Genomic DNA, 68,739 nt, shown 5'->3' on the forward strand with positions numbered 1-68,739 from the left:
AGAAACATCGATTGCTATATGCGTGTTGTGATAATGATTCTTATTTTATAGTAGGTAGGGTCCTACGCTCCGAGACTTATTCCTCCAAGGGCCTGAGGATAATATGCATGTACAGGGATCTTATCATCCCCACTAACCCCAAGACTTTCAATCAACTTGACAATTCTCACTCGCGTCAAGGACCGATGTGAACGTTATAGCTTCGCTCTAATATCCCAAGTGGTATCGAGAGGATAACTAAATTAGATATTATCTATTTCGTAGAGCGGGCGAGCCAGGTAACCGCTTCTTTTTTTTTTTTTTTTTTTTTTTTTTATTGCCCTTGTAGGCAGACGAGCATACGGCCCACCTGATGGTGAGTGGTTACCGTCGCCCATGGACTTCAGCAATGCCAGGGGCAGAGCCAAGCCGCTGCCTACCGCTTAATACTCTCCACAAGCCTCGTTTGAAGAAGGACATGTCATAGCGCTCGGGAAACACCGTGGAGGGGAGCTCATTCCATAGCCGGATGGTACGTGGCAAAAAAGACCTCTGGAAACGCACTGTGGATGACCGCAGTGGCTCCAGGTAGTATGGATGAACTCTACTCCGGTGGCGGGCGGTGCGATGGTAAAAACGAGATGCCGGTATCATCTCGAACAATTCCTCAGAGCACTCCCCATGGAACATACGGTACAAAATACAGAGGGAACCGAAGTCCCTCCGCAGACCCAGAGGTTCCAAACGATCCGTGAGACCGGGATTATCGACAATCCGAACGGCCCTCCTCTGTATGGAGTCAAATGGAAGAAGCTGGTATTTGGGAGCCCCGGCCCAGAGATGGGAGCAGTACTCCACGCGAGGCCGGACTTGTGCTTTATAAAGCAAAAGCCTTTGTCCAGGCGTGAAGTACCGCTTCGCTCTGTTGAGGACTCCCAGCATTTTGGACGCCAACTTGGCTTTGCCTTCCAAATGACTCCGAAACTGGACATCGCTCGAAATGTCGACCCCAAGTATCCCAATACTCTCGGAAGGTTGCAGGGATACTCCTTGGAATTGCGGCGCCATGACAAAGGGGTCCTTCTTCGCAGTGAACGCGCAAATTTGTGTCTTTAACGGGTTGAATTGAACCAAGTTCAATTCACCCCATTTGGAGACTCGCCTCAGAGAGTTCTCCACTTCAGACACAAGTTTTGATCGTCTCTCTTGCACCACGCTCCGAGAGAGACTCTGATGGCCGATATATCGCGCATCCCCCGTGCTGTCATCCGCATAGCAATGCATGCCATCAATAGACAGCATGTCATTGATATACAGGATGAAAAGCGTGGGGGAGAGCACCGAACCTTGTGGAACGCCAGCGTTAATGGTCATGGTATCAGAACAGTCACGACAACGACCGTGATGCTCCGCCCATCCAAAAAGCTAGCGATCCACTTGCAGAGACCCTCGGGGATTCCGTAAGATGGTAGCTTCGACAGAAGTGCCCTATGCCAGACCCTGTCGAAGGCCTTCGCAATATCAAGGCTCACAGCAAGAGCCTCGCCCTTGCTCTCCAAGGCTTCAGCCCACCTGTGAGTAAGGTATACAAGAAGATCGCCAGCTGAGCGACCGTGACGGAAACCGTACTGTCGGTCACTGATCAGCTGGCGATCCTCCAGATACTTCAGGAGTTGTATATTAATTATTCGCTCCATCACCTTGGAAAGCAAGGAAGTTATCGCGATAGGCCTGTAGCTCGATGGGTCCGACCGGTCACCCTTCTTGGGGATAGGGTGGACGTGGGCAGTCTTCCATGAAGACGGAACCCTGTTAGCGCAATAAGAGAGGCGATACAAACGCGTTAGCGCAAGCGTCAGCTCATTGGCGCACGTTTTCAGAACCACTGCAGGGATGCCGTCTGGCCCGCTCGACTTATGGACGTCCAGGAGTCGGAGTTCCCGCCTGACTGCACACTGTGTAAAGCAGATCTCCGGCAGGGAACTATCACACCGGAGGATGTTCGGTGGTGTGGCACCCCCGTCGTCCACAGTCGAGTTCGAGGCGAAGAGTTTGACCAGAAGGTCAGCCTTCTCTTTCGCACTATGGGCCAGACTGTCATCGGACTTGCGTAGTGGTGGGAGACTAGACCTGCAAAAGTTACCTTCTGCAGCTTTGGCGAGCGACCAAAAAGCACGGCTCCCAGAGGGATAGCTCTTCAGTCGCTCGCCAATTCTAGCAACGTGCTCCGATTTCGCCCTGGCAATAACCCTCTTGTAGGACCTGGAAGCTTCACGTCAGATGGGTCGTAAATTTGTGTATTATAGTAATAAAAGCAAGGCTGACTGCAGACTAGTGCAGTATTTAGCCCGAAATGTTGCGCCCAGGGTCGTGGGTTCGACTCCCGCGTCGGGCAAACAGTCCATAAAACAGGTGTGGCACTCGAGGACTGCCGCAGTAAAGCTATTGCATGGCATTTTTGTCAACTTATGCATTATAATTAGACAATAATCATTTAATATTAAAACAATAATAAAATAAGACTACGCTATATTTATAAACATTAACAAAAGTAAAACATTAACTGTCCCCTTCACACTCAGAAGCTAGACCGCGCGAGAGAGCGATGGGCAGCCTTTTCATAATGCGCATGTAGTGCGACGTCACGCCGTGCGCTTTGTTGATCGAAGGTTGAACGCGAGCTACATGGTAGGTGGAGTGGGGGTGTTAGGTTTTATTTTCGTTACAGAATTTCTTGATTCAGTCGCCGCGCTGAAAGCCCGAGATAAAAGCTATGCAATAGCTTAAAAATATATTCAATTTAAAGTTGGGAAACCTTTGTTGCTGATTAGCTTATCGGAGTCGTAAGGCAGGTCTTTTCAAACCAAAACGCATGTTTAATTTGCGCCAGAACTAAGAAGGTACATGATCTGTGAGAGAGCGTTTATCTCACCGCCGTCCAGCTGGAGACCGAGATATGGATGTCCTAGAATCCTGGTCCTCCCGCGTCCTCCGGGAGACACGCGTGCTCTCCCCACTAGATGCGAAGCGACAGGCGTAAATTTAAAAATATTACAATTAACTCCATATTTGTCCGTGTTGTCGTATTACCAAATAACTTTTTCTACTTGTTGAAATATCCATGATTTGTTAGAGACCAAGCCTTAGATGTGTATCTAAAGAAATAGTCGGAATTATAGAACAAAGTTATCCCTTAGCGCTCGGGGTGGGGGGTGCTCGTTAAGAATTTCACTAACACAATTGGTTTTGTCAGCAAACATCCCTCCTCTGACACAAACGGCGAACTAATGTTAATTGATAATAAATAGTTAGATTACTTATATATTTATTGGGTACCAACATGTTACACGTCAGCACAGAGCATTACAGGTATTGTATACATTGATTTCACACTAAAAGCTAACACAATTACAGGTACTGACTGGATGCATTGAAAAAATTGTTCATTGTATAAAAAAAAAAAAAACTGTATATAACATTGCATGAAGACCTACATTATTACACATTTACTACCAAATACGCTATCACTTAATTGAAAAAGCTCATTGAGCAAGTTTGTAGACTTCTAGTCTAAAACTGTCAACAGCTTTTATACATCTATTGTATAAAACCATTACTATCTCAACATTCGACGCTTGCCTCAAATAAAGATTTTTCTAAAACTCCTCTCGTATCGACTGCTTTGTTCTCCCAGCCTGACTCGGAGGCCTTTCTTCTGTAACTTGGAGAAGCTGCTCTGGTTTTCCGAATGGGTATGCGAGCTTACGGTGCTCAGCCTGAGAGATTTTGCTAACATCTGTCCTAGCAAAAGCAATGCTCTGCTGGATCTACCACAGAATGGAAATAGCGAGAAACTCCGAGATACCCACTGAGAAGATCCGGCGAGAAACTCCGAGGGTTGTGGTAGTAGCTTCCGTGGCGACTTAGAGAGTCCACCGGGGCAGCACTCGAGTCCCGGGCGCGTAATTAAAACCGCGAGCTTTTCATAAAGTTCAGTATTCAGCGAGCTTCCATTAAGTCGTGTTTCACATTCATCCCCGTGAAGAGTTTGTAGGGGCGGGGAATTTGTTTTTTATTTCAATCGACTTTAAAGAGTCCGCAGATATTTTTGAGGTCGATGTTTCATTGGGATTTGATGTGTTAACTATAATATGCCCCAGTCCGTGAGTAGCTGGAAGAGCCCACGGGTCTACCAACGATTAGGTAGGGTATATATAAATAACGGTACGCCGGTAACAATAACGTCATCTGTCATCAAATAGAAGAAACGAAATCCAAACTAGTAATATAGAGAACGCTGAAGAAGTGTAACGCGATCTATTGTCAAATAGCGGCAAGACAACGACTAGTACTACCGGAAAGATTCTCGATAATTGTAGACTTGTCGTGTTGATTATAAAGCGTTTGTAGGGATGACACGAGGGCCCCCACGAAATGCACAGCGGTGCTGTTCAAAAGGGGTCGCCCTCCGAATACCACTTCGAGCAGCCCACTCCCTAATAGGCGCGTTAACACCTCCGCCATTAGCATGGGGCTAATGCACTCGCTTTGGCCAGCCCATACCGTGGACCTCGAAGGTCAAATATCTAGGCGTCACCCTCGACAGAGGGGTGACATTTCGTCTCCATATCAAAACGTTACGCGACCGTGCCGCCTTCATATTAGGACGTCTCTACTCCATAATTTGCAAGCGAAGTAAATTGTCTCTTCGAAATAAGATGACACTCTAAAAAACTTGCATACGCCCCGTCATGACCTATGCAAGTGTAGTGTTCGCTCACGCGGCCCGCACTAACTTGAAACCCCTTCAAGTTATTCAATCCCGTTTTTGCAGGATAGCCGTTGGAGCACCATGGTTCCTAAGGAACGTGGATCTCCAAGGCGGCACGACATGAAAACCGTCTTGTCGTGGCCGCCGGTAATTACTTACATACTCGATCCTGTGGACTGAATGGTAAACAGTCGACGTCGCCCTAAACACGTCATTACGGATCCTCCCGATCCACTAACGGTGCTTTTAGGGACCTCAAGCACTGGTACTCGTTGAACCCGTCGTTTATGACGAAGGGCTGGACGAGTGAATTAACCCACAGACACAGCCCACTGAATTTCTCGCCGGATCTTCTCAGTGGGTCGCGTTTCCGATTCGATGGTAGAAACACTGCTCTGCCTAGGGCCAGTGTTAGCAACACTTCCAGTTTGAGCCTCGTGAGCTCACCTACATTTTAGGCTGAAGTGAAGTGAAGCTGAAATAGCCTCTCAAGGAGGAGGAGTAGGAAAAAAAAAGCTTGAAGGCAGCTAGTAATCGAATCTACTCGAAGGGGAACAGCGAACGAATCACCTGAAGCGAAGCGGAAAAAGTGAATTGCGAATTGTAGTGTTCCATAAGTGTTCTTAGTGTTAAATAAAGTTTTGATTTGTACTTCGATCGACGAACGATAGATGGCGCCTGTGATATTACAACAAGTTTGTTTACAAGAATTGCAAGTTTGAAGATTTTATACAAGTATTTATGTACTTATATATGAGTCGACTATTATCAAAGGCGGCAATCTGACTTTTGGACAATGATTGGTAAATCAGAAAAACGAATTATTGACTTTGTATTCCATTGGCAGTCACAAAACTCTTCGGAACGACATCTTAGATAAATAACAGGTTAACTATTAACCTTTATTTAATGCAGGTTTTGAACCGTATTCTTTGAAGGAGACGATTATATTCAAATAAATCTGTATTGACATATCAATAAAAAAATTTTGTCCAAATGTACAGATTGCCGCCTTTGATAATAGACGACTCATATATTAATACTTGAAGCAAAAACTTTGTATCCCTTTTTACGAAAATTGCGCGGACGGAGGAGTATGACATTTTCCATACTTATAGAGAATATAGAGAAGAGGTGCATAATGCTAATATTTTTTTAAAATAATGCATAAAAGATACATTAAATCATTAAAGAAAATATTACACACACTACATACCATGTATTTGACGCACACACGCATGCATACTATTTATTGTCAAACTTTTGTTCTTGACGTCTGTGGTCAAATTGAGACTAGATTAAATATTGTTTGTCTTTATTAATATATATAATTAATATAACCTTGGCGAAATTTGTGATTATAAAAGTATAAAGTACAATCATAATAGTGTACAAACTAATTATACAATTCCAATTAATTATAGTCGAATTTCGGCTACTGCGGGACCTCTAGTCTTATTAAATAGTCCACTTTGAGGCCAGATACAATGTTCGGGTATAAAGGAATTATTGAAATGACCCGATCATTCCCACTACAATGAGATTTCATTAATATAAGTATAAATAAACTTCCTTTTCAAAGTTAACGATATTAATGTTAGTACTGGACGACAGATGGCGCTAGCGACCGTCATAATGTGCAATGATAACAATAACTTATTATCGCGGTTTTTCCCCCCACCCCGAGCGCTAAGGGCTAACTTTGTTCTTCAATTTCAATTATTTCAATAGACAAATCTAAGGCTTGGTCGTTAATGAGTGAAAGATATTTCAATAACTTTAAAAAGTTATTTGTAATATACCTACGATAGCATTAACAAATATGGAGTTGAAGTCAGTTAATTGTAATATTTAACATATACGACTGTCGCTTAGCATCTAGTGGACTATTATTTTGCCCGGATATAATTATTTTATACTTTACTAGCTGTACCCGTCCGCTTCGCTGGGCATTTAAAATTAACATTATTATTTCTCACCCCCACAAAGATTCTCATCATTAACGCCCCCGCAACTGGTGTAGGGTGTCCAACACTCATATAAATATTAGCCTATCCATTAAGTACATTTATTTTCTACACGGATACCAATTACCAAGTTTCAAGTCAATCGGATGCATGGTTCAGTAGTTATAACGGAACATCTGTAAAAACCACTGTAGATTTATATATTAGTATCGATGGCGTTCTTCCACGATTATTTGCAGTTTTGCAATTTGCCTGTACAAGCCACGCCATTCTCCATTTTGTTCACGGCATTTAAAACAAATAATTCAAATGATCAATGTCGATGAAAGCGGCGTGCAAATTAATTCTGTTGGCGCGTCGAAATGCACGGGTCTGTGCCATCACTATCGACTGCAGTGCAGTGATGTCGTTTCAAATCTACAGATTGCGATTTTAATGCGAGAAAATAAATGAGATCACGTATATTTATGTCATCATCATCATTCTTTCCTATTACCCTCTGTTGGGGTGTAGGGCTGTTCGGATTGTCGATAATCCTATTCTCGCGGATCCATGGTTCCATGGGGAGTGCTCTGAGGAACTGTTAGAGATGATACCGTCATCTTGTTTTTACCATCGCACCGCCCGCCACCGGAGTATGGTTCATTCATACTACCTGGAGCCACTGCGGTCATCTACAGTGCGTTTCCAGAGGTCTTTTTTGCCACGTACCATCCGGCTATGGAATGAGTTTCACTCCACGGTGTTTCCCGAGCGCTATGACATGTCCTTCTTCAAACGAGGCTTGTGGAGAGTATTAAGCTGTAGGCAGCGGCTTGGCTCTGACCCTGGCATTGCTGAAGTCCATGAGCGACGGTAACCACTCACCATCAGCCGGGCCGTATGCTCGTCTGTCTACAAGGACAATAAAAAAAAAGCGCCCATTTTGAATCTCGTAGTGAGAAATTCTTTCTTTCTCTTTTTTTTTAGTGTGGTAATATCTTTCGCGTGTGCAAAATAGATAATTTATCACAATTGTTACACTTTTGATCGTGAAGGCTCACTAAATTAAAACAATTCACAGTTGTTGACTCCTTCCTGCCAAAAAGTCCGGTTATAGATTATACACGATGTCCGCGGCCTCCACAGATAAACTCACGACACATCCACCGGGCGTTTATTGCTTCAGTAACAGGACGACATTCTGTGAGCCCCGTGCTCACCAGTGCTCAGAACAAGGCTTCTCTTGATTAGCGTTTTATTAATGTTACTTACGACAATAAATTATGATTTGCATAATTATTGGGAAATTCGTTGTTGGTGCCTCCGGTGACCAATTAAACACAGGTAGGCCGTCAACTCGTCTATCCATCTAGGGAATAAAAAAATAAATGTACTTTACAAATGAAATAGTCATGGTTGAGTTCGGAAGTCTGCGTTACCTGTTTCATTCATTCGCAGCGGGTCAAGTGGAGAGCAAACAGCGCGCGACCTCAAACAGCCTCATGCGCTCTCCGCACTCGCGTCAGTTGTTTTAAACTTTTTTTAATTAAACGTGTAGTTTGCGGAAACTCAGCTCTGCCCGCTTCGAGTTTCAAATAAATCGTTTTTATGTCGATTTTTGCGAGAAACATGGAAATTAAATAGAAATTTTTGTTTCGTCTCAAGAGCCCGGCTTAAAGCGATGCAGAATACTTCATTACAGATGCAGCGCGTACTCTAAGAACTCACCTCGACACTACCTCGACACCACTCGACCCAATTCAAGGACTGGTTAATTTGATACATGTCTTGTTCAATTTCATTTTGTCTACATTTATTAAAATATCCGATTATTGAAGTATTTTTAGTTTGTTCAACATATTTGAAGTGAAACTTCCTTATCGGCGTTGGAAAAAAATTTACCGTCACATTTTTCGGTTACGCGTCACTTTTTTCCGTTACGCGCCATCTGTTTTGTATTCATGTCTATGATAATAAAATCCTTTTGTTTAAACTTTATCTAATTTAACTTTTTTGTATTCATGTCTATGATAATAAAATCCTTTTGTTTAAACTTTATCTAATTTAACTTTATTTAACCAATTTCTAGAAAGTTGCATGTAGATCATTTTTCGAAAAATAAGGCCATAAACAAGTTTCACTTCTTACGTGTGTACACTAGTACACGCACACATTTTTTTAACTGATTTTCAACATTATTTCAAGTCGAAAATCGCCAAGAAAATACTAATTATACTCATAATTACATTTGAGATTAGCAATCTCGAGGGTTCTTGGAGGTGATCGTCGAGGAACTCATACAAGAGTATCCTTGATCGAGTCGAGAAAGTTTCGAGGAAAGCATCATAAATGTGTAATAAATGTCTGCTTCGTATCTATGAGCCGTTTTCATATGAAATAAATCCACTAAAAGCTTTGGTATAATTACGTTGAGAGCTTAGTTTGAGACGCTTTTTTTTAATTCACTCCCGAGCTTACAGCACACAGTATACATACAACAGAAGGTTCGGTTATGAAACCAGAGCAGCCATTTGACTCGCGGTCTCATCTCTGGTGGATTACGGGCATAATAATCAACACCCAACATCAGTAATTACGTTACTCATTAATGGGTTTATGGTGATTCTCTGCGACAATTAATATCAGTGGGTATTCTCGACCTGGACTCGGCTGTGGTCTGATATTATTCCGACAGTAATAACGCAAGTGTAATCCATCAGAGTAAATAAAATAAGCAGTAAAATCACATCGGAGTCGTGTTGGCCGCCATCTTACCGCGCCATCGCTCTGACATTCAGCGACTAAGGTTTGGATGTGGCATTGAACTTTATGTTTAACTATTAAGACTAGTATGAAGATGTTGTTACCATTGAAGTGTAAACTTAGTTTTTATTATAATAAGTGTATGAATATCTCAGGGGAAGCGAGGGAGGCGCAGGCCTTGAGTCGGGGACGGTCGCCCGGCCCGTCGGCTGTCGGTCGGTGGAAGCGTGCTGCGCGTCATGTAGCATACGCTAAGTGGAGAGAGCGATTGCTGAAGGAACTTGGCCAAACTTCGGCCACCCGCCGGCGCACCCTCGAGGCCCTGGTGCCCGTGCTGGAGGTATGGTCGGATCGGCGTCACGGCGTACTCTCCTTTCACCTTGCGCAGGTCCTCTCGGGACATGGCTGTTTCGGGAGGTACCTGTGGAAGGTCTGCAGGAGAGAGCCACATCCGGGCTGCCACCAGTGCGGGCACCCGGACGATGACGCGCAGCACGCGCTCGAAACGTGCCCGCGTTGGGAGCACTCGCGGCGAGATCTCGTCGCGGTGCTGGGGAGAAACCTCTCCCTGCGGGCTGTCGTCGCCCGCATGTTAGAGGATCAGAGCTCGTGGGAGGCCATGGCCAGGTTTTGTGACCTGGTAATGGCGTCCCGTGAGGCTGAGGAGCGTGAAAGGGAGTGGGATCCCTCTTCAGCACCTCAGCGCAGAAGGCGGGATGGCCGGCGCGGGCGTGAAGCTCCCGCTCAGCCCCCGTAGGGACTATCAGGTGGCGGGTGCGGGGGCGCCCGGTACTCGACTGTCGGTCCGGTGGTGGGGCGGTGCAAGGTGGCTCCTGTGCGCCGCCCACGGTGTATCTCCCGAAATGACGTCCTTCGGGATTTTCCCGAAGATGAAATCCCGTCTTATCATCAGGACGGGTACCGGCGAAGGCGGACTTTCGGCGCGCACTGCGGTACCGTAGGTCTGGTGTAGCCGGTGTGGTGGAGCTCGATGGGGTTTAGTCGGTAGTCGTTCTGCGGGGCAAGTGCTTCGCGCGCCTTTTTCAAGGCGTAGTCTCTTGCGAGGAATTCGGGGAGGTGGAGGACCTTCTTGTCTCTCTCTTCCTCTCAGGAGGCGCCGGAGCCCGACATAACCCGGTTCGTTACCCCCGAACCGGGTATCCATAAAGGGATTCCCCAGCGTTAAAAAAAAAAAAGGGGAAGCGAGGGAGCCATTCAAGACAGTAACGAACGAATATCAAAACAACTATCGGAAATATTCTCGATAATTGTAGACTTGTCGTGTCGACTATAAATGAATTGCAAAGTTTTTTTTTTCCTACCTAAGATGATGGTCTTGACAGACCATTTCAGCGTAGCCTTAGCTAGTAGGTGAGCTCACGAGGCTCAAACCTGACGTCGTTGCTAACACTAATCCTAGCAAGAGCAGTGCTTCGCAGAATATACCATCGGATCGGAAATGCGACCCACTGAGATGATCCGGCGAGAAACTCAGTGGGCTGTGTCTAGGGGTTAATTTACACGTCGAGCCATCAAGGAGAACGATGGCCGGCGCTTGGGGTACCTAAAAGCATCGTTAGTGGATCAGAATTGCAGTGATGACATGAAGGCAGTTCTCAGTTCTACTCGATCATCTAAAGGATCATCTAAGGCGAGGTAGAAGAATCGAATTGCGAATTGTGCAGTGTTTTATTTATCGCGAGACCTAGCTCGTAATAATATAAAAGAAATTGATTATAGAATATAGACTATATCCATCGCACACCCAAAGATTGCAAAACTTGTCCAAGCTGAAATGCCACATCCACCACTACAGGACTCTCGTTCACGTTTCGGTCAAAATATTTTATTTGTAAACATTATGGGACGCCGGACGACATCGTCAACGGCCGGCCGAGCCCTTCCTCACCCCCGACATCAATCCCCTTGCCGTCGGGGTCCAGGGTTGACCACTCATGATATTTACGTGACCACGATTTGTAGTCTTTCTACCCAGAAGGCGACGGAGATACCATTTAATTCGATAAACCTTGCTTTCTTTATAGAACGAGCGGTGTGTAGTCATCAAAACGGGCGGACAAACTCAGAGCCCGTCTAACTATAAGTATATATCCAATTAAAGGCCAGTGAGACGTGTAAAAACTGAGTTAAAATCTAATTAATCAGTGCTCCGAGCGTATCGCGTTAATTACTGCGGCGCTGGCAACGTGGCAACACTTACGCAAGCATTTTAATCTGCAGTGTTGCCTGATTAGGAATATTCGAAATATTAATCTCAATAAACGGAATGTCATATGTCTGTGTGTGTGTTTCGCCATGAGTGCACCCCCTCCCCCTTCTCTCAGATTACTTGTGCTAGGACGTCTTGTGAGTCCGAACGGGTAGGTACCACCACCCCGCCTATTTCTGCCGTGAAGCAGTAAAGCGTTTTGGTTTGAAGGGCGAAGCAGCTGTTGTAATTATACTGAGACCTTAGAACTAATGTCTCAAGGTGTGTGGCGGAGATGTCTCTGGGCTTCATAAACCACTTAACCGGCCGTGAACTCATCCACCCATCTAAGCAATAAAAATAAAGTAAAATAAAAAGAGTGATACGGTGCTGGTTCGTGTGTTGTGTATCTTCTTCCATCTTGCTTCTCTTCCTTCTTCTGTCTACTCTCTCGTGAGTCTGTCTATTCGTCTAGTGCTGCGGTCGGGGAAGGTTTTTAATTATTACCCCAAATTATTTTTGTGTAAGTTGATATTACCCTATGGCGAAAAACAAAAAAAAACGAAATCGCTTTTTTTGTAGTATCTTTCATATTATAGCCCCCATGATAATTTAACGATTCTAAAGAAGTTTCACTTCAATATATACTTTTTACTCACAAAAGTTTCATTTTTACCCCCCGAAATTTCATTTCACCCCATTTGGGGTAATTTACCCCGGTTCCCCGACCGCTGGTCTAGTGTATTACGCTAATCTTAAAAAAGATAATTTTCCAGTATGTCTGCGCGGCGGGCGACCATAAAAATCTGAACCGAAATCGTCTTTGTAGCTTGAAACATGGAGCCATCGTCATCAATTACTGCAACTCCTAAAACAATCTCTGATCTCTGAACTACGGTCTACCCTGAGTCAGGAGACTCCTCTACACACGTCGTCCTAATGGACGGCGCGTCCGATATTCAGATTACATTAAACCGTCGCAACGCTACCATGAGTCAGCTTAACGGGGGATGATCGGCAACTTCCAAGTTCAAACCGCGAGCTTTGTGCTTCGGGCGGCCTTACACGCCCGCTAATAATGCGGTCATGTTACACAAACTCGGTATGTTGTGTTTTAGCGTAGTAATATGATTGCGAAGTAATATGATTGCGTTATTGATGTGGAACATGATGAGCAGCTTTAATGCCCTCCCCCTCCAAGCTGGAACACATTGCTGGTTTACGGCACGAGGTGGAGTGGTGGTGTAAGATGTCTTTTGGGTCGCACACATGCCGTTTGAACATACACTTTGAGTCTCTTTAATGTTTATGAAGTGAAGTTTTTTTAGGCGCACTGAGCTTAAAATTTAACTTGCGACAGATTCGTTACGGCTAGAGAGAAAATATACAATTTAGGACTACGAGAGTGAGAAAATAGACAGAGCGTCTCGCGAACCGCATGACCGTGGAGAGCTAGGTCGTTTCTCTTATACACATTCTGTTTACGGGCGTCGGCCACTAGATGGCTTGTTATTAGTTTCTCATTGCTCCTGTAGATGACAGTAACAGATTAACTATCTTATATTTTATTTTTAATTTAGGATTTAAAAAAAGAAATATTTATTTTTCTCTATATAATTTAAACTACATATATATAAATGTTGAAGAGTTCGTTTCTCTTATACAAAGCATTCCCTAATACAAGAGATATTGGATTTAAGACCAAAACACCGCAAAAGAAGTTTCATTTTTTTCACTTTTTTTGTTTACAATTAATTTCACTCCATTACTTTAATGGATTTTATGAATTATAAATTCAATCATCGATTCGGTAGTGGCGCGTCCGCCCCACGCCCCCCGCGACCCCCGTCCTGTTCCCTCGCGCCTCGCGTGTTGATGTCTGTTGGCTCCTCGATATTATTGTGCTCTCGCCGGGTCTTCTCAGCGGGTCGTGATTCCGATCCCGTAGTAGATTCATTCGCGAAGCAGTTGCTCTTGAGTTGTTAGGTTTCCTTCGGAGGCGCTCGGGCAGCTGTTAGCAAATCCCACCCCTCCTGACTGAGCCCTTGCTCGCCCACCTGTCCTGGTGAAACTGGAAAAGCCTCCGGGACAGTAATCCCATACTCACCAAAAAAAGTATATTGTGTTTAAAAGAGACTTATTTCGCATTGAAATTTGCATCACAAATAAAGCTATCTAAGACACAATATTGTGGAAGAAGTAGAGAAGTGGAAATTTAAAGCTAACGGCTTCGGTGGAGACGGGCGGTCTCATCTGCCATCTGAGCAAATATATTTTGAATGGATTGTGCGAGAGCGAACCAATACAATGCCGTTACAATTCTCACATCTTATATTGTTTTGAAAATAGTAAATGTTTATTGTTCATTTCTTTTCACTTTTTTAGAAGGCGTGAGTTCATACAAAAACTTTTTACATATAGAAAATAAGTAAAGCTGATGTGTCTGTGTGTGATTTTTTTTATTCGGAGCGCGGTGGGTACGGGCAGAACCCCGGTCGCGTCTTGTATTAACTGAAATCACTATTACCTATCGATACGACGCTAATTTTCAACGTATAATAAAAATATATATATATTGCGGCTTTCTCAAAGATCCTGGGATTTGTAGACAGTAAAGTGGAGATTTTATAATGCCTAATAATCTGACGTCTCTGAGATGCTTAATTTTACGATATGTTACCATTTCACGAGCTAACGTCCATGTGTATCGTAAATCCTCTTGATCCGTTAACGGTGTTTTTAGGCACCACAAGCACCGGTAACAGTCCTCGTCGAACCCGTCGCTTGCGACGAAAGGCTCGACGAGCGAATTAACCCATAGACACAGCCCACTGAGTTTCTCGCCGGATCTTCTCACTGGGTCGCATTTCCGATCCGGTGGTAGATTCTGCGAAGCACTGCACTTACTAGGGTCAGCGTTAGCAACTCTCCGGTTTGAGCCCCGTGAGCTCACCTACAAACGTTAGGGTAAAGCTGAAATAGCCTCTCAAGGCTATCAGCATAGGTAGAAAAAAAACGCATCGGGTTGGTTGTATGCTCGTCTATATTTTAGAATAAAAATACAGCCTAAAAAAAGTACAAAAACAAATTATGAAATTTCGGTAAAATGTCAATGCTCAGCAAAAAATGTGCACTTTGTTCACTTCTTTTAGAAAAAAAAAAACACAACGCACGATTCACTGAGTTTTAAACTTAGTCCATCGTTAATTCCTTAGAGTTTGTTAAGTTGTCAATATCTTGTCTTTTTGTCAAGTGTGCTTGAACATGCTGGCTTCAGTAACTACATAACGCTATTTATTTTAAATACATATACATAATTATATGAAATACTTCAGAATGAATAAAAATAAAAGACTTTAATTGCGTTTTCTGTGATATAATAAAATTTTATATTTTAAAATGTATTATTATACTATACAAAACTACACTCTTTTCGTTAAATGACAGACAGATGAGTAATTCCGTCTAAGAAAAATCTTTTATTAAAATTAAAGAGTTTTTAAAGGTTTTAAATGATATAGGATTTTCTTTACATACCTTTGTTTACTTTTATATTTATTTATTTTGACTTGACGGTTTGCCTCAATAACAGTAAACATTGGCTTGTTCTTATTGTCAAAAAATTCAACATACTCGCAAAAGACGCTTCATTGCTATGAAAATTTCTTTCTTCAAATAAGTGTTACCGGCAAAGAGCAGCTCGGCTGTGGCTAAAATATGACACGTCTATTTTGAACTTTTGATTCTATGATAATTTGAAATGGTAGAACGCGTGCGCGCTGCAGCTCCGCGCGGCCGCGTCCGTCAGTTGCTCGCGAGCACTCGCGGGGGTTGTACGCTTTTTGTATTTGCTGACCGCGTTCTATCAACCACCTGTTCGAATATAAAAATACGACTTAAAACATTCTTATTTTGTAAGTTTTCACATAAAGCGTGAAAGGTTTTGTATGGAAGATTTTTTCTATTTCACGACAAAACTAGTCTCCAATGCTTCAATCTTTTTGTTGTGAAAAAATTGCGCGACCCGTTCTTATAGGGGGAAAATGAATAAGGCTAGAGAAAGTCTATGATAGTACTCTAAATCCTAAGCTGCGATCAGTCCCAGCCACTTCCAGCTACGTCTCCACCGTCAGCCGGCAGTACAGCACCAGCACACACTGTTCCAACGCATGTGTCCGAATGGCTTCCGCGAAGAAGGAGTAGGTAGCAGCACACATACTACACTTAGATCAACTGGCATTACCATTATGGTGGTGGGACGAGGTTTTATTTATATATTTTAAATTCAGGGAGCTGTGAGCCCCAGTGTTGGAGGCGCGCTGGTTGACCACTCGTAGCGTAGAGGTTCGCGACTCCAAAACATTTACAAAATAGTTCTTAATGAAAACCCAATACGTCCATATATTATGTAGATATACAGACGGTACAGTCTACTGAGCTTATCACGGAATCTTCTCAGTGGGTTGCGTTTCAGATCCGGTGGTACATTCAGCGAAGCACTGCTCTTGTTAGGTCTAGTGTTAGCAAATTCTCCTACTCGCTCTGCAAGTCTAGTATAACCCCTCGAGGTTACTAGAATAGGTAGGAAAAAAAACCCTGTAAATCGTATAATATTTCGGTTATGAAATTATATATTTGAAATTGGGAAAATTTATCTTCTAGAAATGTCATTAGCGCGTTTCTAGTTATTATCAGATTTTTTTTATTCCATGACACTTTCGACTATGGATAGTTTTACGAGTCAACAACAATATCAATCAAACATAATGGAGATTTGTAGTTGTTGAAGTATAATCACCTAATAATACCAGTGACGCAATAATACGTACTAGTGGTCCCGCAGTAGTCGAAATTCGACTATAATTAATTGAAATTGTACGTTTGAATATTATCAGGTTCTATTTTCAAGAACTATACTTTTACTATCACAGATTTCTCTAAGACTACAACACTATAAACAAATAATATTAAAGACAAACAATATTAATCTATTCTCAATTTGACCACAGACTTTAACAACAACAAAAAGTAGTATACATATATGCGTGTGTGTCTATTACATGGTAGTGCGTGTAATGTTTTTATTTTTATTGATTTAATGTATTTTACATGCATAATTAAAAAAAAAGTAGCATCTGCACTCCTTCTCTATATTCTTTATAAGTGTGGGAAATTTCATACTCCTCCGTCCGCGCAATTCTCGTAAAAAGTGTTACAAAGTTTTTGCTTCACTTATTAATATATAGATAGTTCGCAGCTAGTCGCGACCTGGCCTGTATTTTTATCAATGATCGATGCTACCCCGCCCTCCTCTCTAAATATTATTCATAGTCTATATCATGTAGGGATGTGAGGTCGATTGTCGATGGTTTATATCGACTGCAACGATGTCCAGTGACGGCTGCGGGTACGTAGCTTTGATTACGTCTAGATCGGACACCAAGATCACGGCCCGTCTAGTGTAAAGTTAGTAGAGTCCATGGACATCATAGGATGAGGTCGAGGTGTCAATTCTATAAAACAACGGTTGCTCTATTGTTTAATAGTGTGGCTGCTCGCGGTAGACTTAGGCAAAGACTCGGCGGACCCCCGGACACCGCGCAGTAACAGTCTCTGTCCGGGCGTGAAGCCGCACTTCGCTCTGCTAAGCCTCCCAACATTGTAGAAGTTAAAAGACGATTAAACAGCATACGGTACCACCACATCAATTTAATCTTTTTAACTGACCCAAAAAAGGAAGAGACTGTCAATACGATTGTTTTTTTCCTCACCTTATCGTTGGTAGCCGTTGGCAGTAGTTGGGCTATTCCAACTTCACGCGGACTGGTAAGTGAGCTCATGGGCTCAACCTGAGAGAATGCGCTAACACTGGCCGTATAAAGAGCAGTGCTTCGCAGAATCTACTACCGGATCGAAATCGCGACCCGCTGAGATGATCCGGCGAGAAACTCAGTGGGCTGTGTCTATGCGCTAGTTTGGTCGTCGGAGTCGACAAGTTGACTCGACAGTCAGGACGGTGATTGGTGCTTGAAGAGCCTAAAAGCACCGATAGTGTTTCCGGGTTCGATTGTATTTATCTCAAAACTTTTGTCTTGATGAATCTATTTTGAGGGTATTTTATTATTCCGAAGTCGGTAGTTTTCGTGTCGCCCCATTTAAATCGTCTCTATATCGGACCAGTCGTTTTTGAACTGTCTTTAATAATGCACGTTTAATTCGCTTCGGTTTAATTCGCTTCGCTTTAGTTTGTCGAAATTTGTTTTTTCTTTTGCCTTTTTGTATCCTTTGGATGCCGCGCGGGCGGACTGTCTACTTGATTGGACGTCTTGGAGTGGCTGGAAACTTCCTTCGACGTTTACATTCCATACAAACAAACACACAGCAAGCTACTAGAAGCGTGCCAGTGTGGGAGTTAGACTAAAGGAAAGATCTTCCACCGAGCGGCTGATATTGCTCGGTAGACCGACGGTCCGTATGTTGATGTTCGGAGCTTGTATATATGCAAGCTCATCTTGTTGATGTCGTTAGCGAGATTCAGGCATCTGTCGAATATCTTGTGTTCAAAGATGGCCACCGCCCCCCGCCACTTTAGTAATATTTGTTAACAGACCCCTTAACAATTGGGAGCTTAATAGACTTTTCGGTAACAGTCAAAGGAAGATCTCCCCGCGGTCCTGTTGAGAATGGACAGCTACAGTTCCATAGTGTGTCGCACAGCACGATAACGAACAAGATAACGAAGTTGATGCAACAGCTTCAAGGAGTAAGTGGCGAGACCACATCGACCTCCGCGTCAGGTGACCCCTGACTTGCACACACGGTATACCAGCTAGAGGTCAACCTAGCTGGTATACCGTGTGGTCGGTGCGGTCGATAGGGCAACCGTTCCTCATGTGATTGTAAAGAAAGTACCAGTTGATGAGCCTGCTCAGCGTGTACCCGGGTCTGTCCACGTCGCGAAATAATATCGTAGCATGCCTTCACACGTGAGGTGGGTCTGGTGGGATTGAGACGGTCTAGACTGTAGCCTTGCCGCGCGGCGTACTCTCAGAGGAAACGCGTGGACTGGTACACGTAGAACACCAGAATAGTTAGGCTGCAATCAGGAAGGAAGGATGAAGAAAGGCTTGGGAAGGAGATGTAGTTAGAGGGTGATAGTCTGGGGTAGCGTTTGGGCTGATCGGCTGAGGATCTTCTACCATAAATACGCGCGTGAGTGTGTGTGTGTGTGGGTGTGTGTGTGGATTTATTGTTCAATTAAAATAACGTATTGAATTATTCTGAAAGTGTGACAGGTGCCTGGAGGGCTCCTTTGGAAATACATGGGTACGTACTATATAAATACATACATATATATATATATATATATATATATATATATTTAATCATTTTTCTCATACAGATTTGTTTTTAGAAGATAATCAATTAGGATTGTGAGGGAATCGTCAATGGTTCCTGACGCAATTTGTCGCTATGACGACAAACACCGTATATTATTATGTCATTAAAACTATTCTTACGTTATAACTTATTAGTGTCATTAATATCATTAGTGTTATTATTGTCATTACATCCGACATTCCGAATATGTACTTTACAGATTTCCCGCAATGTAAACGGATAAATCTTGTGCATGGTCGTTGACCCCGTCAGCTGTATGCGTTACATTGCGCGCGCTGCTAAGGAACTCGATTCATTGAAATCAACACACAGCAACACTTTTATTTTACGACTTCCTCAAACTATTCATAAATTATAAGAGTAATTATCTACTCACTACTCATACTAATAATTTGGCTGGTGGACCTCTTATGAGTCCGCACGGGTAGGTACCACCACTCCGCCTATTACTGCCGTGAAGCAGTAATGCGTTTCGGTTTGCAGAGTGGGGCAGCCGTTGTAACTGTACTGAGATCATAGAACTCATGTCTCAAGGTGGGTGGCGACTTTTAAGCTCTGGTAGCCACTTAACACCAGGTGGACTGTGAGCTCGTCCATCCATTTAAGCAATAAAAATAATAATAAGAAGAACCAAAGTAGGTCTGTGTTGATTTGCATAGCTGCTTGTTGGAACAACGGAGCGAACGATATTAAATGAAGTGTGCGCTCTCATCTGTTAATGCGTTACTTGTTATCTGGCCACCCGATGTTAAGGGACCGGGACATTCAAAATTGGATCGAAGTAGTGCTTTGGGACGGCTTTGGGCGCGACATGACCCCCCGAGCAGGGGCCGCCGCCCCACTGCGTCCTGTTTCGACGACCATTATTTGATACGACATAACCGCTTAGTACTAGACGGGTTGTACGCAGAAGCGCAGTTCAACGGGGTAGAACTGATAAACCCCCCATTGGAACGGTCGGGTAATCCATGACCGATTTCCTTAAGGTATTTACGTGCGTTATTAAGGCGGCGTGTGACAGTATGTGGCCCGCGTCAGTCGCTCGGGGTGGGGGTGAAACTACCCTCTAGGCTCGTCGTAAATCAGCTCTGGCGGCGCAGGGTTGCTGCCGAGGAGTACAGCTAATGGTGCTCTCAGTAAGCTCCTAAGATTACACTGGATCGATATTTCATTTCGATTGATTACAATTTTACGATTATTTTTTTTACGACGGCAACAAATTGGATAATTCTTATTTTGTTGTGTTTATTATTGTCAAGAGAATGTTTTTAAGAAAGAAAAATTAAGAAAATTGCGCGCGCAAAATTAGAAAATTTGACAATAAATAACTACCATATTAATTTTTTTAATGAATTTCTAATGTAACCTTAATATGGCGTTTAACATAACATTGAGAGAATGCGTGCTGCAAATATCGTAAAAGAGGATGTAAAAAAAACTGGATATCGTTTAAAACAAATGTATGAAAGAAAATTTAATAAAATCAATAATAACTTATAGTCCCCGTTTCCATATATCAAAGTATACACACACAAAGTATATACACACACATGTGTTTAACTAAAACCTGAAGATTTTATAATCTTGATACTGACAATAACGACCTGACGAGAAAACAGTTGCCATACTGAGAGAAAGAAGAGTGTTTAATTAATCAATTTAAGAGAGTTCAATTAAACCAGTTCTTGATATTATGCTGACTACGTTACAAGACAGCACGCGCAGGATGGGACTCAGGACCGATCAGATCAGATTATTTCCTTTACATAGGATATCCGGGCAGCCCTGCGTTCTCCCGGTGATGTCCCGTGAGCGTTACCGTTGTATTATTTAAGGATTTGTCACGCAAAGTGTACACAAAAATACGGACGTATTTTATGTGTGAATTATTTATAGACTAAATATTTGTTTCGATATAGATGCGACCGACCGAGCGATGTTCCGTCAGTAGATATGGCGGGGGTGGGAGGATCGGACCCGGACACAGAGATTAGGGGTCGACCTGGTGTAACAAACAGACAGACAAGATACTCGTAGCATTTACATTCTCGTCGAGGGCTCGGCTAGTAAATTAACCCACAGACACAGCCCACTGAGTTTCTCACTGGATCTTCTCAGTGGGTCGCGTTTCCGATCCGGTGATAGATTCTGCGAGGCACTGCTCTTGTTAAGGTCAGTGTTAACAACTTCGTCAGGTTTGAGCCTCGTGAAATGGTTTGTCAAGATCATCAGCTTAAGTAGGAAAAAAAATTAGTTGCATTTGCAAAATGCAAAATTCACTGTATATTATAAAATATTCCTTACCTTTTTTTTTTTTTTTATTGCCCTTTTAGGCAGACGAGCATACGGCCCTGATGGTGAGTGGTTACCGTCGCTCATGGACTTCAGCAATGCCAGGGGCAGAGCCAAGCCGCTGCCTACCGCTTAATACTCTCCATAAGCTTCGTTTGAAGAAGGACATGTCATAGCGCTCGGGAAACACCGTGGAGGGGGGGAGCTCATTCCATAGCCGGATGGTGCGTGGCAAAAAAGATCTCTGGAAGCGCACTGTGGATGACCGCAGTGGCTCCAGGTAGTATGGATGAACTCTACTCCGGTGGCGGGCGGTGCGGTGGTAAAAACGAGATGCCGGTATCATCTCGAATAAATCCTCAGAGCACTCCCCATGGAACATACGGTACAAAATACAGAGGGAACCGAAGTCCCTCCGCAGACCCAGAGGTTCCAAACGATCCGAGAGAATGGGATTATCGACAATCCGAACGGCCCTCTTCTGTAGGGAGTCAAATGGAAGAAGCTAGTATTTGGGAGCCCCGGCCCAGAGATGGGAGCAGTACTCCACGCGAGGCCGGACTTGTGCTTTATAAAGCAAAAGCCTTTGGCTCCAGGCGTGAAGTACCGCTTCGCTCTGTTGAGGACTCCCAGCATTTTGGACGCCAACTTGGCTTTGCCTTCCAAATGACTCCGAAACTGGACGTCGTTCGAAATGTCGACCCCAAGTATCCCGATACTCTTGGAAGGTTGCAGGGATATTCCTTGGAATTGTGGCGCCATGACAAAGGGGTCCTTCTTGGCAGTGAACGCGCAAACTTGTGTCTTTAACGGGTTGAATTGAACCAAGTTCAATTCACCCCATTTGGAGACTCGCCCCAGAGAGTTCTCCACTTTAGACACAAGTTTTGATCGTCTCTCTTGCACCACGCTCCAAGAGAGACTCTGATGGCCGATATATCGCGCATCCCCCGTGCTGTCATCCGCATAGCAATGCATGCCATCAATAGACAGCATGTCATTGATATACAGGATGAAAAGCGTGGGGGAGAGCACCGAACCTTGTGGAACGCCAGCGTTAATGGTCATGGTATCAGAACAGTCACCGTCTACAACGACCGTGATGCTCCGCCCATCCAAAAATCTAGCGATCCACTTGCAGAGACCCTCGGGGATTCCGTAAGATGGTAGCTTCGACAGAAGTGCCCTATGCCAGACCCTGTCGAAGGCCTTCGCGATATCAAGGCTCACAGCAAGAGCCTCGCCCTTGCTCTCCAAGGCTTCAGCCCACCTGTGAGTAAGGTATACAAGAAGATCGCCAGCTGAGCGACCGTGACGGAAGCCGTACTGTCGGTCACTGATCAGCTGGCGATCCTCAAGATACTTCAGGAGTTGAATATTTATTATTCGCTCCATCACCTTTGAAAGCATGGAAGTTATCGCGATAGGCCTATAGCTCGATGGGTCCGACCGGTCACCCTTCTTGGGGATAGGGTGGACGTGGGCGGTCTTCCATGAAGACGGAACCCTGTTAGCGCATTTGTTGTCAAAACAAATTTAATTAAAAATTCCTTTTTTTAAATTATTTATTCCTGTTTACCACACGTAGTTCTATCCATTTACAGCCTGTGCACTAATACAATTAAAATACTAATGAAGACTACACAAGTACAAATCGAGAACCGCCCCCTTTTTAATTCCTAGTCGATGAAACAGAGTTACATGGAGAGTCTTATCTGTACCTCTCTCCATTATACACACGGAGCCACTTCTATATTTTCGCTGGTCTGTAGCGCGTCCAGCTGTCCTCACAACTCAGTTCCAAATGGTAACAAGTCCGTACAAGGAGCTAAACGAATTTTTCTTTATTCGAAATTTCTAAATTAAAAAACAAAGGGACACAATGAAGCCTAATGTAACCCAGTTCATTGTTTGAAATCTGTTTTATTACCGACTGTACTGCAGCACAGGGACGCACTCGGAGCGTCCCGCCGGGCACCGGCTCTGTGAACTCAGGGTGAGTTTTTAACGTTCTCGATCGCGTAAAAGTTAACTCAAATTTGTATGCAGTTGGAACAGCGCCCCTAGCGGCAAACGTACGCAAAAGTTCCAACTCCATACAAATTTTAGTTAATTTTTGCGCGATCGAGATCTTTAACAAAATTCGAACTAGGCACACCGAGTCACCAAAATTAAATTAACATTAGAATTCACGGTTAAATGCGGTAACAAAGTAATTGAGGTTTGTTGAAGGATCCCACAACTAGTATAAAAATATATTTGAGACTTTGATGTCTCAAGGTCTCAAGGAAGCTTGCGTCGTTCAGCAGCAGTGTGCTCGCTGTCTAACTAGTCGTTGTATGTGTGTGTGTGTGTGTGTGTGTGTGTGTGTGTGTGTGTGTGAGTGTGTGTGTGTGTGTGTGTGTGTGTGTGGTCTCGTGCGAAAGAGCCCGCGGGGTAGTGACATGGATCACCTGAGCTATCTTCAAATAGTCGGCGATTCTAAAATATCTCAGAACCACGCGATAATCGCGCGCCTTTTCTTACTATATCTTTCTAAAGTAAGCGTCATAGAAGGATTGATTTATCATGATTAGAATTAACACGCATATCTATCTATATATATATAAAAATGAATTGCTGTTCGTTAGTCTCGCTAAAACTCGAGAACGGCTGGACCGATTTGGCTAATTTTGGTTTTGAATTATATGTGGAAGTTCAGGGAAGGTTTAAACGGTAGATAAATATGAAAATGGTCGGAATTAAATAAAAATAACAATTATGTTTTCCCTTTGATGTGTCCCCCGTCGGACGGATTCGTTTTGTTTGTTTTAAGTTTATTTTAGACAAAAGTTTAGATCTTTTATTTATCGATTGAGGCACTACGAAGTCTGCCGGGTCAACTAGTATATAATACATCTTATGAGTGAGTGAAAATATGAGTAAAAGTGCAACAAGAAAGATTTTAGGTCTGCGCTCTGACACAAACTGTAAACCGATGGAAGTTAGATTGCGTGAGGTCCAGAATAATCAAAATTTATTGGAATTTGTTTATAGTGTTTTGAAAATCAATCACGGCAAACGTAGCTGTATAAATGAGAGGTACAGTGGCCCCCCGACCGCTGACCGAGTGCCTCTCTGTGCCGGGACACGCGCTCCACACCCCTCGCACACCCCACCCTCCTGTTGGTTAAATTATAATAATTATTGATTTGAGTTCTTGAAACAAAATGAAGTGAGCCAGTGGTCGGCGTTTCACGGCTCATCGGCACCCCGACTACGGACGGCTCTGCCGCGAAATGCTTAGTCCAAACATTAGTATAAGAATAGTATTTATTATCTTGCCTTGACGAGGTAAGACGAGTAAGCGTTTTTGAAACAAGGCTATAAAAATATATGTTAAAAAATGCCTCTCTTTCAATAAATTAGTGATCGCCCTTTGGTCGAAATTTGACCATAATTGATTGAAATTATAAGTTTGAACATTGTTATGGTTCTATTTTCACATTTGGTATCCATTATAATCATTATTCTGTAATCACAGATTTCGCCAACACTACACTTTAGACAAATAATATTAAAGACAAACAATATTAATCTACATATTCTCAATTTGACCACAGACTTTAAACAATAAACAAAGATTATATGTGTGTGTAGGTATGTCAAATACATGTTAGTGTGTGTAATGTTTTTTTAATGATTTAATGTATCTAATCATCTTATAATCTTATAATATATCTTAATCAGCATATAATCATCTTTTCTAAAATCTTCTATAATATAATTAAAAATTAATTCACACTTTTTTACGCTTTTCTCACTTATCCGTCTTCGCTATCTTCCTTCTCTCTGTCATTCTCTTTTCCCTTTCTTACCGTTTCCTCTCACACACATCTTAACGCTCTTTTAATACTTTCCGTTCTTACCAATCCAATATTCATATATCTACCGATAATTAATACACCTTGTCTATCAACTAGGGACAATAACAAACACAAAACGACCCCCCCGGGCCCCGCACCACCGCCCCCCGCCCGCCCGCGTCACTCGGCGTCGCAAGATGGCGGCCGGAGTCGTATTAAATTCCCGCGAACCTACGATTTATTACCCGCAGACTTGAGCCACAGTTTATTACACACAGTCGATCAATGTCATGTAGTTTCGGTATAAAAGCTAATCTTAAACAAATTGGTTGTCTCGGAGACGCGAGTTCGCGTGACATCTGGGGGGTTTATTTTATTAACGCTGAACAAAACACAACCTGGGCGGTGACAGGGCATGTCTGAGGGTCTACTGAATGAAGCGCTCGTAGGTTCCGCTCTGATCAGTACGACAAGCCTTTCATAGCTCGCTTTTGTGAACTCATTTGCTAATCTGCTGGGTGTGCGGGTAAGGTCCAACGCGGAACTGGAGTTTACTCTTCAAGTACAATTGTTTATGAACCTATCGAGGAGTGCAATGCTATTTGGTTTGCGACATTTTTAGAACATTACAGAGGAGCCATTCAAAGCTAACGTTTTGGAAGAAATATCATAATTAAAAAACTTCTTCAGGTATTTGAATGGAGTAAACTTAATTGAAGTTCAATTAAAACATCGAATTGTTCATAGTAATACCAAATCAAACGAACCTATAATTACAAAAATAAATGTCGCTAAAACAAAGCCTTTCATCCCTCGATATAATAAGTTAAGGATGTAAATAAACGCTTATCTCATATTATTTAAAGCATGTATAATAAATAATAACATGTATATTTTGTCATCTATCATCAGATGCTTATATTAAGTAAAGTTATTTAATTTTAAAACGTGTTGTGCCTCGCTAACAGAGTTAATTAAAAATCGTAAATATGTAAAAAATCTTAAATATCTTATTATTCAGGTTGTCTATTAAATCAATGCTATCTGTGCCAAAAGAGTAATGTCGAGTAGAACATAGATTAAACTACTTGAGAGTCCGTGCGGGTAGGTACCACCACCCTGCCTATTTCTGCCGTGAAGCAGTAATGCGTTTCGGTTTGAAAGGTGGGGCAGCCGTAGTAACTATACTTGAGACCTTAGAACTTATATCTCAAGTTGGGTGGCGCATTTACGTTGTAGATGTCTATGGGTTCCAGTAACCACTTAACACCAGGTGGGCTGTGAGCTCGTCCACCCACCTAAGCAATAAAATAAAATAAAAGTAGATGAGGGGACTTGGGCCGAAACAATTGAACACAACACATCAAGCGTTGAAGTGTTAGGTCCAATTATTCTAATTTTATGAAAAAAAATGAAACGTTACCTATATATTTTAAGTGCGTAACAAATTGTCGTAGCGGGATTTTATGTCGTTGACATAGACAGGCCACACAACAGGCGGGTACCCTGGTCCTAATGAAATACGTACTTGACTAATGTTCACGATTGACTTACACGGTGAAGGAATAGCATCGTGTAATAAAAATCAAACCCGTAAAGGACAATGCCCATTTTGTATGGGCGTTTGGGCCTCTAAAAAAAGTTGTCCTGTCATGATGGTTTTAACTTAATTTGATAGACAAAGAAATATCGTTTCATATTCAGAAAACGATTTTTATATTCTCACCCAGGTTTAAGAGAAATCTGTTTTTTTCTGCAGCTAAAATTAAGTTGTTAATTGTTTTCTTCGAAATCAATAATCGCTCTCATAATTATTTACAGTATTAAATAAGTTAATTGTGGTTAATGTTGCTAGAAATAAGCCCTTACGTACATTTTATTATTATTATATCCTCATATTAATAATAAAATGAAATGAAAATCCGGAAGCCGGCAACGATATTGTTGTTGTTGTTTTTAAATTCACCAATAAGCAGGCAAAGAGCGTAGCCTATACAGCCTAGTCTGTCGAAGTTATATATTTTTTATGTCAATAAAAAGCCGGTGTATCTCTTTTTATTGCTTTTTGGGAGTTTTGACGTCAACTCGACGAATACCACATTGACTGAGCATGAGTTTACGCAGACCTTTTATACACAATATTACAAATACAATTAATACAAATTAACAATAAACTATTAAAAAAACATTAAAATAAAACTTCAAGTGACGCTTCACTCGGGTTGCTGCCAAAACTCTCTGATCATATTATATATAATAAGAATAGAGTAATGGTAGGCCATTGAGATTTTTACTAATGGAATCATTAATATCTAAAAATATTAAATAAAATAATTCATGGTTTTAAGTAATAATTATCATTACAATATATAAATATTGAATTGAACAAAAATAAACTAAAAAGTCTGTGAATTATAACCATTAGCTTTTTATTTGTTGTTCAAGTCACAGACAACTCTTTCGTTTGGCAGCATATAGGTTTACTATAAGGCTGTATGGACTAACAAGCCCTTTGCCTATTGACGAATTTAAAAACTATGGCACTAAGTTTTGGGATGTTATCAAATATGTAATTTATTTTTTTGTAAAACAATACCTGGGCGAAAGAAATGTTGGTACATAAACTAAACAACGTAAAAAAATAAGGCATAGTTTTTCAAGTACAAATAGTTTAGACATAAAGTTGGCCCACTTTTGGGCATTGTCCTTTTGATTTGCATAATTACTGATGGTAGGATGTCTTGTGAGTCCGCAGGGGTAGATACCAGTAATGCGTTTCAGTTTGAAGGACAGCGCAGCCGTTGTAACTATATTGAGACCTTAGAACTCATATCATGCGGTGGGTGGCCGCATTTACGTTGTAGATGTCTATAGGCTCCGGTAACCACTTAATAACAGGGGGCTGTGAGCTCGTCCACACATATAAGCAATAAAAACAAAATTGAGTGTATTTACCGCTTCAAATACTCTGTGTGTAAGAACGTTAGGTTTCTTGAATCATAACAATTTGTCATTGACGAACAAAAGTATGAAAAACATTTGTTTTTTTGACAACCGTACGCTGAAACAAGAAAACAAGTGACCTGGTGTTATTACAAAAGAATTTCTAGTGTTATTGGAACGAAGTTTCTTGTGGGACGATGCGGAGGGGTACCTTAGCCGGAAAAAAACGTCCGTAACGTAAGATTTTTATTAGTAATGTACACAGTGTACGACTTAACTTTTTTATAACGCACAAAAAATAACATATTTTTTTATCATTCATAGACCAGATCTCAGAGCGTTCGTTTGCGCAATACACTTACTCTTATGCAAACAACCGTGAATGAAGTGTACCACAATAAGTTCGCACGTTACCGAATGACCGTGGGTTGTTGCGAAACCTCCAGTTTTATATTCTTTATACCTCGAATAGAACTTAAAATTAATGTTTTTATAATAAGGAACTTCGTTCCTATCCGGTGTCCCAAGACACCACACATCTTTTTTAATGTGATTACTTGGTATTTGTTGAAATATGAGGACGTAAATTGAAATAGCAAAATTGTTTTTCATCAAGCGGATCACACTATAGGTAGTCAAGTAGCGATCAATGTGCGCTCTGTTCCTCCTGATCCATTAACGGTGCTTTTAGGTACCTCAAGCACCGGTCATCGTTCTTGTCGAACCCTTCGCTTGCGACGAAGGGCTCGACGAGTAAATTAACCCACAAACACAGCCCACTGAGTTTCTCGCCGTTTCTTCTCAGTGGGTCGTGTTTCCGATGTGGTGGTAGATTCTGCGAAGCACGGCTCTTGCTAGGGTTCGTGTTAGCAACGTCGTCAGGTTTGAGCCTCGTGAGCTCACCTACTAGTTAAGGTTACGCGGAAATAGCCTCTCAGCTGAGGTAGGAAAAAAAGTGCGCTGTGTAATTAATATTGTAATAAATCCCTTTATTGAGTTTAAGACAAAGTCTCGCGTAGTTTCTCATCAGTATTAACCAAATGAAGATAGATGGTTTAGTTTAGATAATTACAAATATCATGAACCACATTGTAAGTAAAGAGCAAGCGACTGTCCTTTTTTTTCATAATTCTTAATTTTTGTAAAAAACATACATTTTGTTAGTAATTTAAAAAATAACACATTTAATACCTGACTCGATTTATTATAATTTTTTATGAGTCTTTCCTAAATACCTGCTGAAAAGGCTATTACTAGCATAACTAGCAGTCCCTCGATCTTGATAATATGTAGACACGGACCACAGCCTGTATTCGTTTCCAATTTCCATCAACGAAAGTATATTATTAGAAATCACAAAAAGCTAAAAAAGCTAATGATTCTTTTATATTTATTGCTCTGGTAGGCAGACGGGCGTACGGCCCACCTGATGGTGAGTGGTTACCGTCGCCCATGGACGTCAGCAACGCCAGGGGCAGAGCCGAACCGCTGCCTGCCGTTAAGAACTCTCCACATGTCATCTCATCTAGTCATCATCTCTAGAGCCGGATGGAATCTAGTAAACTTATTTTTTTTTGCACAATATCCTGCTGCCAGGGTAATGAAAGTGGCGCTGAGAGAATCAGCAGGGCACACATGATATCGTCTCAGTAACAATTGGGATAAGATCGCCTGCTGGCACACATGTATCGTCTAAGTAAACTTGCTCCGAACAAACATCTCGAATTACACATCAAAACCATCTTGTGATCTTTGCGACCTATTCAAACAAACTGAACATTAGCTTCTATGAAACAAAAACAAAGATGAGGGGTGCCGCACCCATCAGGCCGTAGACGGTTTAAGAACGTCTAGATGTTTCTAATCTAATCTAATCTTTAAGGATGTTTAGCCAACATACCCGCGACATTCATCATGGTAAATGGTGGAGGCGGATTAGTAAGAGGTTCAGTTGCCTGTAACAGAGCTGGTCCTGTGCCCCGTGAGGCCACGCCACGTTGTCTAGCAACATTTACCAGTGTAAGAGTCTCCTCTCTGGATGCTGCATTTTTTTAATACGCTTTTATTAGCTTAAGACGTATGTATGTTAGTATGTAACGGAATCTTTGAACATGATTTTGACCCCCTTCAAAACGTCGAATTAACTCGAAATTCTGTATACTTATTAAGGTAATTAATAGTTATTAAAAAAAAATGACATTCAACTAAAAAATTAAAAATAAATAATAGTTTAAAAAAACTAACAAAATACGATTTTATGGGGTGTATGGTATCAGTAGTTCTAAATATTTTATGAACAGATATGAGTAGAAGGGTTATTTTGATAATATCCTGAAAAGCACCCCACGCTTTTTTTACAATAAAATCATTTTTTCTTACACTATTTTTAATTCAAATTTATTAAAATTTATTTTCTACTTTTTTAGTTGGATTTTCTATAAAAGCGTATTTTGTTAGTTTTTTTAAACTATTATTTATTCTCCAAGAAGTGATCTTCGTAAAATATAATCATGATACTGTTAGATATTATTTTTAATGATCCTACGTGTATCTGTTCTCTACGAAGTGGGTTGTTATTTATTGTAGCAAATATGTTCTATCTGACTTGTGGAAATATTTGTGATTGACGTTAATTTTATCAGGAATCTTTAGTAAAGCGACGCTTTTTTTTTATTGCTTAGATGGGTGGACGAGCCTCACAGCCCACCTAGTGTTAAGTGGTTACTGGAGCCCATAGACATCTATCACGTAAATGCGCCACCCACCTTAAGATATAAGTTCTAAGGTCTCAAGTATAGTTACAACGGCTGCCCCACCCTTCAAGCCGAAACGCATTACTGCTTCACGGCAGAAATAGGCAGGGTGGTGGTACCTACCCGCGCGGGCTCACAAGAGGTCCTACCACCAGTAAAACGACCCTGTATGTTTTGAGAATAAGTTTTCAAGAAGAAATTCCTCATCAAGCAAGTATTGCGCGAGTTATTCGCCATTACCCACAACTCGCCTAACTACTGACCTCCGAATAGTTGGAGTCGGTCCGTGGTCCGCAGCAAGAATGTCCGAGCGGCGACCCTTCTCGACGAACTTTAATACACGTCTATAGTTTGTACATCGAGTTTGTTTATGGATAACGAGCCCATAGACATCACCACGCGAAGCCTGCTTTGTTGTACTGTGCTGATACCACCAGGGCAGACTTCACCCAGTTCAAAGGGCTTCCAGAAATCTCAATGAAATTTCCAGTACGGTGTTTCATTGGACCGTGGACCGCTCACTGAGCCGTGAGTAAATTCGTTGAGGTCGACGACTCAATTATGAGGTCTATGTATAAGGAAAAGTCGCGTGTCACGCCAGTGTTTAGAGATTCAGTATATATTAGTGCGGGCTGTACAACAGACTGTAGTTCGCAGTGTTACAGTTTTGATTTATACACAAAGTTTGACATCAAAGCTTCGAGCTTTATCGATTGTAAGTTTCGGGGCGGAGAGCTTACCGGGGAATACCGGGACAACTATTGTTTTTGCTATTGTACAGTACAGTTCGTGGGGGGATGCCAGCCGTCTCTCTACAGTTGGATTCTGTTTTTGTAACTATCTTAATGTAATAGTGAGGGATTAAAAAAATGTGTGCGTGTACTAGTGTACACACGTAAGAAGTGAAACATTAATGCTATCCCTACTCCGTTGGAGAAAGTGAAAGTACTCTTCGTCTGAACCAACCGTGGTAGGGGCAAGAAAAAGATGGCGCGTAACGGAAAAATGTGACGCGTAACCGAAAAATGTGACGGTAAATTTTTTTCCAACGCCGATAAAGAAGTTTCACTTCAAAAATGTTTGGGGATTAAGCGACTTTTTTATAACTTTGCAGGAGAGCTATTTAAAGCTTTAAGCATTTGGAAAAAAATATGCTAGCAAAATAACTTCTTCAGTTATTTTAATGGGGTAAACTCAATCGAAGTTCAATTAAAAACGTTGAGCTGCTGATGGTGATACCAAATAAAACTGACCTTTAATTACAAAGATAAATTTCGCTTAAGCCAAATACCTTTTCACCCCTTTATATAATCTTAAGTTGTTGATGTCCATGTTGAATTTTATGTTATTTTGGTTATTTAAAAACAAGGCACTTTAACAAATAGTGTAAAAAGCATGTGTCCTTTTCCTCTGAGACGCTGGTAACGGGGGTCTGATCAGAGACGCCCGTCCCCCGTGACCGCGGGGACTAGTGTTCCAAACGTCACAAAGAGCAAACTGTCCGCCACCCACGAGGCGAACAGACGTAAAAGTATGATGACTCTGGACAGCAGCAGCCGTCCGTGTGCTCACATCTCCGCGCTCGCTCGCCGTGAGTCCAACAAACACGCCTCACAGCATGAGGTCGGACCACCGTCTGCCGTAACAATGCTCCGTGCCCCGAACATTCTAGAACACAACCAGAATGTTGAAGGAACGTTCTCGTCACAGCGTCACAGTTCCTATTCAAGTCTCGATATCTTCCGACTGGAGTTTTACGTGAAGCTCTCCTCAAGTCAGTTTTCTACATTACGTTTTGATTTTGAGCCGCTTGGCATCTGTGAGCGCCTCTGCTAGACGTGGCTTTTTTATTTTATTGCTTAGATGGGTGGAAGAGCTCACAGCCCACCTGGTGTTAAGTGATTACTGAAGCCAATAGACATTTACAACGTAAGTGCGCCACCCACCTTGAGATGTAAGTTCTAAGGTCTCAGTATAGTTATAACGGATGCCCCACCTTTCAAGCCGAAACGCATTACTGCTTCACGGCAGAAATAGGCGGGGTGATGGTACCTACCCGTGCGGACTCACAAGAGGTCCTACCACCAGTAATTACGCAAATTATAATTTTGCAGCGCTAGATACCAATGCACCGGACGTCTTATCCTTTAGGCCACGACGAGTTGTTGCTCGGTTTCTTCTAACAAATCAACCGAAGTCTGACCAAATTCTCACTGTTCAACTGATACACTTCATTCCATGTCATCTCGTCTCGGTTCACTGAAGCGGACACAAACTTCATCTCATTCCTCTTCGTTTGTCATATAACAGAACATTTATGTATCTAATATATAAAATTCTCGTGTCACAATGTTCGTTCCCATACTCCTCCGAAACCGCTTGACCGATTCTCATGAAATTTTTTATGCATATTCAGTAAGCCTGAGAATCGGCTACTATCTATTTTTCATACCCCTAAGTGATTAGGGTTGTCCACCCCTATCATATTTTTTTTTATTTGGACTTTTTTTTTTGTTATACTGAGGTATTATGTGGTTGAATGAGGTTTTGTTATTTTTATTATATATTCCCTCATAGTTCACAGCGCTACATGCCTCTTTCACTCATTTACCACATCCTTACACACTTACAATAAGTTAGTTTTTTTTTTCTACACTAGAAATTCCCTAGAAATCTTATATATGGCAAAACAATGTTTGCCGGGTCAGCTAGTTTTATTATAAACACGTCGTCGATTGTGATATTTACAAAAAGATGTGTAGTGTCGTGGAACACCGGATAGAAACGAAGTTCCTGATTATAAAAATATTAAATTTACGTTCTATTCGAGGTATAAAGAAAATAATTATTCGGGTATACATTTTTTTATTATGATTTTTTATTGATAAAAATAAAAATAAAACTACTTTACAAAGTTATCAACTTTATTTTATTCACAATGATTTATAAAAAATATATAATAATAATATACGAAGAAACAGCTATTTATATGATTAATAATAATAACCGTCTTCACGTAGACTATACATAAGACACTGTATAGCCATCATACTAAGACTATACATAAATAATAAAAATCTTACGTTACGGACGTTTTTTCCCGGTTAGGGTACCCCTCCGCATCGTCCCATGAGGAACTTCGTTCCAAAAAGAAAAAGTACAGTTTTCTCGTTAAAATGCCGGGAATTTGTTTTAGCTTTAACGAGCTAGCCGGAAAAAGAACATCTAAGACAATGCGTGTCTGTTACACTTACGCCACTGGCAATAAACGTGTCGGTCCACTGAGGAGCCCTGAGTTGACCGCATGAAGCGCCGGTCACGCGACGCGGAACTCAGTGTGCTTAGTGCGAGTATCTTAACGTTCTCGATAGCGTAAAAGTTAACGCAATTTTGTATGCAGTTAGAACAGCGCCCCTAGCGGCAAACGTACGCAAACGATCCCATTCCATACAAAAATATGAGGTAACTTTTACGCTCTCGAGAACGTTAAAAAACTCGCACTAAGCAAACTGCTTACGAATGTCTCCTATAAATGAATGTGTCCTATACACGGATGTCACGCTCACCTCGATCTGCAGACGGAAAACGAACTGTGCATTAAGTAAATATCTGGGGATGAAAGGTTATCCGGTTTCAGCGACATTTATCTTTGTAATTAAAGGTCCGTTTTATTTGGTATCAGCATCAACAGTTCGATGTTTTAATTGAACTTCAATTAAGTTTAACTCATTCAAATATCTGAAGAAGATTTTTTGTTATTATGTTTTTTCTTAAACTTTAAATGGTTCTGTTGTAAAGTTGCAAAAATGTCGCTTAAGCCAAATAGCCCTCGATATCTATACTTCTATACTAACATTATAAAGAGAAAAGTTTTGTTTGTTTGTATTGAATAGGCTCAGAAACTACTAAACCGATTTGAAAAATTATTTCACTGTTTGGAAGCTACACTATTCTCGAGTGACATAGGCTATAATCTGTTTTGAAAAAAAAAGGGATCCTTACTAAAACTCCAATAATGTAACCCAAGGTGTATAAAAATTACCTTAAATATTCTTTACATCGCGTGCCCTGCGAAAACTATTGATGATAGAATAAAATAATGTACTACGACTTTGTAGAACACATTATTATTTACAAAAAGTGTCGCAACAGCATATGTCTAACTATTATAGTTTTGCCGCAATAAGTTCTCTTTTATTTAAAAAAAATAAATCAACGTCAAATATCGTTGTAATTTTTGCTAAAGTCCCGAGCGGTGTCGGAGCGGGCCGCTAGTGTTATATAGTTTCGTTAACACTTTCAAGTGATTCTCAGACGACAGAGATTAATGTAGCTTTACATTTGGTGCAAACTACATCCACACCCGCCGTCCCAGACCCGCCCCACCCCACCTCCCCGATGTTAACTCGACACTGGACCTTGGGTTTTATTGAGATATGATGAGGAATGAGGATTGATTCACATCGTACGGACCGACGGCGGCCGAAGTTCTTTGTGACGTTTTATGATATCCTAGACGATGACCGGTTTTTGTTGTTGATAAATTGTGTTTTTTAGTAGGTAATTATATTTAAATACGATTACACATTGATAAAATGATGAAATATTCCAAGATCTTTTAGGCATTTTTAAGTGAACACGTAAGTTAAAAAGACACAAATATAAATAAACAATTCATTTTCTTGGTCTAACCTTAAACCAAACACTCATTGGCTTCGGGTGGCTTAACAGCGCCATCTGCTGAAATAGCTTTAGTGTTATTGTGTCTTTAAAGCAGTTAGTTGAAAAATAGTACTATTATTCGCCAATAGATGTCGGGAAGAGTCATAAAGTTGATTATCAATAAAGTTGATTATTGAAAACACGAATACATTTTCTAACACAACATTTTCTGAAAATAAATCGTAGCTAAATCGATTTATCGCCCCCGAAATTCACTGTATACTAAATTTTATAAAACTCGTTGGAGCCGTTTCCGAGATTCAGATTATATATATTATTTATACAAGAATTGCTCGTTTAAAGGTATAAGATAACAGTTTGTTTGATATTATCTGTGCAGTCTCTGTGCTATACAGACGCGTCACAGTGTCAGAACAGATCAAAGCGAGTGTCGCGCGAGTCACTCGACACTCAGCCGACACTCGGCGCCGGGTCTACTCACAGCGCACGCTCTTAATTAGAGTTCGCTTCGTCTTAGTTCAGCTAAACAAAAAGTCGTGTATGACCGGACATTCTCCTGCTTGGGTAGGTTTGCAGGCAAATAGCACTAGATCTAATCTCTTTCTTTCTGTATTCACACTATTAACGATAAGTGAGTATTCAAGGCGGTTGCTTGAGCTGATGCCGCGCCAAGACTTCAGCGACGAGTGACGTTTAGACACGTGCGCCTCATGTCGTGCTTGTCCACAACTACACTAGTAGTTTTGCATCCCCAGTTCGATAGATGGCCCCACTATCTTCGCGCCATCATATAATTTTTTGTGTGGGTCCGGGCGTTGTTCAAAGACAGCGGTGTGTGCCGAAGCGTAGAACAATTTATTAATTTAGATTTTTTTGCATTAACACGACTTGTTTTCTGGTATCAGAAGCAGAATTTTTTAAACATAAAATATTTTTCGTAAATACATACCTACCTGTCAATAGATGGCAGCACATGTATTTGTAATCAGATAATATAAAATCAATTTAAATAGCTGTGCTATGAGTGTAAAATGCTTTCGTTCATTTACTTCCTTTGTTTGTTTCGTATTAAATAGCACTCGCAGTTAAAGAATCCTTTTAGTCTCGCTTCGGGGCTGATACATAATTTTTTTCTCACAAAGATACCTATTGAATGATCGCACCAGTTTGATTAAGGTCTATACCACGTTTTGATGTTATCATTTACCCGGATTCTACCTACCGGGTCACCATCTAACTTGTCTATGACGTACTTCGTCCCGCCGGTCTGATGATGCATAGAAAGAGCCTTCAGACTGCGTATTGGAACGAAGTTCCTTATGGGATGATGCGGAGGGGTACTCTAACCGGGAAAAAACGTCCGTAATGTAAGATTTTTATTAGTAATGCACACAGTGTACGGCTTAACTTTGTAATAACGTACAAAAAATAACATATTTTTTTATTATTCATTGACCACGATCTCAGAGCATTCGTTTGCGCAATACACTAACTTTTTCATTCCGATAGAGGCACCCGTCACGTGCGGACGTGCTCATCGACCACTCGATCGCCCGGTCTTTGTTCGCCCGGCTTTTGTTAGCCCGGCCATTGTTCGCGCGGCCTGTGTTCGTGGTACATATGCCGACTAAGTGCTCTTTCTGGAAGTTTTTATTTGTTTTGTTTCCTTTTGTTGTTTCTGTGTTCGTGGTACATCTGCCGACAAACTGTTTTCCTGGAAGTGTTTAATTGTTCTGTTTCTTTTTGTTATTTCCGTTTGGTTGTGTTTTTTCTTTGTCCTGAAGTAATCGTGCCGCATCGCCACCTGTGTTCAATAGAACCGCTCAGGTCCGAGAAGTTGGGGCCTCGCCGCAAGGCGAGTGTTTTCAAGACCCGGGGCCGCCCCACCTGGGCACTCAGCGATCATGGACGCTGTATTCGCGGAATTCCTCCGACTTCGCCACCCACAGCTCGCCTCAGAGTTTCTGGCCTTCAAGGCCGATCACACCGCGAGCCCTCTCGTGGACTCCGCCGAGCTCGCTGCTCCTGCGTCGCCTGTACCTGCGTGCAAAGCTTCTGCATCGAGCACCGCAGCCTCCGTCGTGCCTGCCGTTCCCGCGTCGCCTATACTGGCGAGTAAAACTGCTGCGTCGTCCGCCGTGGCCACCGTTCCAGCAGCGCGATCATCCGCAGCCTCCGTCGTGCCCTCCAAAACACCTGCTCGTAGGTCACCTGCGCCCGCCTCCTCGTCCTCCGACTCTGACTCGGAGATGGAGGTCGACCTCGCTCCCGCCTCATCGACGGATGGATTCACCCTGGTACAAAAGGGTAAGAAGCGTGCCGCGGAGTCTCGAGCTCCCGCGGCCGCTAAAATTAGCAAAGCCGCGAACGCGTCGCGCCCCCGCCCTCAGACTCCCGTTGCGCCTCCAGCCCGTGCCACTCCGTCGCCGCGTCCGGTGGCACAAAATAAAACCCAGACCCCTCCCCCGGTAATCCTCCAAGAGAAGGCAGCTTGGGATCGAGTTTCCCTGGCCCTTAAGGCCAAAAATATCAACTTCACGAATGCCCGTAACCTCGCGAACGGCATTCAAATTAAGGTTCGAACACCCGACGACCATAGGGCCCTCTCTTCTTACCTCCGTAAGGAGCGTATAAGTTTCCACACGTATACGCTCCAGGAGGAGCGCGAACTCCGTGCCGTCATACGTGGCATCCCTAAAGAGTTGGATGCCGAGCTAGTCAAGGCTGACCTTCTCGAACAAGGCCTACCGGTTAACTCCGTACACCGCATGCACACAGGTCGCGGAAGGGAGCCATATAACATGGTTCTCGTCGCCCTCCAGCCTTCCCCCGAGGGTAAGCAAATATTTAACATCCGAACGGTCTGTAGCCTTTCCGGAATCGCCGTCGAAGCCCCACACAAGAAAGGCACACCTAGCCAGTGCCATAACTGCCAATTATACGGGCATTCTTCCCGTAACTGTCACGCGCGACCCCGATGCGTCAAGTGTTTAGGAGATCACGCCACGGCCCTCTGCACTCGCGATCAAAAAACCGCGACGGAACCGCCTAGCTGCGTCCTGTGTCGTACACAGGGTCACCCCGCAAATTACCGCGGATGCCCCCGAGCCCCGAAAATAAATCGCCGCGTCGCCCGCCAAAACCGCCTCCGAGCTTCCGGCCCAGACATCAAAGCCTCGGCACCCTCTGTGTCGCAGGCTAAGCCAGCGTTCGTTCCGGCGCCGGTGCCCAGTGTCTCGGCTTGGGCGAAACCGCTGCCGTACACGAACACGGTTACAACTCCCTCCTCCGCAATTCGTCCCGCCCCCGCAACTCGTCCCTCTCCCGCGACTTGCCCTCCGACCGCGTCCGACAATCTCGCTTTAGCGATCGACTTCTTTCAGTCGATCAACTTTGAGCGCGTTAACGCTTTGGGCGACGCCATTCGCGCTGCCTCCACTGCACAACACTTTATCGCCGTTGTGCAAGAATACGCCGACGTATACGCGTCATTAAATACGTACGTCCTCCCCTCACTCCGCCGGTAATCAATGGCGTATATAAGTAGAATAAAGCCCCTATCCGTAACGATAGGATTTTTTAACGCTTACGGTCTCGCAAATCAACGTGATCAGGTTTCTGACTTTTTGCGTGACCATCAAATTGATATCTTTTTAGTGCAGGAGACCCTACTTAAGCCCGCGCGCCGTGACCCTAAAATCGCGAACTATAACATGGTCAGGAACGACAGGCTCTCTGCTCGTGGTGGTGGTACCGTCATTTACTATAGAAGAGCCCTGCATTGCGTCCCGCTCGATCCTCCCGCGCTCGCTAATATCGAAGCATCAGTGTGCCGAATCTCACTGACGGGACACGCGCCGATCGTTATCGCGTCCGTTTATCTTCCACCGGATAAGATCGTTCTAAGCAGTGATATCGAGGCGCTGCTCGGCATGGGGAGCTCTGTCATTCTGGCGGGCGACCTAAATTGTAAACACATCAGGTGGAACTCACACACCACAACCCCGAATGGCAGGCGGCTTGACGCGTTAGTCGATGATCTCGCCTTCGATATCGTCGCTCCGCTAACACCGACTCACTACCCGCTAAATATCGCGCATCGCCCGGATATACTCGACATAGCGTTATTAAAAAACGTAACTCTGAGCTTACACTCGATCGAAGTAGTTTCAGAGTTAGATTCAGACCACCGTCCCGTCGTTATGAAGCTCGGTCGCGCTCCCGACTCCGTTCCCGTCACGAGGACTGTGGTGGATTGGCACACGCTGGGCATCAGCCTGGCTGAATCTGATCCACCATCCCTCCCGTTTAACCCGGACTCTACACCGTCTCCTCAGGATACCGCTGAAGCCATAGACATCTTAACGTCACACATCACCTCAACATTAGATAGATCATCGAAACAAGTTGTAGCGGAGGACTTCCTTCACCGCTTCAAATTGTCCGATGATATTAGGGAACTCCTTAGAGCTAAGAACGCCTCGATACGCGCCTACGACAGGTATCCTACCGCGGAAAATCGTATTCGAATGCGTGCCCTACAACGCGACGTAAAGTCTCGCATCGCCGAAGTCCGAGATGCCAGATGGTCTGATTTCTTAGAAGGACTCGCGCCCTCCCAAAGGTCTTACTACCGCTTAGCTCGTACTCTCAAATCGGATACGGTAGTAACTATGCCCCCCCTCGTAGGCCCCTCAGGCCAACTCGCGGCGTTTGATGATGACGAAAAAGCAGAGTTGCTGGCCGATACATTGCAAACCCAGTGCACGCCCAGCACTCAATCCGTGGACCCTGTTCATGTAGAATTAGTAGACAGTGAGGTAGAACGCAGAGTCTCCTTGCCACCCTCGGATGCGTTACCACCCGTCACCCCGATGGAAGTTAAAGACTTGATCAAAGACCTACGTCCTCGCAAGGCTCCCGGTTCCGACGGTATATCCAACCGCGTTATTAAACTTCTACCCGTCCAACTCATCGTGATGTTGGCATCTATTTTTAATGCCGCTATGGCGAACTGTATCTTTCCCGCGGTGTGGAAAGAAGCGGACGTTATCGGCATACATAAACCCGGTAAACCAAAAAATCATCCGACGAGCTACCGCCCGATTAGCCTCCTCATGTCTCTAGGCAAACTGTATGAGCGTCTGCTCTACAAACGCCTCAGAGACTTCGTCTCATCCAAGGGCATTCTCATCGATGAACAATTCGGATTCCGCACAAATCACTCATGCGTTCAGCAGGTGCACCGCCTCACGGAGCACATTCTTGTGGGGCTTAATCGGCCAAAACCGTTATACACGGGAGCTCTCTTCTTTGACGTCGCAAAAGCGTTCGACAAAGTCTGGCACAACGGTTTGATTTTCAAACTATTCAACATGGGTGTGCCGGATAGTCTCGTGCTCATCATACGGGACTTCTTGTCGAACCGCTCTTTTCGATATCGAGTCGAGGGAACCCGCTCCTCCCCACGACCTCTCACAGCTGGAGTCCCGCAAGGCTCTGTCCTTTCACCCCTCCTATTTAGCTTATTCGTTAACGATATTCCCCGGTCGCCGCCGACCCATTTAGCTTTATTCGCCGACGACACGACTGTTTACTATTCCAGTAGAAACAAGTCCCTAATCGCGAAGAAGCTTCAGAGCGCAGCCCTAGCCCTAGGACAGTGGTTCCGAAAATGGCGCATAGACATCAACCCAGCGAAAAGTACTGCGGTGCTATTTCAGAGGGGAAGCTCCACACGGATTTCCTCCCGTATTAGGAGGAGGAATCTCACACCCCCGATTACTCTCTTTAGTCAATCAATACCCTGGGCCAGGAAGGTCAAGTACCTGGGCGTTACCCTGGACGCATCGATGACATTCCGCCCGCATATAAAATCAGTCCGTGACCGTGCCGCGTTTATTCTCGGTAGACTCTACCCCATGATCTGTAAGCGGAGTAAAATGTCCCTTCGGAACAAGGTGACACTTTACAAAACTTGCATAAGGCCCGTCATGACTTACGCGAGTGTGGTGTTCGCTCACGCGGCCCGCACACACATAGACACCCTCCAATCCCTACAATCCCGCTTTTGCAGGTTAGCTGTCGGGGCTCCGTGGTTCATGAGGAACGTTGACCTACACGACGACCTGGGCCTCGAATCAATTCGGAAATACATGAAGTCAGCGTCGGAACGATACTTCGATAAGGCTATGCGTCATGATAATCGCCTTATCGTAGCCGCCGCTGACTACTCCCCAAATCCTGATCATGCAGGAGCCAGTCACCGTCGACGCCCTAGACACGTCCTTACGGATCCATCAGATCCAATAACCTTTGCATTAGATGCCTTCAGCTCTAATACTAGGGGCAGGCTTAGGGACCCCGGTAACCGTACTCGTCGAACTCGACAAAGAGGTCGACGTGCAACCTAACCCATGCATCAGCCCGCTGAGTTTCTCGCCGGATCTTCTCAGCGGGTCGCGATTCCGATCCGGTAGTAGATTCATTCGCGAAACAATTGCTCTTGAGTTGTTAGGTCTCCTTCGGAGGCGCTCGGGCAGTTGTTAGCAAATCCCACCCCTCCTGGCTGAGCCTTTGCTCGCCCACCTGTCCTGGTGAAACTGGAAAGGCCTTCGGGCCACCAGTAATCCTTCAATCATAAAAAAAAAAAAAAAAAAAAACACTAACTTTTATGCAAGCAACCGTGAATGAAGTGTACCACAATAAGTACGCACATTACTGAATGACCGTGGGTTGTTGCGAAACCTCCAGTTTTATTTTCTTTATACCTCGAATAGAACTTAAAAATAATATTTTTGTAATAAGGAACTTCGTTCCTATCCGGTGTCCCACGACACCACACATTTTTTTATCATTGCGTTACGTTGCGGTTTTCAATACGAGTTCGTTCGTTTGTCTACAGCGGAGGAGGAGTACCCGGAGGCCGCGCTGCCGACCCGCCACCGGCCGGAGGCTCTCAGCGCCCTCGCGCGGTCCAGCCGCTTCACCACGCACGAGATCAAGCTCATGTACCGCGGGTTCAAACAGGTTTCTGCTGCCACCATACCAGTGTGCTCACGGCTGTGTGTGTGTGTGAGTGTTTGCTCGGTTGGTTGCAGGAGTGTCCGTCGGGGGCAGTGGACGAGGAAGCCTTCAAGAACATATTCTGTCAGTTCTTCCCGCTCGGCGGTGAGTTCTGTTTCATGCAAATTATATTTTTACTCATTAAGTATATCTTTATTATTTGAAGTCGTTTAAGTTACTGGTGGTAGGACCTCTTGTGAGTCCGCCCGGGTAGGTATTACCACCCTGCCTATTTCTGCCGTGAAGCAGTAATGCGTTTCGGTTTAAAGGGCGGGGCAGCCGTTGTAACTATACTGAGACCTTAGAACTGATATCTCAAGGTGGGTACATCGTAGATGTCTATGGGCTCCAGTAACCACATAACATCAGGTGGACTGTGAGCTCGTCCACCCAACTAAGCAATAAAAAAAAAGTTAAAAAATAAAGAATATCGTAAAATCTATCTCTAATTGGCCAAGTTTAGGAGCTAGCCTCCTATATGACTTACATTATTGGGACCGAGCGTTATCAACCCACTTAGTGCTAAGTGGTTACAAGATCGTATAGCCGCCACCAATACCTGGCGGTATTGAGAAATAAGAAGAACCAGAGCACACGAGGTCTTATGTAGGGACGAACTGTTATAACCGTGTACTGAACTCTAAGTGGATGACAAAGCCCTCGGTCATACATTTCGGTATCTATGCGTTGTCAGCAGTTTCATGAGTAAGGTCACAAATAGCTCGCGATTCACTCAGTCTATTCTCAGCACTCACGTCGATCGGTTGCTTAAGGGTCCCCTCCTCATTGTAATATATAATAATAATAATATATAAATAACACAATAAACTTTATTTTAATTAAATACAATTTCTTTTTTAAAACGACCTCGGAGAGGGACCCCATAACAGAACGAAGACTTATAATACGGATCGCTCGATGGAGGGTGGTTACCGTCGCCGCATACTAGCGCAGCGCGCCGATCGCAGGCCGTGAGTGCTGCGCCACCTCACGCAGCCGCCTGTGCCTTGTCGACAGACGCCACGCAGTACGCGCACTACGTCTTCAACACGATCAAGCACAAGCAGAGCGGGAGGGTCAACTTCGAGGTGAGTGCCGGAGACGAGATGTAGCTGAACCTGTACATCAGCCAAGCTGCTCTGTCCTCCTGCGAACGAGGACAAGAGGACACCGAGAAATTGACGGGCTTCCTGGTCCGACAGTATGATAATGAGTTAATGGTTATAGAAGTAGTTGAAACTGTCTGCGTTTACAAATTTATAATATAATTCCGCTATAACATATATATTCTGTCCCATTGCCCCCCCCCCCCCCCCCCTCCGCACCCCGGCCGGTGCCGAACGCGTTCGAACATTCCCGAAGTATCTCCTTTAACCTTCAACTCACCACGGCGTCAGCTCCCGTCCAAATATTTTATTACCGTCGCACTGTTTCTAAATTAAAGTGAATTATCGATGTGCACACTGTGTTCTGCCGCGTTAAAAAAGAGTCGCCCAGTAAAAATATCAGTTCCAGTGTGTTTGTTTTGGAACTATATAGACATCGATGGCACAATTGAATGTTACAACTAACGCCATCTATTGGCGATGTTCAAATAAAACTCAGCACATTCCTCGCCGGTCCCGGTGGGCAGCACGGTCCAGATCCAGTTACATAAATTGGCCCAAAACGTTCCCTCGACCAAATAGTCTGATGAGTCTTATTGCGAGAGCGAGAAAAGTTTATTTGTGCGTTAGGTGCGAGCGAGACAGCGCTAGACCGCCCGGCGCCGGGCCCCGCTGCACGCGACTGTACATTTCCTTCGCGTTACACTTAAACGACTTTTGTTTGCGAATATCTTTTGAAGGAAAACATTCAATTTGCATGTAAGACTTGCGAGTGTTTGATGTAGTTTATTTTTATTTTTTTATTCTGTTGAATAAAGTAGTCCACAGTCCGACTTGTGATGGGACATCACGCATAAGCATCAAATAAGCAATTCCGGTGTAGCCATGGACACGGTTATTGACAGTGCCGCCCGCACTCACTAATATTTGTTTGGAGTTGGAACGTTTGCCGCTAGGAGCGCTGTACCAACTGCATACAAATTTGAGTTAACTTTTACGCTATCGAGAACGCTAAAAACTCGCACTAAGCACACAGCCCGTGGTCTCCTGTCCCGAGCGCGCTACGTATTCTACAACACACATTACACACGAATAGCGTGTCGGTGTGAGCTCATCGTCTTTGAGACCTCGGCTTCATGCTCCAAGGTCGAGTTCCAACCCTTGTTGTGGCCTACGGTCTCCGATAGTGTCTCCAAGTGGATAGTGACCTCGATCGATTACAACAATTGTACGAAACATTCGCGCAGCCTCAACTACCTGTTTATCATCTATTCACCACAACATCTATTGTGTGCCCGCTCCATTGTGCCGTAAGTGATACTTCAGTAAATTACTCACAATGGCGTACACAACAGGAAGGGTATGCACGCTCGCACTGGAGCGCCCTCTCGCGCGTTAATAAATTAAATATTAAAAATATATATTATGTTGATCGTGAATTGAAGAAAGCGACTTCATTTATAACTTGTGACATCTGGCGGCGAAAAGATCAAACTGCTTATAAATTCGAGTTAAACTGGGGACTTTAGAAAATGCACTTACGATTACTAGTGACATCTAGTGGAGAATAGAGGAAACCACACGTTTAACAAGCACCTTTGAGTATACTGCTAATAATGACGTATAAAGGTGAGATGTTAATTATTAAATGATTTGAAATTAATACGTAGCAATTGTGTTCTTAGACTATTGTTTTGTTTAACACAATAGCGACTGTTCACAATGAGAATTGGCATGTAATATCGTTATAATGATGTAATATATAATTAGTTTGATCGATAACTTTAAGCACACGTAACCGACTATGGTTACATTAATAAGAGCTGTTATTGACTTTTATTTTATTTATTAAGCAATCTTAATCAGGTCGGGTAGAAAGCTTCGATAGGGTTTAACTAGCGCCATTTAGTGGTGACTTTTAAAACATAATTATTTTTTCTTGTGTCGTCAACCGTGGCCTACAGTGTGAGCCGGATCTAACGTACTATAATTTTTTTATTTTTTTTTTATTGCTTAGATGGTTGGACGAGCTCACAGCCCACATGGTGTTAAGTGGTTACTGGAGCCCATAGACATCTACAACGTAAATGCGCCACCCACCTTGAGATATAAGTTGTAAGGTCTCAGTATAGTTACAACGGCTGCCCCACCCTTCAAACCGAAACGCATTACTGCTTCACGGAAGAAATAGGCAGGTCGGTGGTACCTACCCGCGCGGACTCACAACAGGTCCTACCACCAGTAATTACGCAAATTATAATTTTGCGGGTTTCACTTTTATTACACGATGTTATTCCTTCACCGTGGAAGTCAATCGTGAACATTTGTTGAGTACGTATTTCATTAGAAAAATTGGTACCCGCCTGCGGGATTCGAACACCGGTGCATCGCTTCAACACGAATGCTCCGGACGTCTTATCTTTTAGGCCACGACGATTTGTAAATAACTAACTAACTAATTGGTTTTACTGTTGAATTTTAAGCATTTCCAGTACTCTATATGGCGGTCTTCCACAAATTTGTCGCGAGCTCGCATAGAGACCCCGTCGCGTGTGCACAGCTCCAGTGCGACGCCCCGCCTGTGTGACATCACGCGACCTGCTCTGAGCCGCTTCTGCATCACTCTCGTCAGGATGTAGCTCGGCTCCTGGGGTCGATTGCACACTTGTGTTCATATCTACAGCCTCTGCAGAGAGGGGAGCATACGGCATCCCACTCAAGTTTAAGAACACCGTCGCCCATGGACCTCAGCATCGTCGTTGTGTCTTGTACACGCTGGGGTTCACGTGTTAGCCTTGTCCTAGATCAATTTAGGTGGCTCTTAATTCGGTTCATTTTATTTTACTTGGCACGTGTTTGTTGCAAGTGGAAGGGAGGAGCGTGGGTAGATAGAGGGGACAGAGTGAGGGCAGGGGTAGTGTCTGGGGCGGTACGTCCGTCTAGTGGTCGTGTTGTGCTTGCAGGAGTTCCTGGGCATCCTGTCCCGAGTGGCACGCGGCTCCGTGCAAGAGAAGCTGTCCTGGGTGTTCGCGCTCTACGACGTCGACGGTAAGCGATAGTACACCTTACTGCTTACAGAACAAAGAATATTATAAGCGGTCGTGCTCTGACGTTCAACGGGAAGTGAAAGAAAGTTCAAGAAGTTCTGAGGAATGGCTTCAGATGGATCGGTATACTCCCTTGCCTTTTTGTTTTCTCAAGCGGCTTTGAAATGAACGTGATCATGATGACGTCACACCAAGTAATGTGATATATTTGTAACTGTCCCGCCTAGTCGAATACCCGACTAGTGGTCCTCATAATGAAATGACTTCAGTTTGTGACACGAAAAAAAAAACAAATAAAAACAGCTTTCGATGAAGTATTCACTAAAATACAAATGAAACAGTCAAGAAAAAATTGTATAAAATACTGTGAAAAGGTAAAGGTAATGAAAAGGAAAAGGTAAAGGAAAAAGAACATTCATAATCTTTAACAATGAATAAGCTGATAAAATTCAAACAGTTCTCAGATATTGAAGTGAAAACTTCTTCAGCCGCGTTGAGACTTGTTGGTAGATGAAAATCTTGTGGGTTCGCGTCACCGGAATGTCAATAGATGTGAAAACCAAATTGATATTGATAATTTTAATTTGAACAATATAAAATTTAAAATTTTAATACTAAAATTCTATAGGTAGTCCCTTTTTTTTTGCTGAACCTCCTACGAGGTCACCGCGTCTAGGGGGCGTGCGGGGTATGTGGGACTGGTCCTTGACTGTGAGACCGCGCGCCCAGCGATGTTTTCAGGGCCCTACCCACTAAACGACTACTCTGCACTCTTCGCCCAAGCGTCCGATCTCCTCTGAGGTCAGAACTCAGATGAGGTAAGGGGGTTACCGCGGTCAGCACTACAACCAGACGGCGCAGCTCACTCCAAGGACGTCCGGCCGACGGAGTCTTCGAGGCGAATCGAAGGTTCTAAAACGTCGGCCGTCTAGGTACGGCAGCCCGTCAGGCCGCCCAGACGGTGCCGCTTTTGTCCCGGAATACCCCGCTGTCTGTCGGCAGTCCCTTTTTTTTTTTCTTCGGGTAGAGGGCCGAACCTCCTACGAGGTCCCCGCGCAAAAGAGGCGCGCGGGGTATGTGAGACTCAACGAGAAGAGCCCGCAACTCCCCCTGCTGGTTTTGGTCCGCGTCATCCGATCTCTTTCGTTGCAAAGCCTAACTAGGCTATCCTACACCTACACCTAACCTACCTCCCTAACACCTAAGAATCCTTGCAACAAAAAGGACGATACCCCTGGGAGTGGGACTGTTCCCAGAGGATCCCGTTATCCGCCACCTACGGACGCGCCCGGTGGAAGTCCAGCAAAACTCCCCCACAGACGGAGCCCCCGGCCACGCAGAGTGCGCGCCGGGGGGCCCGCCCAGGTCCCTCGGGGTGTCGGCAGTCCCTGTGACTGTCATTTTTTTACTTTGTTTCGCTTTTCTATTCGTTGTATCTCTAGCCCGCTGGTGTTGTGCAGTTCAGCTCCGGTGTTGCCACGATTGTTTCCGTTTAGAATCGGTCCATCCTATGGCTATAAAATGCAGTCGAACCTTCTTGAATATTCCTCTTAAATCTCGATCCATTGCTCATGTCTTATTGCTAGATTATGTTGCTAGTGGTATTGGTTTTAATATTAAGTGTCATTGAGATTTTTTTTTGTCATTAAAATGCGTGTGTACATTTGGTAGGGGACGGCCGCATCTCCCGCGCCGAGATGCTGTCCGTGGTGCAAGCTATATACGAGCTGCTGGGACGAGCCGTGGCCCCCCCGGCGCACCCCACTGCCGCCAAGGACCACGTCGACAGAATCTTCCATGTATGTGCTCCACTCGCAGGAGACTCCAGGATATGACATATCTAACAGCGCAGCGCTCACTTAGTATTGATATATTTTCCAGTTGATCGACACGAACGCAGACGGCGTAGTGACTCCGGACGAGCTGGCGCGCTGGTGCAGCCGGGACCCCGCGCTGCTGCGGTCCCTGGATACCCTGGACACCGTGTTGTGATCCGCGCCCGCACCTCACAGGTACACCGCGTAGAAATAGACGCGCACATGTCTACCCAGCTGACTATCAGCTGGCGGTACTCACTACATTTTTTTTTTGTTGCTTAGATGGGTGGACGAGCTTACATTCCACATGGTGTTAAGTGGTTACTGGAGCCCATAGACATCTACAACGTAAATGCACCACCCACCTCGAGATATCAGTTCTAAGGTCTTAAGAATAGTTATAACGGCTGCCCCACCCTTCAAACCGAAACGCATTACTGCTTTACGGCTGAAAAAGGCATAGGACACATATATATTTATGTGGTCCCTGTTCTATTTGAACCCGAACGCTGCAGCACCACCGTCGTGTCTAAGCGTATTACTAGGCGATGCAGTTCCGGTTGCTACTTACCTTGGAGATGTTGTATCGTCATATAAAAATTTAAGCAAAAATTTGTATGATACAATGTCTTAGATCTGCTTTCGCCTCGCACACACAGAAACTCTATTTTTTCGTGTTATACATTCCAGTTGTTGTGAAGGTGAAGCGATACCTTCCAGTTCAAAGGAAGCCGACGTGCCCGGCGCGACGCCCGCCAGAGTCACCGCCGTCGTGAGTACCGCACCTGTAGTTCCATAATGTCTTCCTCAGCCTCCTCCTCCTCTACCTCCTCGTATGAGGAAAACTGTACCACTAACCTCTGAATTGATTGACATTTTTTCACAACATATAAAATTTTGTATTCTTTTCTCATACAATCTGATTTCTTTTTTTTTATTTGCAGATAACAGAAGAAGCATCTCTGAAGAAAGTAAAACGTCGGAACCGACGCTCTAGCACGCGCCGGTGAACAATTACTTTCATTAAAAATTCTTAACAAAATGAATGTGATCTCACAATAACGTATATAATAAATCTTTGAAATTATGACCATGTGTCGTCTAAAGTACTTAATGATATTATATTTATTAAACACGAGCCTAGTTCGTTGCTCAGTATTTAATTGCTTCCAACGAGCTGAGTTGGGAACTCCCACATGTAAGGCAGACCAATTTTTCGAATAGATTTAAAATTGGCACGTGATGATGTCTTCGTCAATAGCTGTTCAAGCTGTTGAAGCAAACATTTATTACTAATTTCTACACGAAACCTTTGAGCGCGTAAACCATGTGTCATCTAGATAAATTGACAAAGAAACTTTAACATGGAGCATTAATTGTTCTATGCTTTATAATAAAGTGACAAATAGTATTGAAATAAATTTGATCTTCCATTATTTATTATAATTCTACAAGCACTGACTATACATTAACGTACAATTTTCGTTGTTTGACTCACGTTTCCTATTTGCACTTGATGGAAGCCTTCAATAAAGTCTAACTTTAAAAATTTATATTTATTAGTCTATAAAATAGATTTAAGGATTCTATTTTTCGATTAGCTATAACTTAGTGATTCTATTAAACGATTTTAATAATTTAAGGAACAACATTACTGCTAATTAACATCCACAAAAATATCGAAGTGATGACGCCACAAAAAAATGTAATAAGTTGTATAATTGTTGAAGCATTTATGATCAAAGATTGGCCGGAGTTGCGGCTCTCACTGAATCGCTTTGAAGCACAAAATATTAAAAAAAAAACGTGTGGCACTCGGGGACTGCCGCGGTAAAGCTATTGCATAGCGTTTTTTATCAACTTTTTCAATTATAATTAGACAATAGTAATTTAATATTAAAACAATAATAAAATAAGACCACGCTATACTTATATTTATAAACATTAACATAAGCAAAACATTAACTGTCCCCTTCACACTCATAAGCTAGACCGCGCGAGAGAGAGATGGGCAGACTTTTCATGATGCGCATACAGTGCGACGTCACGCCGCGTGCTTATTCATAAACACTACGCAAGCGCAATGTGTGAATGTTTTGAACACGAGCTACATGGTAGGCGGAGTGGGGTGTTAGGTTTTATTTTCGTTTCGGAATTTCTTGATTCGGTCGCTGCGCTCAAAGCCCGCGATAAAAGTTATGCAATAGCTAAATTACTGAAGTAATTCATAATTATAAGTGAAAACGAACAATAATAATCTTAGGATACACGCGAGGCTCATGGACAGAGAGTAACAAGTCACTACCGCGAGACGTACACAGTCCTGTTCGACGACTGTTCAGTTACATGTGTGTGCTTTCTCATACTTAGCTAATCATAGCTCTTTATAAATTTAACATTCATTACATATTTATCTCTTCTATACTACTAGTGTCAAATTAGCACAAGTTGGAAATGCTAAAATGGAAAAATCTACCAGATTAGGTTGGAAGTGCAGAGTAATCATTGGACTATAGTAATACCCAGTTACAGATTACGAGCACTACACACAGCTCACTAATGTGCGTAGCACTGAACACTACACAGCTAAGAAAATAGGAAAGAAAATTATAAAGCGAAACATAACAGCCCAAAGATACAGTCAATGTAGTATTTGAAAAGAATTTTTTACTGTTGCGCAATTAGTAATATTGTATTCCGACATGCCGCGTAATGCTATGAATGAAGCTCAGATACTTCGCTCATTAAATATAAATATTTAATTAATATAACTAATATAAAATAATAAGAATTTAAAAACTATTCTTGCCTTAAACTTAAAATGTAGTTTTTATTCCAGAATGGAATGTTTTACAATTTGTCTGTTTGTCTGCACATTCTTTGTTAATACAATTCATTAAATAAATTAAGTTTCTATATACGTCTTAATGTAAATTTTCCTAAGCAATACTTATCGACCTTAAACTAATTATTAATACCTTTATATATTTAATATATTTAATGCAATAATTTTAATTAGATTGAATTAAAGTCTCCGAATTCCTGAAATCGTAGTTTTATTTATTTTCCCCGAATTCTAATACAAAACGAGTTAAACTCTTTTGGCAGTGGATACATCTAGTGAAGGAGTATATCTTATACTTACTTGTTTCACTCTTAAATAAGTAATTGTAGAGGGCAGGTTTGATAAGGCCTCACTAAAAAGAAAAAAAACCATAGCGTATCCTGTAGATAATGTAAAATGTCATGGCAACATTTTCCAACCGTAATCAAAGACACAACCCAAATCAAAACCGGGATTACCCGACACATGGAACAATTCGTGTAAACTGAGAATGGTGAGAATACCATGACCTATATGGCTTTGGCGACAACGAATAACTTGCCCACGGAAGTTTAATAAGGAGGTGAAATTAGAAATGGAATAGAGACATCATTATATGCGGCACACTAGACGGAAGCTCAGGAATCCATAAATTAATCTGATCTTATCATTCGTAATCATATAACATTCCAAAGAATAAGCTATCATCCAAATAAACTATATTTAGTTTCGTAACACGATCGTCGTCTATTCTTATCTGATAGTAGCCAGATGTTGAATCTATTAGGTTAGGTTTAGGTTAGGTTAGGTTTTTTTTGGAGTTTACTCCTTTAGAATCGATTTACATATATAGGCCCGGGGTATGAAAATTATGGGGACCAAAATCGTACTAGCATGTCACACGAAATGCGTTATGCGCCTGATTGGCTCCTGATTGCGTGATGCGTGCGCGCGCCAATCAGGAGCCAACGCGCGGCCGCGTTATTGCAGGTGACGCCGGGCTGCTGCGCCGGCAGTCCGCCACAAAGCCTCGTACTGATCGCGCGTTTCTCTCATTATTGTATTTTCATATATTTGTTAGTCGTTTGTTTTGTGTCTCGTTAATTTGTTAATAATCTGTAGTGTATCGTGTTGTCGTAATATAGAACTATTTCTCGTATTGTTTCGTTTAATTTTTTATATCCAGTAAACTCCAGTCGTGCGTCGGAGCGGACACACACACTTTTTTCTTTCTGCTTTTCCCCGTTCATAATTCACCGGTTCCTTACTATTCTAAATACCACATTCATTCTAGTTCTCGCATTTATGCCTCTCGCACTTTTAAGCCGCAAACGTTATGCATTAATTCATCATCTTGTATTCTGTACCGGGATTCCCGCTAATTTGCCTTAGCTTGGTTCGATTTGCAGGGAATAACTTTTAGGTTTAATTTGATTTCAAATAAGATCAACGCTTTTTATGTTTACAATGGGCGCTTATATTAATCGTTATCTACTTTGACACTTACTATATACATTCTTGTTTTCTAGGTTTTTTTAGAATAACATTAAACTTAGTACTTGCTTTCTATGATGTCATGACATGTAAACTTTTTAATATTCTAACGTTATATAACAAGGTTGGTTTTCTTATTACTGATTTTTCTAATGACAATTTTTATCTTACTTTTTGGGTCAATAATCTAAATATTTTCTAATTTTGCCGTTCTATTGGTCGCAAGTTTGTCTGAGCTTAACCAGATGAATTTTTTATACTCATTATTACGAGTATTGTGTTCTATCTACGGTTGTCTATCGCTATTTCGCTTCAGACATTTGACACGAATGGATTTAAAAAAATAAAAATACAATAAAATAAAATAAAATAAAAATAAATAAAATATCTATTCTAATTTTAGCAAGCTCCGCCCAAGGAGCCTCGAGTGGTCGCTTGTCATGATCTTCCACGCAGTGACTCCTCGCGGCGACCGGCGGCTGCGCTACGTCGGCTGCTACGCTGCTACGACGCTTGCCTACGGAGTGTTCTACGCCGGTGCTGTGCGTGTTTGGCGTAGCACTGTCGCGTCTTCTCTTTGTCGACTGTACCCATCCGCTTCGTTGGGCATTTAAAATTTTATTAACATTACGAGTATTATTTCTCATCCCCACAAAGATTCTCATTATTAACGCCCCCGCAACTGCTGTAGGGGGTCCAACACTCATATAAATATTAGCCTATCCATTAAATACATGTATTTTCTACATCGATACCAAATTTCAAGTCAATTACGCCACTTGTTGAGTTCACTGCCGATATAGTGGTGATTCAGTGGTATAGCAAATTTGGTGAAGTGTTTGTTATTGTTTTTACAGGTGATGATTCCACTTATGCGATCCCTCGTCAGAGACTCGTTGATTGCAGCCTCGAACTACCGTCGGGCAGCGTGGGGCATTCCAGGAGCACATGCAGGACGTCTTCCACTACCCCAAGCTCACACGGGCACCACGGGTTCTCACGCAGCTTGAAGTGGTGTAAGTATTGGGCAAAGCTTCCGTGCCCCGTTTGATTTGTGTTTTTATGCTGTTAGGTGTATTATTATTATTTTATTGCTTAGATAGGTGGACGAGCTCACAGCCCATCTAGTGTTAAGTGGTCTCTGGAGCACATAGACATCCACAACGTAAATGCGCTACCCACCTTGAGATATAAGTTCTAAGGTCTCGAGTATAGTTACAACGGCTGCCCCACCCTTCAAACCGAAACGCATTACTGCTTCACGGCAAAAATAGGCAGGGTGGTGGTAATTACGCAAATTATAATTTTGCGGGTTTCATTTTTATTACACGATGCTATTCCTTCACCGTGGAAGTCAATCGTGAACAATTGTTAAGTACGTATTTCATTAGAAAAATTGATACTTGCCTGAGATTCGAACAGCGGTGCATCACTCAACACGAATGCACCGGACGTCTTATCTGTTAGGCCACGACGACTTTGTTGCGTACTTGTATGCAAGAGGGACATCAGGGAGGAAAGTTTGTATAGACTTGTTATTAATCAGCTGTTTGTATTCTTTATTCCATTTTATTACTGTTTCCTCCCTGATCACCCTCCTAGCATACGAGCACGGAAAGTAGTTGTAATCAGTTTTAGTTTTTTTTGTGCAGGGTAGCGGTCTTCGCCAGTTTATCCGCACGTTCGATGCCTGCAGTGCTCACGTGAGCCCTCAGCCAGAATAGTTTGATGACCACACCGACGGCCCTAAGTCGCACTATGTTCGCTCTCATTCTGAAAGCGACAGGGTGGAGAGAGGTGAGGTCTTTCATTGTATGTATGGTATGGTGGTAGGACCTCTTGTGAGTCCGCGCGGGTGGGTACCACCACCCTGCCTATTTCTGTCGTGAAACAGTAATGCGTTTCGGTTTGAAGGATGGGGCAGCCGTTGTAACTATACGAGAGACCTTAGAACTTATATCTCAAGGTGGGTGGCGCATTTACGTTGTGGATGTCTATGGGCTCCAGTAACCACTTAACACCAGGTGGGCTGTGAGCTCGCCCACCAATCTAAGCAATAAAAAAAAAATTGTTTCCAAAGATGATTTCGAGTCACTCATGATGTTTGCCTTTGCTACTTCAGAATAGCCATCATCTCCGCCTGGTAAACGGAGCAGAAGGTTTCCAGTCTGAAGGTCCTGTAGGTGGTTTCTGCTCCGATGACCCACACGGTGAGTGCTGCTCCAACCTTACCTTCTATCTTACTGCCGTCGGTGTAGACCCATGGCTCTGCTATTCCACGCTCCTGCAGTACCCCAGCCCCGGCGTCCGTGATTGTCTCGTAGTATACAGGTGTTTGTTTGGCCGGGTGGTCTGTATTGTAATAAGGGACTTGGGTTTCCAATTCAGCCTCTGGTTCCTGGGTCAGTGGTCTGCCTCTCTTGATCTCGCAATACAGCTTTGCCTCCTATAATCTGAGATCGATAGGCAGCAAGCCCGCTATTGCTAGGGCTGCCGCCAACGAGACTGTGCGATATGCCGGTGATATTTTTATTTCAAACTAGTTGACCCGGCAGACTTCGTAGTGCCTCAATCGAGAAATAAAAGACCTAAACTTTTGTATAAAATAAACTTAAAATAAACGAACTACTAAAAACTAACGAACAGCAATTCATTTTTATATATATATAGATAGAAGATAGATTGCCTTTCAAGTGCTCTGAGCCTATCACGCGCAACTACTTTCTGGCCTGCTATTCCCTATACGCCCGCCCCATACAGCACAATGGGCTCGACTACAGTTATATAAATCATTTTTAATATATCGCTATTCAGACCCCATATAACTTTTGCCGCTGTTGCTATCCGCTTATAGATTCCAACTGTTTTGCGGCACACCTCTGCCACATGGGGTCCGAAACTCAATCTATTGTCTATCGTTACCTTCAGTAATTTGATTTGCTTAGACAGGGTAAGCGCTGTCCCGTTCATCCGTAGAGATGGGCCTCTTACCCCTAGCCTTTTTGTGATTAATAGAACTTGGGTTTTGTGGGGGGTGCACTTTGATTTGCTTAATACACCGCAGCGGTGCACACAGCCCAGAGTCTCGTTCGCTATTGTTTCGAGCTTATCTATATAATCCCCACTGAATGCCAGTACAATATCGTCGGCAAAGACCTGATGGTAAATTTTGCCTGTTTCCAGCGCGGCGAGGAGCGGGTCCAGTATCAGGTTCCACAGAGTCGGCCCGGCTACAGAGCCCTGTACGTAGCCGCGGGTGGTCCTCTTCTGCCAGCGCTCGCCAGCCCATCTCACGACCACTTCCCTGTCCCTCAGGTAACTGTTCATCAATCACCCTGTAGAGGTTTGACGGGCACCCCCTCCCAAGCAGTTGCGCCCTCACGGCCGGCCACAATGCGTTGTCGAATGCCCCCGAGCGAAACCAGGACGCATATTTTCTTTGCTCCCAGCTCAACCCGTAGGTGGTTCACCAGATCATAGAGGGAGTCCTCGGTACACCGTTGTGGTATACAGCCATATTGGCACGGACTGAGCGTTCGGAGGAAATGCCAGCGCAACCTTCATCAGGTGGGCCGTATACTTGTCTGCCTACAAAGGCAATAAAAAAAAAAACCTTCTGGTAATCATTTTTTCAATGACCTTTCCTAGGATGGAAAGCAAACCAATGGAACGATATGATCGCGGGTGAGCCTTGTTCGTCTTGTTGGCTTTAGGTATAATTGTGACCGCGGCGCTTTTCCATGGCCTAGGAAAGACATTCACGCGCAGCACTGCATTGGCCAGTCCCAGGAAGGCTCCACCGTCTCCCAGCACGAAGTGTTCTACGATGTCTGCGGTGAAACCGTCCGGGCACGGAGCTTTATGGGGCGAGAAACCACAGATCGTCCAGTTCAGCTTGTGCTCCGTGAAAGGGGGGTCAGGCGGGAATAAGGTGTCGGTTAACAACCGTGCCGAACACGTGCTGCCATCCGCCGCTGCAATATTTTCCAGATTCCGTCCCACATTGATTCTCGTTCTGCCGTCGTACATAGCTGTTTCCAGCTGGTCGTTTGCGCTTATCGCGCCATCTCCGTGTACTCTTCCTTGGCAGTCAGGCACTCCTTAACTACATTTTCCCGCCTCCGCGGGGACGCACATCTGATTCGTCTTTTTTTTGTTCTAACCTCTTTATTTTTTAATTCTAGATCCGTCGACTACCAAGGAGGGTCGGTCTTGAAGCAGGGCGGGCGTGCCGCTGGGAGCGTCGCATCACATGCGACACTATGCGAAAAACTCACACCGACACTACGCTACCGATACTACGTCTTCACCGCGATACAACCGAAGGAGGGCCCGGATCTGATTAAATTCGGTCACGGTCTGAACAGACGAGCTACTACTCGCAGCCCGCACAACGAAACAGTCGCACACAGCTAAATGCCCGGTATATAGCAACACCGAACACACCACAACAGACTGCTACATATTCAAGAAGGCAGACTCAAACACAAGATGGGACATCGTTAAGAATAAACACCTGTGTTTCCGATGTCTCAAGTATAGGAATAAAACCGACAACTGTAAACCGAAGACGTGTGGCATTAATGATTGCAAATTGCAAATACACTCACAACAAGATGCTACACTTAGACAAAAAAATAGAAAAAACAGACAACAGTGACAAGAAAACAACAGAGAACATTAATTCTGCTTGGGCGGAAAAACAGAAGCAGTCCTATTTAAAAATAATCGCAGTCCAAGTACAAGGAACAATAGGCACGGTTGATACATGCGCGCTGTTCGACGATGGATCAACGGTGACACTCATAGACGAAATCATCTGCAAGAAGACTGGAATAACAGGACCAATCGATCCGTTACATATACAGGCGATTAACAACATAAAATCAACGGAAACAAGGTCAAGAAGAGTTACCCTCAACAGTCGAAAAGAAACACTACAGCTATCAGCAATTTTTAGGTTATTAAACTACCTTGCATTTTGATTACAAAATAAATAAAGTTATCAGTAGATCTCCAACAGAAACAGTTACCAGCAGATCTTCGACAGAAACAGTTACTAGCGGATCTCGAACATAGAAACAATCAGTTATCAACGGATCTCCAACATAGAAACAGTCAGTTACTAGCGGATCTCCAACATAGAAACAGTCGGTTACCAGCGGATCTCCAACATAGAAACAGTCAGTTACCAGCGGATCTCAACATAGAAAAAGTCAGCTATCAGCGGACCTCCAATAGAAACAGTTACCAAGATACAAACAGCTACCAGTTACCAGTGAACTAGTTACTACTGAAGCAGTTACCTGGGAAACCTATCTATAAAGAGCTGTCTTCTACCAGCGCAAAAACAGACAGCAGAAAGATTTACTACACGACTCGGAAACAACCATACAGACCGGGTCGTGTACATTTCATAGTCCATTCGAGCCGGATAAAGGACACATTTCATGGTCCATTCGAGCTGGGTAGAGGACGCATTTCATTATTCTTTCGAGCCGGGTAGAGGATACATTTCATTATCCTTTCGAGCCGGGTAGGGGATACATTTTGAAAAAAGAAAACCAGGAACAATGCCGATAACGTGGTCAACAGGAAGAGAGCGGATCGAAACTGAACGATCGCCGCCCTCAGAAACCACAGCTACAACACAGAGCATGTGGACAGAAACAACCGCGAATATCGCCATGAGTCTGGCAGCCCCCACAACAGAATCATCGTGCGCAATAGCCAACATGGAAGCCACGATGAAAGTCGCAAAGAAACCTGGGAAATCAAGAACAGAGGCCGTCAAATAGTAAAAAAAAAAAATATAGCCAAACAGAATGACGTACCAACAAAACAGCGCGCCGGTACAGTCAAAACTCATCGGTCGCGAAACAGAAAAGAACAAAAGATAGTCAAAGCTAGAAAGGAGCTCGCCCGCCTACAGGTGGAATTAGCAGCCACCCGGCTGGCCACACTCGAAGCCGAATCTGATGACGAAAACAGCGAATCAGAATACAGTAAGTCAGAACTCGAAGAAGGAGTGGGCACATAGTTGGAAACCCAACCTACAAAAACAGAAAATGACGACCAGCATAAGGAAAAACCAGCCGGAGCCTGTGACAAACAAGACTTCTCAGATCTAACCGCAGCAATAACACTCGCCGTCAAAGCCGCCCGCGAACCAAAATACACAGAATTGCCATTCTTTAACAGCAATCACCAAGACTGGTTATCCTTTAGCGCAGCCTATCACGAGACAGCGAATTTCTTTACAAAAACTGAAAATATAAACAGACTCAGCAGGAACCCGTAAGGAAGGGCAAAGGAAGCCGTCGACGGATTACTTATTACGAACGCTGATCCGTCCGACGTCATAAGAAGCCTAGAAGCGCGATTCAGAAGACCGGAAACGATAGCCATAACGGAGTTAGACACGCTACGAGCGCTGCCACGACTAATAGAAACACCAAGAGATTTTTTTTATTGCCTTTGTAGGCAGACGAGCGTACGGCCCACCTAATGGTAAGTGGTTACCGTCGCCCATGGACTTCAGTAATGCCAGGAGCAGAGCCAAGCCGCTGCTTACCGCTTAATACTCTCCACAAGCCTCGTTTGAAGAAGGACATGTCATAGCGCTCGGGAAACACCGTGGAGGGGAGCTCATTCCATCATTTATACTGGTGGTAGGACCAATTGTAAGTCCGCGCGGGTAGGTACCACCACCCTGCCTATTTGTGCTGTGAAGCAGTAATGCGTTTGGGTTTGAAAGGTGGGGTAGCCGTTGTAACTATACTGAGATCTTAGAACTTATATCTCAAGGTGGGTGGCGCATTTACGTTGCAGATGTCCATGGGCTCCAGTAAGCACTTAACACCAGGTGGGCTGTGAGCTCGTCCACCCATCTAAGCAATAAAAATAAATAAAAAAAAAGCCGGATGGTACGTTGCAAAAAAGACCTTTGGAAACGCACTGTGGATGACTGTAGTGGCTCCAGGTAGTATGGATGAACTCTACTCCGGTGGCGGGCGGTGCGATGGTAAAAACGAGACGTTGGTATCATCTCGAAAAAACATTTGTATATCTCCAGTAAGGTGACCAACACCGTAGCCACGCTTCGTGCATTAAAGTGCACACGTTACATAAGTAGCAGTCTGTGGTGGTGTGTTCGGTGTTAATGGCTTCTCACTGACTATGTGCATATTCTGTGTGCGTCTGTTTTGTTGTACGGGCTCCGAGTAGTGGCCCGTCTGTTCAGGCTGTGCATAAGGGCTTTACGTAATCACTTATCAACTATATTAATTCTATTTGTTTGATAAAACTATTTAAAACTGGTAGGCAGCGGCTTGGCTCTGCCCCTGGCATTGCTGAAGTCCATGGGCGACGGTAACCACTCACCATCAGGTGGGCCGTATGCTCGTCTGCCTACAAGGGCAATAAAAAAAAGACAATCCACGCCGAACCCGCTCGCATATTGCTGTCTATGCTCATTCTCAAGGGAGTCTCCAAAGACGTTCCCTCTGAAGATCTGGTGAGCATAATCAGCAGACAGAACCCGGAACTCACTAACGCAATCAACCAAGAGGAGGACTTGCGGTGAAGGGAGCTTCTATTTCGAATGAAAACAACTGTCTTGTCCGAGTGTTGGTTTAATACTACTCTATTACTACAAATTACATGACTTATATGTACTACACTACACCTCGGGGGTGAAAAAATTTATAAACAAAAAAGGTTAACATTTCTTTTTATATTAAAAGTTTTTTGTATTATAATATTATAGTTAAGTACTAAAACAGTTTAAAAAACTATAGTTAGTAAAACTTATACATTAATAATAATAAGGAATCTAATACAGAACATACATTATAATTGATTATTAAGAAACTATTAGAATATATATGGTTTTGTTCTATTTTTATGTAAAACTTGTTCATTGTTATTTTTAGAAATTTTAACATTTACACCTGTTCCGTCCCGTAACGGTTTGTTCAAAAATACATATTTATATTATTATTATTTTTTATTGTGAATAATTTCTTTTCTTATTTTTTGTTTTCTGAGTACGTAACGCTACACAATTTGGTTAATATGTATTATTCATTTCTTGTTTTTCATGTACTGGGTCCGCGACATATTGTGTGTATCGGAATGCACCATTTCCGTGGGAAATGGTTCTTCGGCGCGACACTAGCGCCACCGCCTGCTGTTAGTGCGGCAAAGCAACAGAAACAGAGTTTGTCCGCGAAGCCGATGTCGCCGCGTCGGCATGCACATAAAATTTAAATAGTGTGTAAAGTCTCCCCTTTCATATAAAAAACTGGAAGATAGTGACAGTGACCTATGACTTTCTACATGTGAAGGATAGATGAACTGATTCTGACGGCAATACTCATCCTCGACCAGGACCTTCGGACGTGGTTGCGGGACGATTCACGGTAAGTCGTCAGACCTAGGCCATATCCTAATCATAAATTTGGTCCATTCGAACCGGATACATATTTTCCAGTTTGTGTCGTGTTAATTAGCAGTATTTACGTACTCATTTTCAAATTGTAAAATCACGCGTTCGATTCTTAGCGTCCCCCGCCATCTTTTGTTTCGCAAAATGTCGGAAGGTGAAGAATTATTATCGCCGTGTGAACAAGATATTTTCGAAAGGGATTTAATTCTTGATGAACTCAAACGTATCATTCTACTAGCGAAGACGAACGAACAACTATTTCGCTCGCGTACTATAGACCTAGCCGCTCACCAAAGAAATTTTACAAAGGTTCAGACTAAAATTGAAAAGCTGCTCATCAGATCCAAATCGTTTAACAAAGATGATAACATAATGATTCGTAATGATTTTAATGACTTGTACTACGAAATTGTCGGTCACTTAAACTCGTTAAAGTCGACGGATGAGCGTCAGCGCCGTTTCAATCGGGCAAGTAATTGCTCATTTGATGCGATAGGTAACGATAAAAGAAATTTACCTACTTTACTTTTATCAGAATTCAAAGGTGATCCTACGGATTGGCCATCATTTTATGATTTATTCAAATCGCTAGTGCATAGCAACAATGCCTACTCTAAAGCAGAGAAACTTAGATAGATCTCCTACTTGCAGTTAAAAACGAAATAACCTGATCAAATCCATACCTATCACGGAAGATAACTACCCGATTGCGTTAGAAATTTTGCTAGCCCGCCACGAAAATAAAAGGGTATAATTGCGTCGAAAAATCTAGATCGAATTTTAGACATAGAATCGTGTTCAGATAGATCTCCGTATGGTGTACGTAAATTGTTAAATGTCTACCAGCAAAACATGAAGGCGTTAGAGGTCATGGACTTTCCGACTCATGAGTGGAGTTTCGTTCTTCTACAAATTTTACTACGTAAAATTCCGAGTAGTATGAGAAAGAGATTCGAACGTTCATTGGCCAAGCCATCCGATATTCCAGAAGTCGCCGCGGAAGAAATGGTATCTCCTAGCTCATTAAGTACCTCCGCACAGCACGTTAACAAACAGATATCGCGGGTAGGTAATCCGCTGCCATTACAGCCGCGTAGCTACAATGTAAGTCCGAACAGTTTTGCGCCGGTAAAGCGATCGTTTGCCGCGAATGTGTCATTAGACCAAACTCGACCTACGGTTCATAGTAATAAGGTTCGAACTTGCTTGAAGTGTAACGGTTCACACATTTTGACAAAATGTGCAGAGTTTTTAAATCTTTCCCCGCAGGATAGGTATTCCCTTGTACAAAACAAAAGTGTTTGTTATAATAGTTTGAGTGTCGGTCACGACGTAAAAAAATGCTATTCAAATTTTGTGTGTAGAACGCATGGAGTTAATAAGTACCTACAACTGGAGTGCTGTCTAATGCCGAGAAACCTGTCTCGAAAGAGAAAACTTTTTGGTCGCGGTGTCCTTGTCTAATGTGGTGACCATATAAAATTTATTTATAGGACAGAATTATACAAATGTACATCAATTTTGAATTTTACCTCAAGTATTGCTGTGTAGACCTTATGTAAATTTTATACAAAACATGTGCTTGCGACAGTTTTTTTTTATTGCTTAGATGAGTGGACGAGCTCACAGCCCACCTGGTGTTAAGTGGCTAGTGGAGCCCATAGACATTCACAACGTAAATGCGCCACTCACCCTGAGACAGGTTCTAAGGTCTCAAGTATAGTTGCAACGGCTGCCCCACCCTTCAAACCGAAACGCATTACTGCTTCACGGCAGAAATAGGCAGGGTAGTGGTACCCACCCGCGCGGACTCACAAGAGGTCCTACCATCAGTAATTACGCAAATTATAATTTTTCGGGTTTTGATTTTTATTACACGATGTTATTCTTTTACCGTGGAAGTCAATCGTGAACATTTGTTGAGCACGTATTTCATTAGAAAAATTGGTACCCGCCTGAGATTCGAACACCAGTGCATCGCTCAACACGAATGCATCGGACGTCTTATCCGTTAGGCTACGACGACTTCATTATTGACTTCATTTATGTAAATTCAATTCCAAACATTGCTTCGTCTAACACTTTCGTAGGTAAGACGGTTTTTACGGGGATTACTTTGTTGTCGAAAATCTAGCACTGAGTTTTGTTACAAACGTCATTACCTCAGTTCTATTACTTAAACTTCCTCAAACTCATGTCTAACGTCAGAATAGTCAAACGCAACTTAAAAATTATGCTGCACTTAACTAAGCAAATCTCACTTAAAAGTACCGGCTAAGTGGGCCGTGCACAGTTAAAATCAAATTAATATTTGACACACTGAGTGAGACACTGCAACACACTGGTGGTAGGTCCTCTTGTGAGTCCGCACGGGTAGGTACCACCGCCCCGCCTATTTCTGCCGTGAAGCAGTAATGCGTTTCGGTTTGAAGGGTGGGGCAGCCGTTGTAACTATACTGAGACCTTAGAATTATATCTCAAGGTGTGTGACGCATTTACGTTGTAGATGTCTATGGGCTCCAGTAACCACTTAACACCAGGTGGGCTTTGAGATCGTCTACACATCTAAGCAATAAAAAAAACACAGGGTCTACGCGTATCGGGTGCTCAATGCTCATTCCCTACATTCAGATGTTCAATTGATTTAAAATTGCTTGTATTTTTACTTCTGTTATATTTTCATGACACGTGTATATTAGGTGTAGTAGTTACACTTTACGAAAAAAAATGTGTGCGTGTACTAGTGTACACACGTAAGAAGTGAAACTTGTTTATGGCCTTATTTTTCGAAAAATGATCTACATGCAACTTTCTAGAAATTGGTTAAATAAAGTTAAATTAGATAAAGTTTAAACAAAAGGATTTTATTATCATAGACATGAATACAAAAAAGTTAAATTAGATAAAGTTTAAACAAAAGGATTTTATTATCATAGACATGAATACAAAACAGATGGCGCGTAACGGAAAAAAGTGACGCGTAACCGAAAAATGTGACGGTAAATTTTTTTCCAACGCCGATAAGGAAGTTTCACTTCAATAAAACACAATGGGTAATAAAATGAAATGAACTGAAATTCGTTTATTTGTTGTAAGTAGACAATTAAATAACTGTTAAATGACAAGTCAACAATATACATAACACAATACACATACGTAATTTTTTGAAGTGAAACTTCCTTATCGGCGTTGGAAAAAAATTTACCGTCACATTTTTCGGTTACGCGTCACTTTTTTCCGTTACGCGCCATCTGTTTTGTATTCATGTCTATGATAATAAAATCCTTTTGTTTAAACTTTATCTAATTTAACTTTTGAAGTGAAACTTCTTTATCGGCGTTGGAAAAAAATTTACCGTCACATTTTTCGGTTACGCGTCACATTTTTCCGTTACGCGCCATCTGTTTTGTATTCATGTCTATGATAATAAAATCCTTTTGTTTAAACTTTATCTAATTTAACTTTTTTGTATTCATGTCTATGATAATAAAATCCTTTTGTTTAAACTTTATCTAATTTAACTTTATTTAACCAATTTCTAGAAAGTTGCATGTAGATCATTTTTCGAAAAATAAGGCCATAAACAAGTTTCACTTCTTACGTGTGTACACTAGTACACGCACACATTTTTTTTTGTATTCATGTCTATGATAATAAAATCCTTTTGTTTAAACTTTATCTAATTTAACTTTATTTAACCAATTTCTAGAAAGTTGCATGTAGATCATTTTTCGAAAAATAAGGCCATAAACAAGTTTCACTTCTTACGTGTGTACACTAGTACACGCACACATTTTTTTTATTTTTGAAGTGAAACTTCCTTATCGGCGTTGGAAAAAAATTTACCGTCACATTTTTCGGTTACGCGTCACATTTTTCCGTTACGCGCCATCTTTTTTGTATTCATGTCTATGATAATAAAATCCTTTTGTTTAAACTTTATCTAATTTAACTTTATTTAACCAATTTCTAGAAAGTTGCATGTAGATCATTTTTCGAAAAATAAGTTTCACTTCTTACGTGTGTACACTAGTACACGCACACATTTTTTTTTTATTGCCTTTGTATGCAGACGAGCGTACCACCTGCCCACCTGATGGTAAGTGGTTACCGTCGCCCATGGACTTCAGCAATGCCAGGAGCAGAGCCAAGCCGCTGCCTACTGCCAAACTTGATCTCTATTTACAAAATATTGGTTATATTATTGAAGTGAAACTTCCTTATCGGCGTTGAAAAAAAATTTACCGTCACATTTTTCGGTTACGCGTCACTTTTTTCCGTTACGCGCCATCTGTTTTGTATTCATGTCTATGATAATAAAATCCTTTTGTTTAAACTTTATCTAATTTAACTTTTGAAGTGAAACTTCTTTATCGGCGTTGGAAAAAAATTTACCGTCACATTTTTCGGTTACGCGTCACATTTTTCCGTTACGCGCCATCTGTTTTGTATTCATGTCTATGATAATAAAATCCTTTTGTTTAAACTTTATCTAATTTAACTTTTTTGTATTCATGTCTATGATAATAAAATCCTTTTGTTTAAACTTTATCTAATTTAACTTTATTTAACCAATTTCTAGAAAGTTGCATGTAGATCATTTTTCGAAAAATAAGGCCATAAACAAGTTTCACTTCTTACGTGTGTACACTAGTACACGCACACATTTTTTTTTGTATTCATGTCTATGATAATAAAATCCTTTTGTTTAAACTTTATCTAATTTAACTTTATTTAACCAATTTCTAGAAAGTTGCATGTAGATCATTTTTCGAAAAATAAGGCCATAAACAAGTTTCACTTCTTACGTGTGTACACTAGTACACGCACACATTTTTTTTATTTTTGAAGTGAAACTTCCTTATCGGCGTTGGAAAAAAATTTACCGTCACATTTTTCGGTTACGCGTCACATTTTTCCGTTACGCGCCATCTTTTTTGTATTCATGTCTATGATAATAAAATCCTTTTGTTTAAACTTTATCTAATTTAACTTTATTTAACCAATTTCTAGAAAGTTGCATGTAGATCATTTTTCGAAAAATAAGTTTCACTTCTTACGTGTGTACACTAGTACACGCACACATTTTTTTTTTATTGCCTTTGTATGCAGACGAGCGTGCCACCTGCCCACCTGATGGTAAGTGGTTACCGTCGCCCATGGACTTCAGCAATGCCAGGAGCAGAGCCAAGCCGCTGCCTACTGCCAAACTTGATCTCTATTTACAAAATATTGGTTATATTATTGAAGTGAAACTTCCTTATCGGCGTTGGAAAAAAATTTACCGTCACATTTTTCGGTTACGCGTCACATTTTTCCGTTACGCGCCATCTTTTTGAAGTGAAACTTCCTTATCGGCGTTGGAAAAAAATTTACCGTCACATTTTTCGGTTACGCGTCACTTTTTTCCGTTACGCGCCATCTGTTTTGTATTCATGTCTATGATAATAAAATCCTTTTGTTTAAACTTTATCTAATTTAACTTTTTTGTATTCATGTCTATGATAATAAAATCCTTTTGTTTAAACTTTATCTAATTTAACTTTATTTAACCAATTTCTAGAAAGTTGCATGTAGATCATTTTTCGAAAAATAAGGCCATAAACAAGTTTCACTTCTTACGTGTGTACACTAGTACACGCACACATTTTTTTTATTAAGTTGTTATTTTTCGGTACCTAGTCTTATAGTATAATATTTCTTCTATTTTATGGTAAATTCTTTTTTTTTCAACGAAATACATAATTTATTTTAATCAGTAACTAAGTGGACCTTGAGTATCATTAAAATTTTGAATTTTTTCTTTAATAAATCTAAAATCGACTTTATTTTTACAATATTTATTTCGCTTCTTTTAAGTTTTTGTTTCAAAACCTTAACATCTTGTCGTAATTTTGCTTTTCTCGGCGTATTTTTATTTCTTGCGTTTGAGTACTTCATTCCTCTTGTTTGTGTTTGACCTTTACATTTTTCCAGAAATTCCAATGTCATATTTACTAGAAGATCCTCCTCGTTCGCTTAACGTCAGGCAAATGATGTACATGCTTGCGTGCGACGCTATTCAATACAATAAAAAAAAGTGAAAAAAATACCACGTGGTGGTTTTTATTTTTTTATGATACAGCATACAAAAATACATACAACCTTAAATTTTCATCCCTCTACGATCAACCCTTATTTTTTATTTGTTAATTAAAAACTTTAATTTTTTGCAAGACTTTTGAAAAATTTCATATTACTCTGAATTTTTCACCCGTCTACGATCAACCCTTATTTTTTATTTGTTAATTATAAACTTTAATTTTATCGGCAAGATTTTTATTTTGTCATGACTTAAAATAAAAAAGTTCACATTACTCTCAATTTTCACTCTTATACGATCAACCCCTATTTTTCCATCCCGATTTTTATTTTTTTTATTCTATGCATAGATCCGCAATTAGGTTGCAAGATGGCAATCAAATGTATAATTGTAGTACGATAAATTCTTATTCAGAGTTTATAATTTCAAGTTCCTTTAATTATGTTTTTTTTTTTAAATTCAATTTGATCTCCCGCCCTCGCCGGTCGACTACTGGTCAACTATCCATCGATCAGTTATCCCCGCCAGGTGTCACCACTCATCCAGCAAACATCACGTAGTAGGGATGAGGACGAAGCAGCCTGTCTCCTGTCTTACTCACTATACATTTTTCAGCCATTTTTTTTTGGTTTTATTTGTGTATCAATCGTAGCTTGCCAGCCATGTTTTTTTGGTTTTATTTGTGTATCAATAGTATGTTCAGTAGGTCTGAGAATCGGCTACTATTTATTTTTCATACCCCTAAGTGATAAGGGTTGTCCACCCCAAACATTAATTTTTTATTTTTATTTTTTGGATAACTTTTTTGGTTATAATGAGGTATTACGTGGTTGAATGAGGTTTTTTTTGAACACTAGAATTTCCCTAGAAATCTTATTTAACGCAACACAACGTTTGCCGGGTCAGCTAGTCTAATATATAAAATTCTCGTGTGACGGTGTGCGTGATTGAACTCCTCCGAAACAGCTCGATCGATTTTTGTGAATCTTAGCGTGCATATCGGCCAGAGTAGAGAACCGGACAACATCTATTTATCATCCCCCTAAATGTTAAGGGTGGTCCACCCCTAAATTTATTTTTTTATTTTTTAGACATTTTTTTTGTTTTTATTTTTTTATGATACAACATACAAAAATACATACAAACCTAAATTTTCACCCCTATACGATCAACCCTTATTTTTTATTTGTTAATTAAAAACCTTAACTTTTTACGCAAGAATTTTGTTTTTATTTTGTCATGACTTAGAATAAAAAAAATCATATTA

General features: G+C 42.3%; 1 protein-coding gene across 3 annotated transcripts; it reads left to right on the forward strand.

Moving 5' to 3' along the window:
• The first annotated feature begins 15,486 nt into the window (after positions 1–15,486).
• LOC101739911 (Kv channel-interacting protein 4) lies at positions 15,487–51,671 on the forward strand. 3 transcript variants are annotated; one of them, XM_021346687.3, is made up of 10 exons: positions 15,487–15,585; positions 18,959–18,997; positions 42,493–42,617; positions 42,689–42,758; positions 43,671–43,741; positions 46,723–46,807; positions 48,478–48,605; positions 48,688–48,818; positions 49,314–49,395; positions 49,568–51,671. In XM_021346687.3, the coding sequence occupies exons 2-8, from the start codon at positions 18,994–18,996 to the stop codon at positions 48,796–48,798; spliced, it is 594 nt and encodes a 197-aa protein (XP_021202362.1). In that variant the 5' UTR covers positions 15,487–15,585; positions 18,959–18,993; the 3' UTR covers positions 48,799–48,818; positions 49,314–49,395; positions 49,568–51,671. The 3 variants fall into 3 exon arrangements, with proteins under 3 accessions (XP_021202362.1, XP_037870037.1, XP_062527049.1); XM_038014109.2 differs by having other exon boundaries at positions 18,967–18,997; XM_062671065.1 differs by lacking the exon at positions 48,478–48,605 and having other exon boundaries at positions 18,967–18,997.
• The last annotated feature ends 17,068 nt before the right edge of the window (positions 51,672–68,739 follow it).

Source organism: Bombyx mori, chromosome 11 (genome assembly GCF_030269925.1).
Source record: "Bombyx mori chromosome 11, ASM3026992v2".
Classification (NCBI taxonomy): domain Eukaryota; kingdom Metazoa; phylum Arthropoda; class Insecta; order Lepidoptera; family Bombycidae; genus Bombyx; species Bombyx mori.

Coding starts and splice junctions, on each gene's coding strand:
- LOC101739911 (XM_021346687.3), top strand. Junction 42,759..43,670: donor TCAGTTCTTCCCGCTCGGCG/GTGAGTTCTGTT, acceptor CCTTGTCGACAG/ACGCCACGCAGTACGCGCAC. Junction 48,606..48,687: donor ACGTCGACAGAATCTTCCAT/GTATGTGCTCCA, acceptor TATATTTTCCAG/TTGATCGACACGAACGCAGA.